The 60948-nt window shown below is 42.7% G+C and overlaps 3 protein-coding genes across 4 annotated transcripts; 2 read left to right on the forward strand and 1 right to left on the reverse strand.

The window, feature by feature from the left end:
* Positions 1-18018: 18018 nt before the first annotated feature.
* Positions 18019-26632, reverse strand: LOC129834365 (7-dehydrocholesterol reductase-like). Of its 2 annotated transcripts, XM_055899283.1 has the most exons (8): positions 26526-26632; positions 25053-25164; positions 21111-21333; positions 20911-21001; positions 20037-20250; positions 19739-19943; positions 19454-19585; positions 18019-19245 (listed from the first exon to the last, which is right to left on the reverse strand). In XM_055899283.1, exons 2-8 carry the CDS (start codon positions 25160-25162, stop codon positions 18781-18783), a joined length of 1440 nt encoding a protein of 479 aa, XP_055755258.1. In that variant the 5' UTR covers positions 25163-25164; positions 26526-26632; the 3' UTR covers positions 18019-18780. The 2 variants fall into 2 exon arrangements, with proteins under 2 accessions (XP_055755258.1, XP_055755257.1); XM_055899282.1 differs by lacking the exons at positions 25053-25164; positions 26526-26632 and having other exon boundaries at positions 21111-22896.
* A 1045-nt stretch (positions 26633-27677) lies between these two features.
* nadsyn1 (NAD synthetase 1) lies at positions 27678-46796 on the forward strand. The gene is made up of 21 exons (XM_055899285.1): positions 27678-27929; positions 28214-28274; positions 28512-28628; positions 28766-28819; positions 28920-29009; positions 29655-29706; positions 36352-36440; positions 36680-36797; positions 37342-37473; positions 37669-37740; positions 38034-38158; positions 38633-38681; positions 38837-38939; positions 39109-39277; positions 39422-39557; positions 39850-39956; positions 40120-40251; positions 40362-40431; positions 40898-41026; positions 41680-41856; positions 46365-46796. Exons 1-21 carry the CDS (start codon positions 27845-27847, stop codon positions 46401-46403), a joined length of 2106 nt encoding a protein of 701 aa, XP_055755260.1. The 5' UTR covers positions 27678-27844; the 3' UTR covers positions 46404-46796.
* A 174-nt stretch (positions 46797-46970) lies between these two features.
* Positions 46971-60724, forward strand: tpcn2 (two pore segment channel 2). Its single transcript, XM_055899284.1, has 24 exons — positions 46971-47512; positions 51839-51894; positions 52028-52104; positions 52421-52598; positions 52744-52860; positions 52991-53097; positions 53405-53477; positions 53748-53847; positions 53949-54014; positions 54119-54183; positions 54291-54400; positions 54487-54568; positions 54704-54790; positions 55983-56102; positions 56192-56380; positions 56788-56837; positions 57158-57257; positions 57524-57595; positions 57738-57811; positions 57961-58066; positions 58478-58560; positions 58811-58892; positions 58998-59089; positions 60093-60724. The coding sequence occupies exons 1-24, from the start codon at positions 47374-47376 to the stop codon at positions 60166-60168; spliced, it is 2301 nt and encodes a 766-aa protein (XP_055755259.1). The 5' UTR covers positions 46971-47373; the 3' UTR covers positions 60169-60724.
* The last annotated feature ends 224 nt before the right edge of the window (positions 60725-60948 follow it).

Genomic DNA, 60948 nt, shown 5'->3' on the forward strand with positions numbered 1-60948 from the left:
GGTCATGGGTGCACCTCAGCCACGTTCAAGGTCATAAACGATATCTTAACCGCCATCGATAGGAAACAATACTGTGCAGCCGTATTCATTGACCTGGCCAAGGCTTTTGACTCTGTCAATCACCACATCCTCATCGGCAGACTAGACAGCCTTGGTTTCTCTAATGATTGCCTCGCCTGGTTCACCAACTACTTCTCTGATCGAGTTCAGTGTGTCAAATCGGAGGGCCTGTTGTCTGGGCCTCTGGCAGTCTCTATGGGGGTGCCACAGGGTTCAATTATTGGACCGACTCTCTTCTCTGTATACATCAATGATGTCGCTCTTGCTGCTGGTGAGTCTCTGATCCACCTCTACGCAGACGACACTATTCTGTATACTTCTGGCCCTTCTTTTGACACTGTGTTAACAACCCTCCAGGCGAGCTTCAATGCCATACAACTCTCCTTCCGTGGCCTCCAATTGCTCTTAAATACAAGTAAAACTAAATGCATGCTCTTCAACCGATCGCTGCCTGCACCTGCCCGCCTGTCCAACATCACTACTCTAGACGGCTTTGACTTAGAATATGTGGACAACTACAAATACCTAGGTGTCTGGTTAGACTGTAAACTCTCCTTCCAGACTCACATCAAACATCTCCAATCCAAAGTTAAATCTAGAATTGGCTTCCTATTCCGCAACAAAGCATCCTTCACTCATGCTGCCAAACATACCCTTGTAAAACTGACCATCCTTCCAATCCTCGACTTCGGTGATGTCATTTACAAAATAGCCTCCAATACCCTACTCAATAAATTGGATGCAGTCTATCACAGTGCCATCCGTTTTGTCACCAAAGCCCCTTACACTACCCACCACTGCGACCTGTACACTCTCGTTGGCTGGCCCTCGCTTCATACTCGTCGCCAAACCCACTGGCTCCAGGTCATCTACAAGACCCTGCTAGGTAAAGTCCCCCCTTATCTCAGCTCGCTGGTCACCATAGCAGCACCTACCTGTAGCACGAGCTCCAGCAGGTATATCTCTCTGGTCACCCCCAAAACCAATTCTTCCTTTGGCCGCCTCTCCTTCCAGTTCTCTGCTGCCAATGACTGGAACAAACTACAAAAATCTCTGAAACTGGAAACACTTATCTCCCTCACTAGCTTTAAGCACCAGCTGTCAGAGCAGCTCATAGATTACTGCACCTGTACATAGCCCATCTATAATTTAGCCCAAACAACTACCTCTTTACCTACTGTATTCATTTATTTATTTTTGCTCCTTTGCACCCCATTATTTCTATCTCTACTTTGCACTTTCTTCCACTGCAAACCAACCATTCCAGTGTTTGTTTGTTTTTATTTTTTATTTTTTTTACTTGCTATATTGTATTTACTTCGCCACCATGGCCTTTTTATATTTTTATTTATTTTTATATATATTTTGTTTGCCTTCACCTCCCTTATCTCACCTCACTTGCTCACATTGTATATAGACTTATTTTTCACTGTATTATTGACTGTATGTTTGTTCTACTCCATGTGTAACTATGTGTTGTTGTATGTATCGAACTGCTTTGCTTTATCTTGGCCAGGTCGCAATTGTAAATGAGAACGTGTTCTCAATTTGCCTACCTGGTTAAATAAAGGTGAAATAAATAAATAAATAAATAAAAAACACACTGAAGCCTCAGGACCAGAACATCCAATCAATCAGGATAAACCAAATAACAACACAGTCAAAACAAAACTATATTGCTTATTGGAAAACACAAGCACAAACACAAAGCAAAATGCAGTGCTATCTGGCCCTAAATCGACAGTACACCGTGGCTAAATATTTGACCATGGTTACTGATGAAAACCTTAGAAAAACCTTGACAAAGTACAGGCTCAGTGAGCACAGCCTTGCCATTGAGAAGGGTAGACACAGGAAAACCTGGCTCCCTGTAGAGCACATATGTCAGAGTCAAGGCCCGCGGGCCACATCCGGCCCGCGAGAAGGTTTTTTACGGCCCCTGGGATGATCTTGATTTATTATTAGAACCGGCCCGCAGACCGCAGCAAGCCGGCAGCCCGCAGATCTTTTACACGCACCAATACTACATTTCCCACAATGCAACGGTGACGCACCGAGCAGTAGGCTGCTTCATTTCAATATTTATTGGCACAGCAGTCGTCAGCATCACAGTAAAATTAACTTTCAGATACCCATCAAAAATGGCAAAACGGAAGGTGGACACTGAGAACCGGGGGTTTCAAACAAGGTGGGAGTCGGAGTATATGTTCACGGAGGTAGCTGGAAAACCTGTGTGTCTTCTGTGTGGAGAAAGTGTGGCGCTACTGAAAGAGTATAATCTGAGACGACATTATGAAACGAAACACGCGGACAAAAACAAGAATATGGACATGGAACAAAGGCTACAAAAGGCAGAGGAATTAAAACGAGGCCTCAAATCTCGACAGGCTCTGTTCAAAAAAGCCAAATCACAAGGCCAGGCTGCTGTCAAGGCCAGTTTTATTTTGGCAGAAGAGATCGCTAAATCAGCCCGGCCATTTACGGAGGGGGATTTCATCAAAAACTGCATGATTAAAGTTTGTGACGAAGTTTGCCCAGAAAAAAGGCAACTCTTTTTAAATGTGAGTCTGAGCAGAAACACCATTGCCGAGAGAGTAGACCAGTTGTCCATCAATCTAAAAGAGCAGCTTGTGAAAAAGGGAAAAGATTTCATTGCATATTCCTTGGCTGTGGATGAGAGCACCGACATTTCTGACATTGCCCAGTTGTCAATTTTCATCCGCGGAGTGGACTCCAGCCTAAGCGTGACAGAGGAGTTTTTGGCTTTACGTCCTATGCATGGCACAACTACGGGGCATGATTTGTATGAAGAGGTGTCAAGATGTGTAAATGAGATGGAGCTGCCTTGGGAAAAACTCGTGGGTTTGACAACCGACGGAGCACCTGCGATGTGTGGACACAGGAGCGGACTGGTGGCGAAGATACGGGAAAAGATGCAAGAGGAAAACGCGACAGGTGAGCTGACAGCTTATCATTGTATCATACACCAGGAAGCGTTGTGCGGTAAAGCCTTGAAAATGGAGCATGTAATGAGCATCATCACGCGCACAGTTAACTTTATCAGAGCCAAAGGTTTGAATCACCGCCAGTTCAAGGCATTTCTGACGGAGTTAGAAACGGAGCATGGTGATTTGCCTTATCACACAGAGGTGCGATGGCTAAGCCAGGGAAAGGTGCTTCAAAGATGTTTCGAGCTTCGTGAGGAGATTTGTCTGTTCTTGGACAGCAAAGGGAAAGACACAACACAACTCCGAGACGAAATGTTTCTGTGTGAAATGGCTTTTCTGTGTGACATTACGAGTCATCTGAATGCAATGAACTTGCAGCTGCAGGGTCGGGATCATGTCATCTCTGATATGTACAGTACAGTGAAGGCATTTAAAACCAAACTGACTCTGTGGGAGACGCAGATGCGGAAAGAAAATTTGAGCCACTTTCCCAGCTGCCAGACCATGAAAGAGAAGCTCTCTACCAGTGCGTTCCCGAGCGCACAGTTGGCTGATAAAATAGGTATGCTTGCCGCTGACTTTCGACGCCGATTTGCTGACTTTGAAGCACAAAAAAGCAGGTTGGAACTGCTCGGTAACCCATTTGCTGTTGACGTGGAAAGCTCACCACCAAACCTCCAAATGGAGTTGATTGACCTCCAATGCAATGATGCACTGAGGGCAAAATATGCGGCAGTGGGTGCTGCGGAGTTCGCCCGTTTCCTCCCCGACACAATGCCCCAGCTGCGCATCCAGGCTGCTCAAACGTTGTCTATGTTTGGCAGCACATACCTGTGTGAACAACTGTTTTCTTTGATGAACCTGAACAAAACATCACACAGAAGTCGACTTACTGCTGAACACCTCCACTCAATTCTGAGGATTTCCTCAGCTCAGAGCCTTACCCCGAACATTGATGAACTTGTGGAAAAGATGGGACACCACCAAGTATCACCCTCAACCTCAAACAAGTGAACATTACTGTGCAATCACATATTTAGAGTTTTTACTCAGTTCAAGTTTAAAAGTTAAAGTTTAATATTTGTTTTCACTGCATGTTACTTCTCCTTAAACAAAGTGTTGTTTTTGATTAATAGATTTTTGCACTTTATTTTATTGTATTTCAATCCAATTATATTTTAAAAATATTTCAGTTGAGTGGATGATAGAAAATTGCTATTATTGTTTTTTTCTTTGAAGTAAATTTAGCCCACTTTTGCTAAAATAGAAAATATAGGCTACTGATGGTGCCTTGAATACCGGTTTCTTTCATTTAATGTTCATGTTATGGGGATTTTTATATAAAGGAAATTTGTCTTTTGTGTCTGTTGAAAATTAAAGATTACTGACAGAGCCATAAGAAAATATTGCTTTATTTATCTGATCATATTGGAATATATTTGTTAGGTTTTCAGTAGGTTCAATTAGGTTCACTAGACTATATGCGTCATTTAAATTTTTTTCAATGAACATTCGAACAGTCCGGCCCTCGGCTTGTAGCTAAATTTTTTATTTGGCCCTCCGTCCATTTGACTTTGACACCCCTGCTGTAGAGGAAAGGCTGTGCAACCACTGCACAATAGCAGAACCTGAGACGGAGCTGCATTTCCTGACAAAATGTCAAAAATATAAAACAATTAGAGAGTGTCATTTCCCCAAATTTGAAACTCTTATTCAAGGGAGAGAGAGAGAGAGAGAGCCTGGGACTGAGTGAGCATCCAGAGAGAGAGACAGAGAGAGAGAGAGAGAGAGACAGAGAGACAGAGAGAGAGAGAGAGAGAGAGAGAGAGAGAGAGAGAGAGAGAGAGAGAGAGAGAGAGAGAGAGAGAGAGAGAGAGAGAGAGAGAGAGAGAGAGAGAGAGAGAGAGACTGGGACTGAGTGAGCATCCAGAGAGAGAGAGAGAGAGAGAGAGACGAGAGAGAGAGAGAGAGAGAGACTGGGACTGAGTGAGCATCCAGAGAGAGAGAGAGAGAGAGAGAGAGAGAGAGAGAGAGAGAGAGAGAGAGAGAGAGAGAGAGAGAGAGAGAGAGAGAGAGACTGGGACTGAGTGTGCATCCAGAGAGAGAGAGAGCGAGAGAGAGAGAGAGAGAGAGAGAGAGAGAGAGAGAGAGAGAGAGAGAGAGAGAGAGAGCCTGGGACTGAGTGAGCATCCAGAGAGATAGAGCGAGAGAGAGAGCCTGGGACTGAGTGAGCATCCAGAGAGAGAGAGAGAGAGAGCCCTACAGGCTAATTTAATAAAAAACCCATCAGCCTAATGGAACCTGGGCCTGTAGGACTCACCCACCCTCCTTCCTCCTCCCACTCTCCTCCACTCCACTCCACTTCCGCGGTGTGGGAACCCATTGGCATTCGTCAAGATGCGCTCAGATGTCCAACACGTGCCAGATGAGAGACAGAGAGAGGGAGGAGGAGAAATATGGGGAATGTGGACGACAGGGACATTGGGGCGATGAAAGACAGAGGAGGAGAGGGGCACAGAAGCCTGGTCTAGTAATAAAGGATAATAGGATTTAGAGGACAATAGGCTATCATACAGAAAGGGTTGGGGGACTCAAGGGGACTCAACAATGCAGCACCGTGCCTTTCATGAAAGTCAGAACTTCTACAAAGGATGATCCTCTCATGGCCAGGTCCCCATTTCAGCAGGTCCACAGTCTTTGCATTAATAGAAGTGCCTTCCAAGAAAAGTGAGAGGGGAACTTTCTACCCAGTAAGGTTTGTGTATTTTAGTGTCTCCTTTGTTATCTGTGCTTTATTTCCACTTGCTTAACCAAGTGAGGAAATTTGGACCGGAGTCAAGAAGTCAGAAGAGGACGTGTCCCTGAGCAGTTAAACCTTTCCTCTTCTCTCTCTATCCAAACTTCCTCCAATCTCGCTCACACTGTGAGAATGGCTGTCCTCTATGTATTCCTCCTTCCCAAAATGCACTTTTATCTTGTCATTTATTTCCTTCCCGCCTGCCTTGCTTGCTATCTATCGCTATCTTTGCCCCTGGGGGGTTTACAGAGATCACAGTTTATGGACGGTGTTATGAATGTGATAATTACATGTTCATGGGCTCGCTGAAAACTGCAATGATACAGAACATTACACTTTGATTTACAGGTGGGCTCAATGTTTAGAGTGGTCTGTGTTACATGACGGACACAGGATGAGATGAGTGATGGAATTGATTGGTCAGAGGGTTGTTGCATCATTGTGAACAGGAAGTAGGTGCGAGGCGCTCCATTAATGCTCTGCTCTATTCTGGACGTGTGCGTCTGCATGCCTGGCCCGGGGCGGAGGGGCCACTCGCTTTCCTACGGGACCGGGAAAGCAGGAAGAGGTTAATCTCTTTACTTTTGCATGGGATTTCTTTCCCCTTCATGCTTTTCTTGGCTTGGAGCTGTAAAGGCATGGCTGGTCCAGAGTCTACAGAAGAAGAGGCAGGGGACTGTCATTAACAACAAGGATAGAGCAGCAGTAAGGGATTTTCTAAAAAGTTGAGTTAGAAAAGTTTAGGCCATCCAATGTTTTCCCCCAGAGAAGACAGAGTAAGAGAGAAATGGCTAAAAAGAGCTATATAAAAGCAGGACATTGAATTAAGCACATCATAAAACGCAATGATGAGGGATCATGGGTAAAGCTAATGGTTTGGCTTCGCTGAGTGGAGAGACTGAGAGAGTGACGGCAGTGGAGATTCCCTCCAGCCACACACCCACAGCCACACCCTGCTGCTGTGTTCCATGACCCTCACAGGGACCCACACTACAATACACTGCCGACGAGTCCAGTCCAAACAGCAGGAGACAGAGGTCTGGGGTGGGACACATCACTATGGTAATCCCAGCCTCTGAGGCGTAACACCCCATAATGCTAAGCTAGGCAGTGTGTGATGTCTTTCCATGGCTGTCCCCATCATCGCAGCTCTGAGATGGGCCCATGCAGAGCTAATTATGGCACAGTCTTGTTTGTTAGGCAGAGGGTGGCCCTGGTAACAAACCATACTGTAGCTCTCTCCATGTATCAGGAATTCCACCGCGCTAGCAGCCAAGTTATATAAAAAGGGATTCAGAAACACAGCAGGCAAACACTCATGTACTTATAGATGTTATTGGGGGATAATGTTGCTCAGCCAAGCACCTGCATATAGTAACAAACACATATGTCAATGCCACACTAGCATCTAGTTTCACTGCTTTGAAATGATTATCTCTTTAATACTATACAAAGATAGACAACATATCTCTCACAGACCAGTAATGCTGCCTGTCAAATGAAGAGATAGAAAGAGAGAGAGGTTCGGGGAGAGAGAGAGAGAGAGAGAGAGAGAGAGAGAGAGAGAGAGAGAGAGAGAGAGAGAGAGAGAGAGGGAGAGAGAGAGAGAGAGAGAGGGTGTTTAACTCTTGGAGAAAGCAAGTGTATAACAAGAAAATACCCTCACATCAGTTCACTGTGCTTTGAGGCAGAGGTTCCCACAATGTTTAGAGCTCCTGCAGCTCATAGAGTCAGTCAGTTAATCTAATACCCAGTGAGGACTCTGCCTAGTCTGGCTGTGAGCCGCAGCCAGCAGCATCTCTGGCTTGTGATTGGATAAGAAGAGGTTCTGGACTCAGTCAGGCCGCCAGGCACTCCTTCTATTTTACTGTCAGCAGTTCACTTTTCCTATACAGTGCATTCGGAAAGAATTCAGACCCATTCACTTTTTCCAAATGTTGTTACGTTACAGCATTGTTCGAAAATTTATTAAATAAAGCATGTTCCTCATCAATCTGCACACAATACTCCATAATGACAAAGCAAAAACACGTTTTTGGGAATTTTAGCAAATTTATTCAAAATAAAAAACAGAAATACCTTATTTACATAAGTATTCAGACCCTTTGCTATGAGACTCGAAATTAAGCTTAGGTGCATCCTGTTTCCATTGATCATCCTTGAGATGTTTCTACAACTTGATTGGAATCCAGCTGTGATAAATTCAATTAATTGGACAAGGTCCCACAGTTGACAGTGCATGTCGGAGCAAAAACCAAGCGATGAGGTCGAAGGAATTGTCCATAGAGCTCCGAGACAGGATTGTGTCGAGGCACAGATCTGGAGAAGGGTACCAAAAATGAATGTGGCATTGAAGGTCCCCAGGAACACAGTGGCCTCCATCATTCTTAAATGGAAGAAGTTTGGAACCACCAAGACTCTTCCTAGAGCTGCCTGCCCAGCCAAACTGAGCAATCACAGAGGTGACCAAAAACCCAATGGTCACTTTGGCAGAGCTCCAGAGTTCCTTTGTGTAGCTGTGAGCACCTTCCAGAAGGACAACCATCTCTGCAGCACTCCACCAATCAGGCTTTTATGGTAGAGTGGCCAGATGGAAGCCACTCCTCAGTAAAAGGCTCATGACAGCCCGCTTGGAGTTTGCCAAAAGGCAACTAAAGTACTCTCAGACCATGAGAAACAAGATTCTCTGGTCTGATGAAACCAAGACTGAACTATTTGGCCTGAAAGCCAAGCGTCAAGTCTGGAGGAAACCAGGCACTGCTCATCACCTGGCCAATACCATCCCTACGGTGAAGCATGGTGGTGGCTGTATCATGCTGTGGGGATGTTTTTCTGCGGCATGGACTGGGAGACTAGTCAGGCCCTGAAAATATCTGTGCAGCGACGCTCCCCATCCAACCTGACAGAGCTTGAGAGGATCTGAAGAGAAGAATGGGCTAAACTACCCAAATACAGGTGTGCCAAGCTTGTAGTGTCATACCCAAGAAGACTCAAGGCTGTAATCGCAACCAAAGTTGCTTCAACAAAGTACCTGGTAAAGGGTCTGAATACTTAGGTAAATGTGATATTAAACATTTTAAAATTTGCTAAAATGTCTAAAAATCTGTTTTTGCTTCATCATTATGGGGTATTGTGATGTCATTATGGGGTATTGTGTGTAGATTTATGAGGGGGAAAAAACAATTTAATTAATTTTAGAATAAGGCTGTAACGTAACAAAATGTGGAAAAAGTCAAGTGGTCTGAATACTTTCTGAATGTACTGTACACACACACTTTCACACACACTTATCCACACACATGGTCCGTGCAGTGTGTACAGTATGCAGCCTCACAGCAGGGCACCAGGAGAAGCTTGGATGGAGAATGTGTGGTCATGAAATTACCCAGAATACTGTCAGCCATCCGTTAAAAGAGAGGCCCAGAGAGCAACAGAAAAACACACATAAACCCACACATCCATGCACGTTCCACCAATTAGGTGCCTTTTGAGTAGTGTAACTTGGTGATTTAAATACTTGGTGATATTAAATGTATTTCACCTAGTTTTAACATTCTGTCATAAAGAGCACATGTTCAACTTAATAAAAAACATGTTTTCCCATCTCAAGAGGTACAAAAACAAAATACTATAGTAAATGCCTATGAAGTGCAAAATAAGGTAACAGGGTTGACCGTAACAGGGTTGACCGTAACAAGGTTGACCATAACAGGGTTGACGACTTCATCTCAAATCATCCATAATTCCCCTTGTGACAGGGGGAATGGAAGCTGGTGTGGGCAAAAGGGAAGGGCAATTGAATGCAAGCTTCACAAAGCGTTAAAATTGTTAAAACATTTCTAGCCTATCTTCTATGGGTAACAGGGTTGATGTGATGTGCCTGACCCATTCGGTTTCCCATCACAAAACACCAGAAAATGTCCAGAAAGAGAAGGATTTGACTATTAGACTTCAATGTTTCTTTTGAAAAAGAAATGGGGGAAAAATGAATAGTTTCACCATGTTAAAATGAGAGTTCAGTTCACGTAACAGGGTTTTCCTTAAAATAAGGGCCATTTTTATCTTAAAATGAATCACTAATCACAAAAAATAAATAATAATCTTCAAAAAATACTTTGTCAAGCAACTAAATGACAAGGGTGATGAAAACGAAGATAAATGTTGGGGTTACGTGGGTTAAAATGTTCCTTGAAGTCAAACAGGATGCATAGAGGGACAGACTTTTGTCCCTTTAGCAAGTCTTTATTGATATTAAAAATCTGCTTTTATGAATGTTCAATGTGGTCTATATTAAAGGGCACTTCATTTAATATACAGTAACACACTTTTAAAATTCTATATTTGTGCAAAATGTCTAGTTAAAATATAAAAGGCACTTATTTTGTGGAATGACCCACGCACACACACACTCACACACACACACACACACACACACATCCCACTCTTAATGCTGGTCTCATTAGGGATAGCTTTGCTTGGGTTTTCTCTCTGATCGACCTCAGACCCATCAATTATCCTTATTGGATTTGCCTCATCACAGAACTGATATCCTTATCTGAAGAACAATAAGCCTTTATTATCATTGTCAGAGCGTTGTTTCACCCCCGTTTGGTCAACATCCACTCTCTGATCTACAATTCATGGCTAAATCAGAAACATAATTTGTTAGAAATCCGCCAAATTCAATTTTACACACTAAGCAGGAAAGCTGAAGGCAGATGTTCCACCCTGTTACTGAGGCTTAATAATATTTGTACAAACCTGAGGATATATTGCGGATCTACACAGCACCACATGCATGCAAAGCCAAAGCACACAACTAAACATAGGACTGTTACAAAATGCTGTCGTTAAAAAGTCTGGATGCAGTTTAGTCCATGAGTCAGATGTACCATGCAGAGGATAGGATGGCATAGCACTGTAGAACAATAGAGTAGAGTGGCCCACAGAGAGGGAGAGATGGGGGAAAAAATGGGTTTATGTACGTTTAGGGACCTTTCACAGGAAAGCCTGGGCTCTAGCCCTGTCTGTTTCTCTGTCTGGGAGACGAGAAAGCAGCCGGGCACAGGCCTCGGAGTGGGACCTCTGGCACGGCGCCAAGGTGGAGGAAACGGGGGGAGGGGTCTTTCCAGGCACATACAGTTGAAGTCGGAAGTTTACATACACTTAGGTTGGAGTCATTAAAACTCGTTTTTCAACCACTCCACAAATGTCTTGTTAAGAAACTATAGTTTTGGCAAGTTGGTTAGGACATCTACTTTGTGCATGACACAAGTACATTTTCCAACAATTGTTTACAGACAGATTATTTCACTTATAATTCACTGTATCACAATTCCAGTGGGTCAGACGTTTACATACACTAAGTTGACTGTGCCTCTAAACAGCTTGGAAAATTCCATAAAATTATGTCATGGCTTTAGAAGCTTCTGATAGGCTAAATGACATCATTTGAGTCAATTGGAGGTGTACCTGTGGATGTATTTCAAGGCCTACCTTCAAACTCAGTGCCTCATTGCTTGACATTATGGGAACATCAAAAGAAATCAGCCAAGACCGCAGAAAAAAAATTGTAGACCTCCTCAAGTCTGGTTCATCCTTGGGAGCAATTTCCAAACGCCTGAAGGTACCACATTCATCTGTACAAACAATAGTACGCTATTATAAACACCATGGGACCACACAGCCGTTATACTGATCAGGAAGGAGACGTGTTCTGTCTCCTAGAGATGAACGTACTTTAGTGCGAAAAGTGCAAATCAATCCCAGAACAACAGCAAAGGACCTTGTGAAGAGGAAACAGGAAACAGGTACAAAAGTATCTATATCCACAGTAAAACAAGTCCTATATCGACATAACCTGAAATGCCGCTCAGCAAGGAAGAAGCCACTGCTCCAAAACCGCCATAAAAAAAAGCCAGACTACGGTTTGAACTGCACATGGGAACAAAGATCATACCTTTTAGAGAAATGTCCTCTGGTCTGATGAAACCATATTGACCATCATTATGTTTGGAGGAAAAAGGGGGAGGCTTGCAAGCCGAAGAACACCATCCCAACGGTGAAGCACGGGGGTGGCAGCATCATGTTGTGGGGTGCTTTGCTGCAGGAGGGACTGGTGCACTTCACAAAATAGGTGGCATCATGAGGATGGAAAATTATGTGGATATATTGAGGCAACATCTCAAGACATCAGTCAGGAAGTTAAAGCTTGGTCGCAAATGGGTCTTCCAAATGGACAATGACCCCAAGCATACTTCCAAAGTTGTGGCTAAATGCTTAAGGACATCAAAGTCAAGGTATTGGAGTGGCCATCACAAAGCCCTGACTTCAATCCCATAGAAAATATGTGGGCAGAACTGAAAAAGCGTTTGCGAGCAAGGAGGCCTACAAACCTGACTCAGTTACAACAGCTCTGTCAGGAGGAATGGGCCAAAATTCACCCAACTTATTGTGAGAAGCTTGTGGAAGGCTACCCAAAAAGTTTGACCCAAGTTAAACAATTTAAAGGCAATGCACCAAATACTAATTGAGTGTATGTAAACTTCTGACTCACTGGGAATGTGATGAAATAAATAAAAGCTGAAATAAATCAATCTCTCTACTATTATTCTGACATTTCACATTCTTAAAATAAAGTGGTGATCCTAACTGACCTAAGACAGGGAATTTTTACTCAGATTAAATGTCAGGAATTGGGAAAAACTGAGTTTAAATGTATTTGGCTAAGGTGTATGTGAACTACGGACTTCAACTGTATCATGACCACTAAGAGTCTGCTACTGGGGTGGGTGACTTGGATGTTGTGTGTTCAGTATTTGAGTGTTTTGTGTTTGTGTGTGTGATTGTACATTGTCTGAATGTACATTTTCACCCTGTATGTGTCTGCTTAAAGAGGTAAGTAGGGGGCTTTTGACTATAGTGTATTCAAAGCTCCAGTTGCTTTGGTATCAGTCACAAACCCAATGACATTCAGTACGGCTAAAAACAGCACCCGTATAAAGTGAATATATCACATGTCACATTGACTGATGATATTTAAGAATGGGCTTTGCTCTGCCCAGAATGCCAACCGCCTTGCCTACCGGGGCTAAATTACACGTACAGATTTTGTCCCTGATAGATTGATGGGCTGTCGTGGCATCACTAGCCAGAAGGAAGTCTTTTTTAAGTCTGACAATTAGTAAATCTTTGATTGAGTCCCTGTTGTATGTGTCCTTCAAAGTATCCTCTAACATGTCTGGTAGGGTGAGTAATCAGAAAACCAATATATATTTTAGTGCACATAAAGCAGGACACTCCTTCTCTACTCCCTCAATCTTTTCCCTCGTCCTTCTGCCTTGTTGTTTTCTTCCTCAAAAATTGTATCAATCCGTTTTAGATAGTTGACTCTTTTTTCATTCAGCACATTTTTCTTCATTTTTACTCTGTCAACCACAAGCGTAAAAGCAGCTTCCCCGTTCGACCTGGAAAACATTCACATCACAGCTTAGTCAGAAGTGGGTCACATCAGTCCTGAGAAGGGGAACAAAGGTAAACAATCAATTTTACTTTTTCCTGGAGATCACAAATACACCAAAAACTCTGCATGTCATTGAAAGCTTACAAAGCAGCACTGCTACGGCCGATGCCCAAAGGAAGCAGGAACTGCTGCTGATGACAATAGTAATAGCATTGTGTGTGCGTGTTTGTTTTAGGTGTGTGTGTTTGTGGGAGGGGGTTGGCATCAGGGTTAGCTGCGGTATGCCCTAGTAATGGGCTTTTAGCATGTGAGCTGTAATGGTTTGGATAAAACAACTGGGACGTAGCAGCGGGGGGACGAGCGTGACGGAGCGAGCAACGACGAACATCATGTCAACATAAGTCAATAAATGCTGATGAGGCAGAATCTCTCACATCCGGCTCAGGCTCCACCACATCTCATAATAAATAGATGGAGAAGAAGAGAACATGTAGGGGACTGACAGAGAAGGGAAAATAATGAGGTTTAGAGTAAGAGAAAGAGTGGGAGACAAACAGAAGGTAAAAGGCTGAAGAAAGAGAGGGGTAGAAATAGATGGATGATAGAGTATAAAAGAGTGAGCGACCGGCTAGGTTGGTGGAGAGGTTGGGAGGTTACATGGTTATGGAGTCTCTGTGGACCAGTTTTAGACTCTTTAAGTAGATATATCCACTCTAAATTCACATATGTTTGCTCTTTATTTCCAGCACTGATTCTGGCATGAGTTATCTGGCTCTACATCAAGCCTGAAACGGTCACACAAAGGTCACTATCGATAATATGGCAAGTCAAGAGGTTTTCTAAACCTAAGCCGTCATAATCTGTGTATAGTGTGTAGTATAATCGTCTGTATTCATTTCATGCGTGACTGAGTCTAATGGAAGAATGATCACCCCCAATGATTTATTAAAGACAGGCCATTAAAGTTGTGCGCTCTGAGAAGCACTTTACTCTGTGGCTTGTTCGATAATGAGATCCGGTACAGACCAGACCATTTAACCACTGGAATGGGCTGAGCACTGCATGTGGTTCACTGGCCAGGTCTCTCTGCCCTGGGTATGGCTCAGTCCTGTCTGCCAGGGAGAACTGGATGACGGGGTGACCTTGCTGCCTGGTCTCTGCCAAGTTTGGCGATGGGTCCGTGGGCTGTATTACCACCCAGCCCCCCTGGACAGCTGGCCACTGCCTCCACACCCGCCCCACCCTTACACACCCATTCCAGGCCAAACGTCTGCTAGACTCCTAGATAACCAAACATGTCGACCTCCTCCCACAGGAAACTCCCCCACCTGTTCCCTGCTGGGTGGAGAGTTATTAGTTACGGGGTTAATGCTGCTGGACCAAGGGAGAGAATGGAGAAAAAACATCTGAGATAAAATGAAGTATAGTAGCATTGCATGTGAATGCAACACATGCTGACCACAAGAATGCCAAGTAAGCCTCCCATGGAAGAAGCCCATCCCTTGCACCCTCCATCAGAATTTAATGGACTATTTCAGACTGCAGGCCTCCCCAGAGAGGGATTTGGGTAAGGTCAGGGTCAGGGTGTGTGCGTGCATACGTACATGAATATGCTTGTGTATAATGGTGTCTGCATACTGTCAGGAAGGGCATGTCCAGTGAGAAATACATTTAAAATCAAATCAAACTTTATTTGTCACATGCGCCGAATACAACAAGTGTAGACTTTACCATAAAATGCTTACTTACAAGCCCTTAACCAACAGTGCAGTTCAAGAAGCGTTTGCCACTCCTGTTGGATTTCTTCATAATAGTAGAGATTCAGGAAAACTGTCCGGCTGATGATATTTTTCCACAGTAATGTCCTGCCTATAACTCCCAGACCACATGGGAAAGTTCTAATTGCAGTACAGCATGTATAGTTCTACAGCACTGTCATATCCTGTCAGTATCAAATACTTCTCAACTACACTGAGCACCTTATCACAATGAGTTCATCTCCACACCTCCATCTTCCTGGCTCACCCAGCAGACTTCTCCTGGGATTATTAACAATATCAGCGGTTAAGGGGATACAGCTGGTTCTATGGTTAGGGTCAGAGAGTCAGGTGTTGAACATGGGGTTGGAGATACAGTTGGTGCTAGGGTTAGACATGGGATAGGAGTTGGAGACAAGGCTGGGCCTGGGGTGTGTGTGTGTGTGTGTGGTTCTGTTGAACGGAAAGAGACTGAGGTCAGTGTCACTCTAAGGCTAGGTGTGTTTAGTCTGGTTTTTCTCTGGTCATCTCATCACTCCTCATGCTGGCAGGGAAGGGCAGGAGAGGGCAGGGCAGGGGTCAGAAGGGTAGAAGAGTCCTCAGTTCTTGTCTGTGACAAAGAGATGATCACAGGCTGAGGGGGGCGGGGGGCGGGGGGGTGAGAGAGGAGAATCTCAATTGCATACTCCTCGTGTCCTCTCTTTTCGCCTCCTTCTCAAAACCCATTGGAGGAAAAAGTCAGAAGGGAGAGACCTCTGGCTTTCTCATCCAATGTGTTTCGAGGAGACGAGGAGAGAGGACGCGAGACGTATGCATTTGAGATTCTCCCACACACTGTGAGACATAGAGAAAGTACATTAGCACTAAATACACCATAGTTCCTTCTCAAGAGAAATATAGAAGCACACTACCGTACTCAACATGTCTGTTCCATTAGCTCCTTCCACCAGATCAGTCAGTCAACCAACCCCAATGACCACAATCTGACATCCTCTGTTCAGATCACTGCTTTTCTCTGCTGACACATACATCAAGCCCACATCCACTCTCTGCCTCCAAACTCCACTATAAAAACGAATTTGGCCTCTTGGGAAATCATCCAGATTGTATTCACAGTTGGCACTCAGTCCAAATATTTCATTGTACTTTTTGTATATCTTATTTAGTTCCACTCGCTCTCTCTCACTCTCTCGCTCTTTTTCTGTCTAGCTGATCCTCAGTGCTTTGCAGATAAAACCATATTGTCTTTAAAGTCAGAATGAAAAACAGATAAAGAGGAAGTCAAAAGAAGTCAAAATGTTCAGGCTGCTTGACAGTATGGTCATTTGGAAGTCATGTGTGGGGTGATATTTGGTCTAATTCTCACAAAATTATCGCTCATAGTTTTTTCTACTCCGTTTTGTAATGAGAATCAATAATGTATACTAGGACATTAGTAATAATGTCATATTCAATCTGCTGTCGTGGCTTTGTCTCTTCTTCTTCAGTTCAGTCATCCTCTAAGTGGCATTCGTTTAAAAAAAGAAAAGCGATTTTATTCTATGTATGGTAATGTAATGAATTTGCTGTACATTGCGTTAACTCTGAATAAAGACAGGGGAAATCGATGCATATTCCATTACCTTAACTGACCATTATTGTCATTGTAAAGCATCTTATCAGTGGTGTGGTGCAGTCTCTGGGCAAGTGCTTACATTGTGTAATGGACCGTTTATTTGAATGAGAAATACCCCCTTCTCCCCCTTGGTTATCACCATTGGTCATTGGTGTGTGAGTCTATGTATGTTGTGTAGTTTGAGGATTGGGAGTAGTCGTGTAGTGTTTCTGTGGATAGGACATTAGGGTCCAGTGTTTGTTGATTTGTGTCGGTGTGAAAAGCGATGGTAGAGCTGATTGAGTATGTGTGTATGTGTGTATGTGAACGACTGAAGAGGGAGTAGAAGAGGGCTCTATGTTTATTTGTCAAAGTCTGTGTGAATAATGAGTAAAGATGTGTGTCTTGATGAATCATTTGGATATTTTGTGTTGTCTTTGAAGTTCATGTTGAGGAGATATTCATCGTTAGGTGTGCTTGCTGAAGGCAAAGCACAACTCTTGATTTCTTACATACTCCTATTATTATAATTTGATTACTTTAGCCCGTTCTAAAGCTTAAGCGGTTTTCTCTATGGACACGAAACCAACTTCCAAAACGTACAGACGGCCCCAACTTAGATTGTTTGAGAAAACATTTTTGATAGCATTTCTACTTTTGAAAATGAGCTCCCAATACATTTCAATGGGGGGGAAAAGGGCCATAGACTTCAATGGTAAAAATAAATAAATAAATAATTCTCTATGTTCAGGCTATTCTAACATCAAATTCTTTAAGATCTTTATCAATATATAAAATATATAAAAATGTACTTAAAATGGCTCTTGGATTGTTTTATATCCCCTAGAACCTGTGTTCTACTGCCCCCTGCTGCTGAATGTCAGATATGAGGTGACTTTAAATTAAAGGAAGAGAGAGGGATAGAAATATGAGGATTAGGGAGACATAAGAACAAAGAGGAAGAAAATAGTAAATGGAAGTGAAGAGTGCACTCTTGACGTTAGTACAACCAACACCACTACCAGTGAGTGATCCCTGTCATACCCACTCCAGGGGTCTTTCCACCGGCCACCCCTTCCACATCCTCCCCCTCCCTCCTCTTGTCTGTCAGAGCCTAACATTAGCCTCACATCCAGTTCCAACCGTCTGTGTTTGTTTAACTCTTTTCCTGGCAGCTGTGGCGATCTGAAGGGGTTAGGGGTCAGGCAGGCCAGCGTGAGGGACAGGAGGCCTGATCAACCTCTTCAGTCACAGCAGGAGGAAGTGTTGACCTCTCTAAGGCCATGTCAGCACCCTTCAAATCACAGGAACAACTCTGTGATGATGCAATGACACCTCCGTCATTGTCATTTCCTCCACTCACAAAATACATATGAATTGATGGAATCAAAGTAAAGAAATCAGAATGTTAGGTATATTTACTTTTCTAAGTTATCACTTATCACAGGGCAGGTAAAACAGGAAAACACCTCAAATCAAATGGCAAAAAAAACTTTTGGATAAAGTAAAAGCACTATTAGCACAAACTTTAAAATAACAAATGAATTTTAGCAGGAACCATCACTGTATAGTTGTAACTGCTTCTTGAACATAATATACTAGTCTGTTGCTAGCATCATGTAATGCTGTGCTGATCCCTAAGTAGAAGACACATTTGTCAGACAGTGCATTGTCAAAAAAATAAATACATCTAGATTATTGCTCACTTGTAGCTGTAGTTACTTTACCCATGGCAACTAACTGCTACGGTATGGTTATGTGGTGTTCACACTTCAATACAGATTTGAATTAGAAATCAATTATTGAGTTTCTCATAGTGTCTATGTACCATAGTACCAACATTTATGGAGAAATGCTCCTAGGCAGCAATGAGAGCAGTTCTGAGAGTACCTGAGGGTTGCTTCTTAGAGCACAAAGCTGGCAGTCTGACTACAAGTGAAGATCTCACTCTGAGTACTACATATTTTCATACAGAGAAACATGGAAACACACATACACATCCAAAGACACCACGGCACACACAGACACACACACACACATTTTTGCTCAAAATGTCATCAACATCTTTCCCATGGAATGTGAACAGTCCATTTAACACACGTCTCCTTCTTCTGTTAAACTACTTTCAGGATGCAGGGGTTCCTTCAACCTCTGTCTCGACTCTAGAAGATCCCAGGCAGCAGGCGGTAGGGAACTGCATCCGTGTAGCGCTTCCAGTCTTTGCCGTACTTGCTGCTGCAGCGATGCTCGTCTCTCACACAGCGGTGCACCAGCAGGACGGTCATGTAGACGATGTAGAAGTAGGGATGAATGTGGCCGAAGCCGCAAGCTGCACAGTAGGCCAGCGAGCCCATCAGGTCGCCCGTGTAGTTGAGGTGGCGTGCCACGCCCCAGAAGCCAGAGGTCATGAGCTTGCTGTGGTGCAGGCCGCCGTCACCCGAGCGGTAGGCACACTCAATGAAGGTGGGCTTCTTGCCCCAGACGGAGCACTTCCCATCGGTACGGCGGAACAGGTCCTTCTGGTGGTTGGTGGAGCGGAAGACGTAATAACCCACCAGACCCAAGAGGAGGACAGCAGCAGCATGGGCTGTGGAGAGCTGGACTGGGTTATACACCAGGTACAGGCCCTGTAGAAAGAGACATGATGCCAACATACAGTATGATGTCATGTCCGTTGAATGGAAAACAAGAAAGACTCCATAACAGCTACATTTAACTCAGCCAGTATAATAGAAGCGCATCAACTCAACTACAATTTCCATTACTTGTTCATATTTTTGCAGTGGCTTCTGTGTTGGGTTTCTGGCTCGTTTTTGTTATGATGATGTGACTTACCTGCAGCGTGTAGAGGAAGGGCAGCCACACACAGTCTCCCCAGCCCAGGTACCAGCCAAAGTGGTCATGGCAGATGTCAATCGTCTTCAGGTACCATGCCTCATTCCAGAAGAAGTCGAGAACATAGATTGCCTGGAGAAGTAGTTATTACATTAGTAGCCATTCACTGGAGGTAAAGCTTGCCTAAACTGGTTCCGTCAAAGCTACCACTCTAAGGTCTAGTTTAGCTAGCTCACTCGCTAACATACCCTGCTATCTAGTGGTAAAGGGAGAGAAGTGTCTCACCTGCAGCACGTTAACCAGGATCATAGAGTTGGTCACATAGCCATAGAGCTCCTGCTGTTTGGCTGCATAGGAGAGGTTGATTAGAGTCCAGGCAACAATACCAGGTCTCCCGTTGAAGAAGAGCTTGAAGTCGAACCATTTCCCGATGCGGGGATTGAACTCAATGCCCATCATGTAGTTATAGAAGACGTTGCCTGTGAATTTGCTGGAAAATGATAAAGGCAATTCAGATTAAATAGGCCCAAAGTGACGAGTTTGAATGAAATATAACATATTATTGGACGCATCTAGTCCTCACCAGTCCTCGGGATTGGTGGGGAAGAGGTAGGCCTTGACAAAGGCAAAGGTGGACACAGCATAGCCCAGTATGTTGGTGCACCACAGCAGTGGGATCCAGTTGTCGAAGATTATGGTTGGGGAAAACCAGTGGAAGTATTGAGCGTTGGCATACCATAGGGCATGGGTGATTAGCCACGACTGTAACCCGTTGATCTCATACTTGTTTATGAGGCCTAGGAGAGAACAAACAATGTGGGGTGAAACCAATGACTGCATATATGAATGGACAAAGCCGTCGATCACGTGACACCATTCATTCCTATATGAAGACTCAATAGCGCATTGAAGCCAAATGAAGTTGCTTCAGATGGCGTCTCATGGAGACAACGTGCGCAGTTTGAGCTACTCCAGGAAGTGGCGTTGCAGGCTAGCTAGGTGCTGCCCCCTCTCATTGAGTAAATCAGGTTGAAGGTCGATCGGGATACTGTAGGCTACCATTAGCAACTAAATTATCCTTATAACTTTGTCTGTGTGTGATTTAAAAAATTATCTGTTCAAGGACATACATCTTGTGTATTAGAAGCAATTATTGGTACCATAACGGTCTTAGATTTTTGGGGGGGATTTACACTAAGATTGCCCTTTTTTCATTCACTATAATGGGGGATCATGTTTTCTGAAAACAATGCCTGCAGTACCGTGGTCAGGCTTGAACTTCCGTGGCTTCAATGAGAGAGGGCAGTAGTTCTCCTGGGTAGAACAGAACCAAGTATTTGCAGACGACTACACTCAACACTATTGTGCACATAAAATATCTGTAAATATTAATAGAAACCAATCCTTCATGCAATAAATCTCCAAAAACGACAATTTTCTCTTCTCAGGTGCCTTACCCGCTGGGGTGCGAGCTCCATCCTGAACCCCACCAGCATAGCCAGGCAGGAACTTATGAGTGATATCAGGAACACACATGTAGAGCACCACCTGATGGAGAAACAGTGTCATTCCACAGAACTCCCATCATTGAAATATTCTGATGCAATAAACCATAATAAAATGTCATTTACACACACGGCCCTACCTATGGCCTTACCTGGAAGGAGACCCAGACGATGTAGATCTGAGCAGCGGTCCAGGTGAAGGAGGGGGCCTTATCCCAGATGGAGTGCAGGGTGGCCTCTCCACTGTACAGCTCTACCAGGGGCTGGCTGACCGAGCACTGGTACTGGTCACACACCATGACGAAGAAGAACACCAGGAAGGGGGCTGTGCACAGCAGCAGGATCACAGCGCTCAGAGAGAACCAGTCCACCTCCCTAACAGAGTGGTAGGTGTGGAGGAGACGGGGGAAACAACAGAGTGGTAGGTGTGGAGGAGCCGGGGGAAATAACAGAGTGGTAGGTGTGGAGGAGACGGGGGAAATAACAGAGTGGTAGGTGTGGAGGAGACGGGGGAAATAACAGAGTGGTAGGTGTGGAGGAGCCGGGGGAAATAACAGAGTGGTAGGTGTGGAGGAGCCGGGGGAAATAACAGAGTGGTAGGTGTGGAGGAGCCGGGGGAAATAACAGAGTGGTAGGTGTGGAGGAGCCGGGGGAAATAACAGAGTGGTAGGTGTGGAGGAGACGGGGGAAATAACAGAGTGGTAGGTGTGGAGGAGACGGGGGAAATAACAGAGTGGTAGGTGTGGAGGAGCCGGGGGAAATAACAGAGTGGTAGGTGTGGAGGAGCCGGGGGAAATAACAGAGTGGTAGGTGTGGAGGAGACGGGGGAAACAACAGAGTGGTAGGTGTGGAGGAGACGGGGGAAATAACAGAGTGGTAGGTGTGGAGGAGACGGGGGAAATAACAGAGTGGTAGGTGTGGAGGAGACGGGGGAAATAACAGAGTGGTAGGTGTGGAGGAGACGGGGGAAATAACAGAGTGGTAGGTGTGGAGGAGCCGGGGGAAATAACAGAGTGGTAGGTGTGGAGGAGCCGGGGGAAATAACAGAGTGGTAGGTGTGGAGGAGACGGGGGAAATAACAGAGTGGTAGGTGTGGAGGAGACGGGGGAAATAACAGAGTGGTAATGGTGAAAATGCATAATCATTGGAGCATTTATAATAATTCATAATTCCTGAAAATGTTTCCGTAAAAAAAAAAGATATATAATTTGATAGCCTACTCTAATTTATTTGAGAGTTGTTATTATTAGGCTGTAGATCTAATCTAACGTACATTCTATGTTGCGAGGACTTTGCCTTGTGGTGTACTGCCAACTTTGCTAGAGCTCACTCTAAAGATAAGCATGACCAGTTTATCTTACAGGCTAATTTGAAAAACACTGATTATATGACGAGAATGATATAGGCCAACATTTCAGTGACTCTCTGTCCATGTAGTGACTGTCCATCAGTGGAGGCTGCAGAGAGGAGGACGGCTCGTAATAATGGTTGGAACGGAGTGAATAGAATGGCATCAAACACGTTTGATACCATGCCACTTATTCTGCTCCAGCCATTACCACGAGCCCATCCTCCGCAATGAAGGTGCCACAAGCCAACTGTGCTGTCCATGTACAGCACAAATCAACATAAATCCTGAGAGCCTAGTTTTTCCTTTTTTAAATAATTCCGTAGTGAATCCATTCGCTAACATGAGCTTTGTATAAGGGCTACAATGGCAAAAACATGTACAGTGGCAAGAAAAAGTATGTGAACCGTTTGGAATGACCTGGACTTCTGCATAAATGGGTCATAAAATGTGACAACATGTCTCAACAATAGACAAACAAACAGTCTGCTTCAACTAATAACACAAACAATTATACGTTTGCATGTCTTTCTTGAACACACCGTGTAAACAGTCACAGTGCAGGGTAGAAAAAGTATGTGAACCCTTGGATTTACTAACTGGTTGAACTTTCTTTGGTAGGAATAACCTCAAACAAACGTCTTCTGTAGTTGCGGATCAGACCTGCACAACGGTCAGGAGGAATTTTGGACCATTCCTCTTTACAAAACTGTTCCAGTTCAGAAATATTCTTGGGATTTCTGGTGTGAGCTGCTCTCTTGGGGTCATGCCACAGCGTCTCAATCGGGTTGAGGTCAGGACTCTGACTGGGCCATTCCAGAAGGTGTATTTTCTTCTGTTGAAGCCATTCTGTTGTTGATTTACTTCTGTGTTTTGGGTCGTTGTCCTGTTGCATCACCCAACTTCTGTTGAGCTTCAATTGGCGGACAAATAGCCTTACATTCTCCTGCAAAATGTCTTAAAAACTTGGGAATTCATTTTCCCGTCGATGATAGCAAGCTGTCCAGGCCCTGAGGCAGCAAAGCATCTCCAAACCATGACGCCCCCTCCACCATACTTTACAGTTGGGATAAGGTTTTGATGTTGGTGTGCTGTGCTTTTTTTTCTCCACACATAGTGTTGTGTGTTCCTTCCAAAAAATTCAACTTTAGTTTCATCTGTCCACAGAATATTTTGCCAGTTGCGTTACGGAACATCCAGATGCTCTTTTGCGAACTTCAGACGTGCAGCAATGTTTTTTTGGGACAGCAGTGGCTTCTTCTGTGGTGTCCTCCCATGAACACCATTCTTGTTTAGTGTTTTACGTATCGAAGACTCGTCAGAGATGTTAGCATGTTCCAGAGATTTCTGTAAGTCTTTAGCTGACACTCTAGGATAGTTCTTAACCTCATTGAGCATTCTGCTCTGTGCTCTTGCAGTCATCTTTGCAGGACGGCCACTCCTAGGGAGAGTAGCAACAGTGCTGAACTTTCTCCATTTATAGACATTTTGTCAAACTGTGGACTGATGAACATCAAGGCTTTTAGAGATACTTTTGTATCCCTTTCCAGCTTCATGCAAGTCTACACTTCCTAATATTGCATCTTCTGAGATCTCTTTCGTTTGAGGCATGGTTCACACCAGGCAACACTTCTTGTGAATAGCAAACTCAAATTTTGTGAGTGTTTTTTATAGGGCAGGGCAGCTCTAACCAACATCTCCAATCTCGTCTCAATGATTGTACTCCAGGTTAGCTGACTCCTGACTCCAATTAGCTTTTGGAGAAGTCATTAGCCTAGGGGTTCACATACTTTTTCCAACCTACACTGTGAATGTTTAAATTATGTATTCAATAGAGACAAGAAAAATACAAGAATTTGTGTGTTATTAGTTTAAGCAGACTGTGTTAGTTGAAGATCAGATCAAATTTTATGACCAATTTATGCAGAAATCCAGATCATTCCAAAGCGTTCACATACTTTTTCTTGCCCCTGTGCGTCACTTTTGAACTTATTTTAGTGGCAGCGACCCATAACCCAATGACAACTGGAATAGACATATAATGGAAATATAATGTGTGGGCGATGGAAGCTTGTGAACTGATTCAAACTGGTTGTTTATTTTCCCCAGTCAAATACTCCACTTCCTTTTCATACTACCGTTGTCTACTGAAGATTAAGCAGGTCCCCACACCAATGCCCAATACTTTAAGCAGCTGCCCTTCCCAAAGAAATATAAGGTCCCACTGCTCAGCGAGAATAAGAGCAGGGCAAGTTTCATTCCGACAGCCATCAGGCTGCTGAACAGTGGGACATAGGACAGATGTAGGTCCAATGGTCAGACAGTAGGCCACAGGGACTGTGAATATGTGTGCATTAACTATGACATTTCCAGTGTTTTCCAGTGTATTTGTATGCTGATTTCACAAAATTAATTTCCATATAAATGGCGATTAAAGATGGAATCCGCAGTTGGGGAAACAGCGCCACTGTCTGCTCCACAGCCGTTTCTGTTTTTTTTACGAAGCAGAGGTGGGGAGTGTAAAAGAAATCACAGTACATATGCTGCTGCTCTTTGCAGTAACTAAATTGTTGTTGTAATATCGCAAACAGATGTGGCAGTTTCCCCATTAAGGATTGCAGCTTTAAGTATATCGTATCATAATCAGTCCTGAACCAACAGACAGTGAAGATTTTTACATGTGCACCCAGTTACCTGAGTAGAGCATTAATGACTATAGGCCTACAGTAGGTCAGCTTCCTCTTACCATGCTCTTCCCCACTGCCCTGCAGGTTCCTCTGTCGTCTCAGACGCCCCCCAGTTAGAGCTGAGCCTCTGGCGCCTCCGGGTGGCCTCCATGGCCACTGCAGAAGACATCTCTAGAGAAACAGAGAGAGTAGAGAGTCATGGTAGTGACCAAGACATAACAGACCGACTGTACCTTAAAGCCAATAAGGTAATGTGGGATATCAAAGGACATCTGGTGGCCTTTGAGGACCTGACCTAACACATTATGTGATGGTGGGTTTCATGTTTAAATAATGTTAGTAAACCTTAAGGATCAAAAGTCGATTACACAAGGTTGCATGGGGTGTGTGTCCAAGAGTGATAACGACAAGCCAGATGGCTACTATTTGATGCACACAGGATGTTGTATAATACAGATCAAAATGTCACAAATCCTTTGGTCCCAGTGTGGTAAGGCCTACAGTTTGTCTGTTTGACACATGCACAATTCTAAAGGTTTATGAACAGACTTGAGCATGCTAATGCTACAATGAGAGGTTTTAGCACAACACAGTTGTGTATGTTAGCAAATCTAATGCAAATGTTCAAACATATTAAACACATTGGAAAAAAGTGTACGTACACTTTAATAACACCATAACTGCATATGGTATGTGATTACTACATGGGCTCAAAGACACCATAGAACAGAACAAACTTTTCCACACCCATTATTAAACTACTTCTAATGTTGCTCATCCCCTCCATTAATATAAACATGTATGCATGCATTACTACGTCGCTTTGGTTAAAAGTGTCTGCTAAATGGCATATATTATATTATTTTACCATACAGCAGATGTAGGGCCTACATATGTACTGTAACAATCCACAGAAGGGGTAAAGCAGACCCACAGGGACAGTAATTGCAGGTCTCTGGCCATAGGTCATGTTATGTCAGCTGAAACGTTTTTGGACTAAATCCAACATACAGAACAAACGATAATGCTGAGGGGAACACCTTTTGTACGTAGTTGACAACGACACTTTCGGGGAGAGTGACGGCTGTCACACATTCACATAGACCACTCAAATAATTTTGTATAAAAATACTGATTGAAGTAAGTATGTGCAGAAGGTGGGTTTCATAAAAAGCATAGACTTCATTCGCCACCCTTTTAACGTTACTTAAAATTACTGATAGGCCTACAACAAGCGTCAGCTGCTTTTACACCCGATTATTGAATAAATACCCGCAAGTCCCTGAAATGTCTACGACATGTAGACAACGGATCGAATGAATAAATAAACGTTAGATATAGGCTCTCACAAAACAATTGATAACGAATTGCCTAAGGCTGCCATAAAGCACCTCCAGAAAAAGCCATAACACATATGGACAATAGATCATGCATAATGTCGAGGATCATAGACAGAAAAATAAAATAAGCATTATAAGTAGACATTGCATTTCAACAGGTCTGTCTAAAATATATTTTCGTAGGCTACTCACCAACTTCTAGGACATATGGGAAAACTCTTGGCCCAGATGTGTATAATATAACGAATAAAAGGTTCTATATTAACAACAACTCCGCCCAAATAATAAATGCGTGCGAACGTACAGCCAATAACGTCTCAGTGGGGAATGCGCCGCACTGCCATATCGACCTCTGATTGGATAACACTGACCTGAAGCCACTAGCGCCTGATGAGCTCATGAATAGTTGGGCCATTAAAAATAAGACATCCATAGTCAATAAACGGACAGATTACCTGGCAGTAAACCCAAATAAATCCTCAACATATTTTGAACCAATAAGTGGACAACATCACACAGTTTGGACTGTGAACCAATAAGTGGACAACATCACACAGCCACACTGTCTTCATGATGACAATATCTGCAAACAGTTGTCATATGATGACAGAATAATACAGGATGATGTAGCTAAAATAAATACAAATATTTATAGATTAAGTAGCAGGCTACTTTTATATTGTCTTTTTTTTCATGAAGTCGCAACTTTACACAACTTGTGAAGTACGAGATCTACTTTCACCTTGGTTTCCACAATATTTTTATTTATGGAAGCATCACAATTTTTAAGTCTAAAATATGGACAATTTTTAAAACACATGAAGACGAATGGTAGATCTACTCCATACAGGCATCATAATTTTGTACAGAAGAGGCGCAGCAGCTGGTTGTATAAATAAGCGTCCTGTCTCTTTAATAAGACATATGAGGAGGGGCAGTGTAGACAAAGATGTGTATACCTAAACCAAGATAAACCACAACCTGTCGTTTCAAATGGTTCATAGTGGGCAGAACAAGCAAGGAGGTGGGCAGGGCCAAGAACGAGTTAGTGAGATCCTATTGGCGCGTTCTAGCAATGTTTTGAAACTTTGTCAAAGGGTAAAGTCTACAAAACCTTATCCACTCTGTTCGTAAAAAATTATAGTTTGGGCAACATATTTTTTGGGGGGAACTGTATTGAGATAAAATTATGAGAAAATTAGCACAATGTCGGCCAAAATCCATAGCGTTCCATCTTCTGCCACTGCCGGCCACTCGGCTTCCGCTCACTATCATATTTGTTACATTATTTGAGCGAGTGGAAAATCCACTCGGATGCTTCACATTTATGCATCCGGTGAAATGTCTGTCTCGTTGTTCTATCTGTGGTAACAGTTCCCGGATCGAAGTGACACAACAATTGCAACTTAGATAGTTTTGAGTCGAGTGTTACAGTAAATAATTTGAGAATTTAGACTAAGGTTTCAACGTTTGAATATCAGCAAGGCTACTTTGTTGCACCATTATATGAAATGGGACGAAAGGTTATATTAGCGACGTGCTCCTTGAATCAATGGGCACTAGATTTTGACGGAAACTTAGAGAGAATACTGAGAAGTAAGTCCGAATAAAATAATTGAGTATCACACTCTGCAAGATTCCCCCGAAATAAAAATCGTCGAATTGAAGATGCATTGTCCATTTAACTTAAACTGTAGTGGGTTCATATACAGAGCTGTTTTAAAGGTAATATGGTGTTGTAATGATTTATAGAAATTCCACTTATAAGCCTGGAGTATACTATACTAGGCTACTTGTTCTGCGGGAATAGCATGCAAGTCTTGCAATCAGGACTCTGGACATGCCATTCAATTTAATAATGATATCTTTCTCATGACTAGGTATCGCGATAGCCAAGTCTCAGGGGGCTAAATACAGACTGGGACCAGAACTGGAAATATGGTATTTATAATTTACATCTCCTTCTTTAAAGTTCTGATTGTTGAGTACATTACTGTATACAGTACGTAGCATAGAGCAAACATTTAGCTTATTAGACAAATTTGTTTGTGGTCTTTTTATTTGACTTCTATAAAGCTCTGTGCATTTGCATATAATAAGCATCCTACATGGTTATGTCTGCTCTGAATTTCCATTAACTTTCCCTCAACCTCCTCTCTTTCTGTCCCTGGTCATCAGTGGGTATGGCTGTGCAGACCACTTCTACGAGTCAGACACCCTGCTGCACTGCTTCCAGGTACTTGGGAAGCTGCTGGAGTCACCTGTCACCCAGGACATCATCTGCGATGTTGGCATGTCAGTCACACTTCTCACAAGCACTTCAGCTCGGTTGTCCCTCTCTTTGCCTCCTGGACTATCATTCCCCACTAAACAGTGTATGTTGTAGTAAGATTTCCGTAACCTGTGGCTAATGTTCTCTATGTCCCCCTCAGGCCCATCATGCATCATAATGTTCGGTATAACTGCAGAGTAATTTTCCTCAATGGGTAAGTCTCGGAAAGAAGCAATTCTGAATTGATGTAGGTTATGTGCATCGTCAATAGCAAGTAGGTGTAATTGTTCACAATTCTTACCCTCTTTTTAAAGGAAAATCTTGTTGATCCGACCCAAGATGCTGCTGGCCAACTATGGAAACAACCGGGAGTTCCGCTGGTTTTCACCATGGAATAAACTCAGGTTAGTGATCAACATTGAATCTGCACAAGAAAGCCTTCCTTCTGAACATAATGATAATTCTTTGATAAACAGTGAAATTAGAGAGATTTTCCGGTACTTTTGTATACTTTTTAGCCAGTAGTTCAGAAAGTAAGGCTTACGAGCCAAAAGTAGTCTCAGAAAATTGCATACTATGTCACATATGTTCAGATATGTGCACCATGTCATTGCTCTCTCTCTCGCTCTGCTGTGTGGGCATCTTGCTAGCTGACACTCAAATGGCGAGGGGTTGAAGGGGGAAAATGTTGGGAAAATGGCGCAGCACAGCTTCCAGAAAACAGTTGCTTTCAAACTAGGGATTTCGTGGCTAATTGAAGTAAGACACTAATTCTGCTCATAGATTATGCACGTATGAACTACACATGGACACATCCAGCCCAAAGCGGGATGTTTAAAAAATACTTAGTAGTCGCAAAGGTTCCGGGACGTCTTTAAATGTTTAGGTCAAAGCAGATTTGGCACGTGGAAAAGGACACTAATCCATATTTTTCACATCACACATAACATATATGCATTTTGCTGCACCTGTCAAAACACCTGCAAATCTCTGTACGTGACCATTAAAATTTGATTTGAACATGGCATTATTGTGTTTGTCTGCCACAGACATGTGGAGGAGTACTTCCTGCCCAGGATGATCCAGGACATGACAGGACAGGTAGGATCCATCTCTCTTTAATGGAAGGGTGTTGGTATGCACTAGCAAGGATCAGTGATAAGAGTATTAGTATTATTTGCACATTTCTTCATTTAAAGAGAATCGGCACCATTAATATACAGTACCAGTCAAAAGTTGCACACACCTACTCATTCAAGGGTTTTTCTTAATTTTTACTAATTTCTACATTGTAGAATAATGGTGAAGACATCAAAACTATGAAATAACACATGGAATCATGTAGTAACCAAAAAAGTGTTAAACAAATCAAAATATTTCAGATTTTTGATTCTTAAAAGTAGGCATCTTTTGCCTTTGACAGCTTTGCCCACTCTTGGCATTCTCTCAACCAGCTTCACCTGGAATGCTTTTACAACAGTCTTGAAGGAGTTCCCACATATGCTTGGCATTTGTTGGCTGCTATTCCTTCACTCTGCGGTCCAACTCATCCCAAACCATCTCAATTAGGTTGATGTCAGGTGATTGTGGAGGCCAGGTCATCTGATGCAGCACTCCATCACTCTCCTTCTTGGTCAAATAGCCCTTACATAGCCTAGAGGTGTGTTTGGTCATTGTCCTGTTGAAAAACAAATGATAGGCCCACTAAGCGCAAACCAGATGGGATGGCGTATCGCTGCAGAATGCTGTTGTAGCCATGCTGGTTAAGTGTACCTTGGATTCTAAATAAATCTGACAGTGTCACCAGCAAAGCACCATCACACCTCCTCCATGCTTCACGGTGGGAACCACACATGCGGGGATCATCCGTTCACCTACTCTGCTTCTCACAAAGACACGGCAGTTGGAACTAAAAATCTCACATCCATCGGTCTAATGTCCATTGTCCGTGTTTCTTGGCCCAAGAAAGCCTCTTCTTCTTATTGGTGTCCTTTAGTAGTGGTGTCCTTTAGTAGTGGTTTCTTTGCAGTAATTCGACCATGAAGGCCTGATTCACATAGCCTCCTCTGGACAGTTGATGTTGAGATGTGTTAGTTACTTGAACTCTGTGAAGCATTTATTTGGGCTGCAATTTCTGAAGTGCAGTTAATTCTAAGTGAATGTTTCCTCTGCAGCAGAGATAACTCTGGGTTTTCCTTTCCTGTGGTTGTCCTCATGAGAGCTAGGTTCATCATAGCGCTTGATGTTTGTTGCAACTGCACATGGAAACTTTCAAAATTCATAAAAATGTCTGCATTGACTGACCTTCATGTCTTAAAGTAACGATGGACTGTCGTTTCTCTTTGCTTATTTGAGCTGTTCTTGCCATAATATACTTAGTTTTTTACCAAATAGGGCTATCTTCCGTATTTATTTATTTTTATTTAACTTTTATTTAACCAGGTAGGCAAGTTGAGAATAAGTTCTCATTTACAATTGCGACTTGGCCAAGATAAAGCAAAGCAGTTCGACACACACAACAACACAGAGTTACACATGGAGTAAACAAACATACAGTCAATAATGCAGTAGAAAAATAAGTCTATATACAATGTGAGCAAATGAGGTGAGATAAGGGAGGTAAAGGCAAAAAAGGCCATGGTGGTGAAGTAAATACAATATAGCAAGTAAAACACTGGAATGGTAGATTTGCAGTGGAAGAATGTGCAAAGTAGAAATAGAAATAATGGGGTGCAAAGGAGCAAAATAAATAAATAAATACAGTAGGGGAAGAGGTAGTTGTTTGGGGTAAATTATAGATTGGCTATGTACAGGTGCAGTAATCTGTGAGCTGCCCTGACAGCTGGTGCTTAGAGCTAGTGAGGGAGAAGTGTTTCCAGTTTCAGAGATTTTTGTAGTTCGTTCCAGTCATTGGCAGCAGAGAACTGGAAGGAGAGGCGGCCAAAGGAGGAATTGGTTTTGGGGGTGACCAGAGAGATATACCTGCTGGAGCGCGTGCTACAGGTGGGTGCTGCTATGGTGACCAGCGAGCTGAGATAAGGGGGGACTTTACCTAGCAGGGTCTTGTAGATGACCTGGAGCCAGTGGGTTTGGCGATGAGTATGAAGCGAGGGCCAGCCAACGAGAGCGTACAGGTCGCAGTGGTGGGTAGTATATGGGGCTTTGGTGACAAAACGGATGGCACTGTGATAGACTGCATCCAATTTATTGAGTAGGGTATTGGAGGCTATTTTGTTAATGACATCGCCGAAGTCGAGGATTGGTAGGATGGTCAGTTTTACGAGGGTATGTTTGGCAGCATGAGTGAAGGATGCTTTGTTGCAAAATAGGAATCCAATTCTAGATTTAACTTTGGATTGGAGATGTTTGATGTGAGTCTGGAAGGATAGTTTACAGTCTAACTAGACACCTAGGTATTTGTAGTTGTCCACATATTCTAAGTCAGAACCGTCCAGAGTAGTGGTCGACCGATTAATCGGAATGGCCGATTAATTGGGGCCGATTTCAAGTTTTCATAACAATCAGAAATCTGAATTTTTGGGCGCCGATTTTGATGAATATATATATATATAATAATATATTTTAAAAATGTTATACCTTTATTTAACTAGGCAAGTCAGTTAAGAACACATTCTTATTTTCAATGACGGCCTAGGTACGGTGGGTTAACTGCCTTGTTCAGGGGCAGAACGGCTTTCACCTTGTCAGCTCGGGGGAACCAATCTTGCAACCTTACAGTTAACTAGTCCAATGCTCTAACCACCTGCCCCTCATTGCACTCCATGAGAAGCCTGCCTGTTACGCGAATGCAGTAAAAGCCAAGGTAAGTTGCTAGCTAGCATTAAACTTATCTTATAAAAAACAATCAATCAATCATAATCACTAGTTATAACTACACATGGTTGATGATATTACTAGCTTATCTAGCGTGTCCTGCGTTGCATATAATCGATGCAACGCTGGGGGATGATTTAACATAAGCGCATTTTGCGAAAAAAGCACAATCGTTGGACGACTGTACCTAACCATAAACACCAATGCCTTTCTTAAAATCAATACACAGAAGTATATATTTTTAAACCTGCATATTTAGCTAAAATAAATCCAGCTTAGCAGGCAATATTAACCAGGTGAAATTGTGTCATTTCTCTTGCGTTCATTGCACGCAGTCAGGGTATATGCAACAGTTTGGGCATCCTGGCTCATTGCGAACTAATTTGCCAGAATTTTACGTAATTATGATATAACATTGAAGGTTGTGCAATGTAACAAGAATATTTAGACTTAGGGATGCCACCCGTTAGATAAAATACGGAACGGTTCCGTATTTCACTGAAATAATAAATGTTTTGTTTTCAAAATGATAGTTTCCGGATTCGACTATATTAATGACCTAAGGCTCGTATTTCTGTGTTATTATGTTATAATTAAGTCTATGATTTGATAGAGCAGTCTGACTGAGCGATGGTAGGCAGCAGCAGGCTCGTAAGCATTCATTCAAACAGCACTTTCGTGCGTTTTGCCAGCAGCTCTTCGCAAGCACAGCACTGTTTATGACTTCAAGCCAATCAACCTAATGGCTGGTGTAACCGATGTGAAATGGCTAGCTAGTTAGCTGGGTGTGCGCTAATAGCATTTCAAACGTCACTCGCTCTGAGACTTGGAGTAGTTTTCCCCTTGCTCAGCAAGGGCCGCGGCTTTTGTGGAGCGATGGGTAACGCTGCTTCTGTTGTCGATGTTTTCCTGGTTCTCGCCCAGGTAGGGGCGAGGGGAGGGACGGAAGCTATACTGTTACACTGGCAATAGTATAGTGCCTATAAGAACATCCAATAGTCAAAGGTATATGAAATACAAATGGTATAGAGAGAAATAGTCCTATAAATACTATATTAACTACAACCTAAAACCTCTTACCTTGGAATATTGAAGTCTCATGTTAAAAGGAACCACCAACTTTCATATGTTCTCATGTTCTGAGCAAGGAACTTAAACGTTTGCTTTTTTACATGGCACATATTGCACTTTTACTTCTCCAACACTTTGTTTTTGCATTATTTAAACCAAATTGAACATGTTTCATTATTTATTTGAGGCTAAATGGATTTTTATTGATGTATTATATTAAGTTAAAATAATTGTTCATTCAGTATTGTTGTAATTGTCATTATTACAAATACATTTTAAAAAATCGACCGATTAATTGGTATCGGCTTTTTTGGTCCTCCAATAATCAGTATCGGTATCGGCGTTGAAAAATCATAATCGGTCGACCTCTAGTCCAGAGTAGTGATGCTGGACGGGCGGGCAGGTGCAGGCAGCGATCGGTTGAATAGCATGCATTTAGTTTTATTGTATTTAAGAGCAGTTGGAGGCCACGGAAGGAGAGTTGTATGGCATTGAAGCTCGTCTGGAGGGTTGTTAACACAGTGTCCAAAGAAGGGCCAGAAATATACAGAATGGTGTTGTCTGCGTAGAGGTGGATCAGATACTCACCAGCAGCAAGAGCGACATCATTGATGTATACAGAGAAGAGAGTCGGCCCAAGAATTGAACCCTGTGGCACCCCCATAGAGACTGCCAGAGGCCCGGACAACAGGCCCTCCGATTTGACACACTGAACTATATCAGAGTTCAATCATTTGAGAAACCAAGGCTATCGAGTCTGCCAATGAGGATGTGGTGATTGACAGAGTCGAAAGCCTTGGCCAGGTGAATGAATACGGCTGCACAGTATTGTTTCTTATCGATGGCGGTTAAGATATCGTTTAGGACCTTGAGCGTGGCTGAGGTGCACCCATGACCAGCTCTGAAACCAGATTGCATAGCGGAGGAGGTGCGGTGGGATTCGAAATGGTCGATAATCTGTTTGTTGACTTGGCTTTCGAAGACCTTAGAAAGGCAGGGTAGGATAGATATAGGTCTGTAGCAGTTTGGGTCAAGAGTGTCCCCCCCTTTGAAGAGGGGGATGACCGCAACTGCTTTCCAATCTTTGGGGATCTCAGACGACAAGAAAGAGAGGTTGAACAGGCTAGTAATAGGGGTTGCAACAATTTCGGCAGATAGTTTTAGAAAGAAAGGGTCCAGATTGTCTAGCCCGGCTGATTTGTAGGGGTCCAGATTTTGCAGCTCTTTCAGAACATAATCTGACTGGATTTGGGAGAAGAAGAAATGGGGAAGGCTTGGGCGAGTTGCTGTGGGGGGTGCAGTGCTGTTGACCGGGGTAGGGGTAGCCAGGTGGAAAGCATGGCCAGCCATAGAAAAATGCTTATTGAAATTCTCAATTATAGTGGATTTATCGGTGGTGACAGTTTCTTATCCTCAGTGCAGTGGGCAGCTGGGAGGAGGTGTTCTCCATGGACTTTACAGTGTCCCAGAACTTTTTTGAGTTTGTGTTGCAGGAAGCAAATTTCTGCTTGAAAAAGCTAGCCTTGGCTTTTCTAACTGCCTGTGTATATTGGTTTCTAACTTCCCTGAAAAGTTGCATATCACGGGGGCTGTTCGATGCTAATGCAGAATGCCATAGGATGTTTTTCTGTTGGTTAAGGGCAGTCAGGTCAGGAGAGAACCAAGGGCTATATCTGTTCCTGGTTCTAAATTTCTTGAATGGGGCATGCTTATTTAAGATGGTGAGGAAGGCATTTAAAAAAACAAAAACAGGCATCCTCTACTGATGGGATGAGGTCAATATCCTTCCAGGATACCCGGGCTAGGTCGATTAGAAAGGCCTGCTCGCTGAAGTGTTTCAGGGAGCGTTTGACAGTGATGAGTGGAGGTCGTTTGACCGCTGACCCATTACGGATGCAGGCAATGAGGCAGTGATCACTGAGATCTTGGTTGAAAACAGCAGAGGTGTATTTAAAGGGCAAGTTGGTTAGGATGATATCTATGAGGGTGCCCGTGTTTACGGCTTTGGGGTGGTACCTGGTAGGTTCATTGATAATTTGTGTCAGATTGAGGGCATCAAGCTTAGATTGTAGGATGGCTGGGGTGTTAAGCATGTCCCAGTTTAGGTCACCTAGCAGCACGAGCTCTGAAGATAGATGGGGGGCAATCAGTTCACATATGGTGTCCAGAGCACTGCTGGGGGCAGAGGGTGGTCTATAGCAGGCGGCAACGGTGAGAGACTTGTTTTTAGAGAGGTGGATTTTTAAAAGTAGAAGTTCAAATTGTTTGGGTACAGACCTGGATAGTAGGACAGAACTCTGCAGGCTATCTCTGCAGTAGATTGCAACACCGCCCCCTTTGGTCATTCTATCTTGTCTGAAAATGTTGTAGTTAGGGATGGAGATATATATTTATACTACCCCTACCTTGTCACAACACAACTGATTGGCTCAAACGCATTATGACGGGAAGAAATTCCACAAATGAACTTAACAAGGCACACCTGTTATTTGAAATGCATTCCAGGTGACTACCTCATGAAGCTGGTTGAGAGAATGCCAAGAGTGTGCAAAGCTGTCATCAAGGCAAAGGGGGGCTACTTTGAAGAATCTCAAATATAACATCTATTTTGATTTGTTTAACACTTTCTTTTAGTTACTACATGATTCCATATGTGTTATTTCATAGTTTTGATGTCTTCACTATTATCCTACAATGTAGAAAATAGTAAAAATAAAAACCCTGGGATGAGTAGGTGCGTCCAAACTTTTGAATGGTACTGTATATGTGCAGCAATCAATAGTATCATCCATTTAATGTTATTGTTCATGAAATTCCTTTCCATTGTTCTGTCTCCTAAAGGACACTGTCCCCTTTGGTGACTGCGTCCTCTCAACCAAAGACACCTGCATCGGGAGTGAGATCTGTGCAGAGCTGTGGAACCCTAGGAGGTACATTCAATGAAGACTCTCAAATGAAGGACTTTTCTTTTCAAACCTTTAATCAATTTCTGTAATGAGTTGTGTGTCCTTAGTTATTTGTGTAATGGATTGAAGGAGAGCTCAAATGTTTTTGAGAGATTAAGTGAGATTGCATATGTGAATAAATATATACAGTGTGTGTGTGTGTGTGTTTTTCTAGTAAGCTACGGTATGTAATGATGTATGTGGGAATGTCATGTGCTTGGCAGCCCCCATGTGGACATGGGTCTGGACGGTGTGGAGATCTTCACCAACTCCTCAGCCAGCTACCACGAGCTACGCAAGGCAGACCACAGAGTCAACCTGGTTAAGTCAGCCACCACGAAGGTGATCATACACACACGAACAGACGGACGGACACATGCATGAACACACGCACATGTTATACAGCCCTTCAAACTCAACTCTGGACCTGGAAGCCAGTTCCACTGCATTTTTTTATTGTTCCCCTCTAATCAGGGACTGATTTAGACCTGGAACACCAGGCGTGTGCAATTAATTATAAGGTAGAACAGAAAACCAGCAGGCTCCGGACCACGTAGGGTAAGAGTTGAGTACCCCTGTTATGCAGTATGTTTAGTGAGAATAGAGGTACTGCATGTTGCCTGCCCAGTAACCACTTGGAGGCACTGTTTTGTCATTATAATACTGCTCCAGTTCATAGTGTTTTGCCTACATGTATGTTTTGCTTAGTATGAGTTTGGGTAACACTTATCATCACATTGATCCTAGACGTGTGTAATAACACTAATTACTAGATAACAACATTGTTGTTACATGTTATTTTAGTAAATTGTTATCGCATAGTAATGATGTTGAGCGGTTTCTGATATTACAAGTGGACTAAGGACAATTGTGTTGTTTTGCACAGAGTGGGGGGATCTACATGTTTGCCAATCAGAAGGGTTGTGATGGAGACAGACTCTACTATGATGGTTGTGCCACGGTGGCCATCAACGGGGACATAGTGGCCCAGGGAAGACAGTTCTCTCTGGATGACGTGGTAAGGACAGGTTAAACATAACAGAATGTAAATGTGAGAATATCTTACAGCCTGTTATTTCACCCTCACTTCACACACCAGGGTGAGCTGTGTTTGATTATATGGTTGGCCAAGTCAGCATGTTGTATAATGTTATTGTTAATGCTAGCCATTCCCAAAGTGAACTCTTGGACTGTGCGTGTGTGTGTGTTGCAGGAGGTTGTGACTGCCATTCTGGATCTGGAGGATGTCCGCAGCTACAGAGGAGAGCATTGCCACCCACATGTGGTGAGCTGACATCTCTCTTCAAAACAGGGCACTTTTTACTTCTCAGAAATGGTAGGTGTGATTCAGAAACGCATTACTCCCCAAGTGAAACTAGCCACACAAGGGGAACCAGAGGTAATCCTATTCAACTCCTCAACCCAAGGCTCTGTCTCTGTCCGGTGTCGTCTTTCCTCCCTATACTGGGTACACAGAGAGAGTCCCTTCAGTTATTGACTCAGACTCAAAATAGCATGCCGGTTACATTTTAAATGTCACATGGTTTGCTGATATGTCCTCTGCTCCACTGTGTCCAGGAGTATGAGCACAAGCCGTGCCATCGAGTCAAAGTGGACTTCTCCCTGTCTGATTGTGAAGATGTCTACCTCCCCACTCACCAGCCCATTGAGTGGCAGTTCCACACCCCTGAGGAGGAGATTAGGTATGGTACCCTCTGACAAAGACTGTGATCACAAGAGTGTTGTGTGCTTAAATGCTTCCCATAGTAAATAGTAGCTATTTTTGACTGTGTCTCCCTGTATTTCGTTTTTTCACCATAAAATCATTGGAAACAGACAGCGATAGCAGCCTACTATATTGCCACAGATTGGATTCAGGAGCTTGGCGTGTGACATTAATTTACCCTGACTGCTCCCTTTGTGTCTGAAACTGAGCTGCCTGTCTTTGGTGGAGCCAATCCATGTCTGAGAGAAGTTAAAACTAGAGAAACATTTTTTTTTTAAAGCTACTTTCCAGATCATGTGACTGCCCACCTCTTTACAGTTTACAGTGTACACATATATACCCTTCCCTTCATGTGGCAAACAGCACAGGGCCTTCATTCTAACCTGCAATTTGACCCATGTCAAATACATGCACATGCGTGTCTCTGTGTTCTTGTCTTTGGTGTCTTCAGCCTGGGTCCAGCATGTTGGCTTTGGGACTACCTGAGGAGAAGTGGTCAGGTGAGTAGTGCTATATTTGGTTTAAATTATGTGTAAATGTGCTTATGCGTACCTGCTTATTACTGAATATTTGTACTAAATATACAAAATGTACTGAATATTTATATTGTCTGTCTATCTCTATCCATAAACACTCCTGTTATTCCCTGCTCCAGGCTGGTTTCCTCCTGCCTCTCAGTGGTGGTGTGGACAGTTCCTCTACAGCCTGCATTGTCTACTCCATGTGTGTGCTGGTCTGCCAGGCAGTCAGAGATGGCAGTGAGTACTGGACTGGATACTGTACAGGCCCATAGTGTTTTGTTGTGTCCCACAAGTGACACAAAAGCACATGGCTCCTATTTTAATGTTTGACATTACATTCAGAGTTTGTCACTACAGCTTCTGACAGCTACAGCTTCAGCCTCTTCCCTCCCTCTCCCTGTATCAGACGCCCAGGTGCTGGAGGATGTTCAACGGGTAGTGAATGATGTGTCCTACACCCCCCGGGACCCACGGGAGCTGTGCGGACGCATCTTTACCACCTGCTACATGGCCAGTGAGAACTCCTCAGAAGGAACCCGTAACAGGGCCAAAGAGCTGGCCTCTCAGGTTGGCAGGTGAGCGTCACTGGCCCCATCATAGTTGGGCAGGTTACAGAATAACAAATTAGAACACAATGAGACTCGCATCTGTTATAAATCTCACCTTATGCTTTTCTTCAAAAGTTATTTTTCTTCTTTGTATTTATCTTGTTTATTCAGCTCACACATGAACCTCAACATCGACATGGCAGTGAAAGGCATGCTGGGAATCTTCTCCATGGTTACGGGAAAGTGTCCCCAGTTCCGTGCTAACGGTGGAAGCACAAGAGAAAACCTTGCCCTACAGAATGTGCAGGTGGGTTGAGTGTCAAGGAGTACTCCAGTACATTGTTCAGGTGTTACCTGAAACACTTCAACAAAGCAGAAACCCGTTATTGCAAAATGAACCCAAAAAATGGTTTCTGAGATGAGCAGAGCTTTTCCCCTCGCTTGTATTTCTCTTTAATCGCACCATTTACTTGCATTTTCACACATGCTCACCACAATCCTCACACTATCATGTTCCAGTTAAACGGTCTGATCTGAGTAAGCAATTGTGTGGTGTGTGAATTGTATGAAACCCTTATCCACTATCCTGTCCCTTCCAGGCCCGAATCAGGATGATTCTGGCCTATCTCTTTGCTCAGCTCAGTCAGTGGGCAGAGGGGAAACCTGGTGGCCTCCTAGTCCTTGGCTCAGCCAATGTGGATGAGAGGTTAGTGAGTACTAGAGAATGTCAATGTTTCTTTATTAAATTGTTTTTTTACTATGTGCTGTCTGCTTCAGTCCAACAGAAAAGTACAAAAAGTGCATGATCCCTCTCTGTATAGACTCCTCTCTGTATTTGACCTTCACCTCAATACCCCTCTATTCTGCAGCCTCACTGGCTACTTCACTAAGTATGACTGCTCCAGTGCTGACATCAATCCCATTGGGGGCATCAGTAAGACAGACCTAAAAAGCTTCTTGCAGTACTGTGTCGAACAGTTCCAGCTCACCGCCCTCAAAAGGTGAAGCACGCTGCTCTGCAAACCCATCTTCTTCTCTGGGACAATACAAAACAGTCAGTATAATGTCAGGAGACTCACCATGTTGGCAACTGTCTTTATGTCCTCTGTAGTATCATGGCTGCACCTCCCACTGCAGAGCTGGAGCCCCTGATGGACGGCCAGGTGTCGCAGACTGATGAGGTAACGAGTCAGCATGTCACCTCAAGTAGAGCCAGATGTGGCCTTGGGCCCTCTGATTATGTTGATCGTTGTGGGTGTGGGCCAACCACATATGAAGTGACAACTTATTTTTCTATCTATTTATTTATTTTCCTCACATACTGTGCACACCCTGCTATGATTGACCGTTCTTTATACGTATTAAGAAAAGTTGACATTTCAGACTTACAGGTGAAAGTCATACCATAAACCCTCAGCTCTATTCAGCTTGACTACTGTTGTTATTGTCCCACCATGTTTTTCGTCTGTGACTGTGTGACTCAACTTCCCTTGTCTATATATACCACCTCACAAGCTTGGAAAATTAATGTCTCTTCGGGGATGTCATCTGCGCACATGGTTTGTTCAGTTATGGTGTAATCTGACCTCCTCCTTATCCCTTGCTGTCGTCCTCTCTCTTGCTCTCTCTGTGTACCCCTCTCATTAGTCTGATATGGGGATGACATACTCAGAGCTGTCTGTGATTGGCCGGCTCAGGAAGATCTCCAAGTGTGGCCCGTACAGCATGTTCTGCAAACTCATCCACACGTGGAGGGAGGCCCTCTCCCCTCTACAGGTCACTCTACACCCCTGTATCGCACACCTTTTACTATTTTCATACTATTAGATGTCTGCCATGTAAAATGAGGAATAATCTCAATGATAGTGTTCTGTTTCACACAAAGTCATGTTTACACTGAGTGGACAAAACATTAAGAACACCTTCCTAATTGAGTGTCGAAAGCACTCCACGGGGATGCTGGCCCATGTTGACTCCAATGCTTCCCACAGTAGTGTCAAGTTGGCTGGATGTCCTTTGGGTGGTGGACAATTCTTGATACACATGGGAAACTGTTGAGCATGAAAAACTCAGCAGCGTTACAGTTCTTGACACAAACCGGTGCGCCTGGCACCTAGTACCATACCCCGTTCAAAGGCACTGAAATATGTTCTCTTGCCAATTCACCCTCTGAATGGCACACATACACAATCCATGTCTCAATTGTCTTAAGGATTAAAGGTCCTTCTTTAATCTGTGTCTTACCCTACATCTACACTGATTGAAGTGGATTTAACAAGTGACATCAATAAGGGATCATAGCTTTCACTTGGATTCCCCTGGTTAGTCGGTCATGGAAAGAAGTGTTCATAATGTTTTGTACACTCAGTGTATGCTATCTAATTGTATGATTTGAGAATAACACTTCTTCTGACCATTTGACATTTCAGGTGGCGGTCAAAGTGAAACACTTTTTCCAGATGTATTCTATGAACAGACACAAAATGACAACTGTGACACCATCCTACCACGCTGAGAGCTATGGCTGCGATGACAACCGCTTTGACCTCAGGCCATTCCTCTACAACACTCGCTGGTCCTGGCAGTTCAGAGCCATTGATAATCAGGTGGGGATCTGACAGTCAACATGACATTTTGTTTTATTTGACCTTTATTTAACTGGGCAAGTCAGTTAAGAACAAATTCTTATTTACAATGACGGCCTACCCCCGGCCAAACCCTCCCCTAATCCGGACGACGCTGGGCCAATTGTGCTCAACCCTATGGGACTCCCAATCACGTCCGGTTGTGATACAGCCCGGGATAGAACCTAGGTCTGTAGTGACAACTCTAGCATTGCGATGCGGTGCCTTAGACCCCTGCGCCACTCAGGATTTTTTTTACTGTGGATCTCTCACATTTGCTTGTTCCCTCCTCAACGGCTTTTTCGGGTTTCATTTAATCTCACAAGAATTGTGAATGTCCACTGAACATGATAAGTTACGCTGCCTGTCACCAAGGGAGTACCCCAAGGCTCGATCCTTGGCCCCACGCTCTTCTTAATTTACATCAACAACATAGGTCAGGCAGTAGGAAGCTCTCTCGTCCATTTATATTCAGATGATACAGTCTTATACTCAGCTGGCCCCTCCCTGGATTTTGTGTTAAATGCTCTACAACAAAGCTTTCTTAGTGTCCAACAAACTTTCTCTACCCTTAACCTTGTTCTGAACAACTCCAAAACAAAGGTCATGTGGTTTGGTAAGAAGAATGCCCCTCCTTCCACAGGTGTTATTACTACCTCTGAGGGTTTAGAGCTTGAGGTAGTCACCTCATAAATATACTTGGGAGTATGGCTAGATGGTACACTGTCCTTCTCTCAGCATATATCAAAGCTGCAGGCTAAATTTAAATCTAGACTTGGTTTCCTCTATTGTAATCGCTCCTCTTTCACACCAACCAGCCAAACTAACCCTGATTCAGATGACCATCCTACCCATGCTAGTTTACGGAGACATCGTTTATAGATCGGCAGGTAAGGGGGCTCTCGAGCGGCTAGATGTTCTTTACCATTCGGCCATCAGATTTGCCACCAATGCTCCTTATAGGACACATCACTGCACTCTATACTCCTCTGTAAACTGGTCATCTCTGTATACCTGTTGCAAGACCCACTGGTTGATGCGTATTTATAAAACCCTCTTAGGCCTCACTCCCCCCTATCTGAGAAATATACTGCAGCCCTCATCCTCCACATACAACACCTGTTCTGCCAGTCACATTCTGTTAAAGGTCCCAAAAGCACACATCCCTGGGTCGCTTCTTTTTTCAGTTCACTGCAGCAAGCGACTGGAACGAGCTGCAACAAACACTCAAATTGGACAGCTTTATCTCAATCTCTTTATTCAAAGACTCAATCATGGACACTCTTACATACAGTTATGGCTGCTTTGCATGATGTTTTGTTGTCTCTACCTTCTTGCCCGTTGTGCTGTTGTCTGTGCCCAATAATGTTTGTACCATGTTTTGTGCTGCTACCATGTTGTGTTGTCATGTGTTGCTGCCTTGCTATGTTGTTGTCTTAGGTCTCTCTTTATGTAGTGTTGTCTTGTCGTGATGTGTGTTTTGTCCAAAATGTATATACAGTGGCAAGAAAAAGTATGTGAACCCTTTGGAATTACCTGGATTTCTGCAAAAATTGGTCATCAAATTTGATCTGATCTTCATCTAAGTCACAACAATAGACAAACATAGTGTGCTTAAACTAAACACAAAAAATATTGTATTTTTCTTGTCTATATTGAATACATAATTTAAACATTCACAGTGTAAGTTGTAAAAACATATGTGAACCCCTAGGCTAATGACTTCTCCAAAAGCTAATTGGAGTCTGGAGTCAGCTAACCTGGAGTCCAATCAATGAGATGAGATTGGAGATGTTGGTTAGAGCTGCCTTGCCCTCTAAAAAATACTCACAAAATGTGAGTTTGCTATTCACAAGAAGCATTGCCTGGTGTGAACTATGCCTCAAACAAAATATATCTCAGAAGACCTAAGATTAAGATATGTTGACTTGCATAAAGCTGGACAGGGTTACAAACGTATCTCTAAAAGCCTTGATGTTCATCAGTCCACGGTAAGACAAATTGTCTATAAATGGAGAAAGTTCAGCACTGTTGCTACTCTCCCAAGGAGTGGTCGTCCTGCAAATATGACTGCAAGAGCACAGCGCAGAATGCTCAATGAGGTTAAGAAGTATCCTAGTGTCAGCTAAAGACTTACAGAAATCTCTGGAACATGCTAACATCTCTGACGAGTCTACGATACGTAAAACACTAAACAAGAATGAAGTTCATAGAGGACACCACGGAAGAAGCCAAAAGTGCACCTGGATGTTTCCTAGTGCTACTGGCAAAATTTTCTGTGGACAAATGAAAATAAAGTTGAGTTGTTTGGAAGGAACACACAACACTATGTGTGGAGAAAAAAAGGCACAGCACACCAACATCAAAACCTCATCCCAACTGTAAAGTATGGTGGAGGGAGCATCATGGTTTGGGGCTGCCTCAGGGCCTGGACAGCTTGCTATCATCGATGGAAAGATGAATTCCTAAGTTTATCAAGACATTTTGCAGGAGAATGTTAGGCTATTTGTCTGCCAATTGAAGCGCAACAGAAGTTGGGTGATGCAGCAGGACAACGACCCAAAACACAGAAGTAAATCAACAGAATGGCTTCAACAGAAGAAAATACGTCTTCTGGAGTCCTGACCTCAACCCGATTTGAAATGCTATGGCATGACCTCAAGAGGGCAGTTCACACCAGACATCCCAAGAATATTGTTGAACTGAAACAGTTTTGTGAAGAAGAAATGGTCCAAAATTCCTCCTGACTGTTGTGCAGGTCTGATCTGCAACTTCAGAAAATGTTTGGTTGAGGGTATTGCTGCCAAAGGAGGGTCAACCAGTTATTAAATCCAAGGGTTCACATACTTTTTCTACCCTGCACTGTAAATATTTAGTGTTTTCAATAAAGACATGAAAACGTATACTTGTTTAACTAACTGAAGATCAGATCAAATTTTATGACTTATTTATGCAGAAATCCAGGTATTTCAAAAGGGTTCACATACTTTTTCTTCCCAATGTATATACACTGCTGTTCAAAAGTTTGGGGTCACTTAAAAATGTCCTTGTTTGTGAAAGAAAATAGGGGGGAAAATTGTCCATATAAAATAACATGAAATTGATCAGAAATACAGTGTACACGTTGTTAATGTTGTAAATGACTATTGTAGCTGGAAACTGCAGATTTTTAATGGAATACCTACATAGGCATACAGAGGCCCATTATTAGCAACCATCACGCCTGTGTTCCAATGGCATGTTGTGTTAGTGTAACGGACGTGAAATGGCTAGCTAGTTAGCGGGTACGCGCTAGTAGCATTTCAATCAGTTACGTCACTTGCTCTGAGACTTAAGTAGGCTTGCCCCTTGCTCTGCAAGAGCCGTGGCTTTTGTGGAGCGATGGGTAACGCTGCTTCGTGGGTGTCAGTTGTTGATGTGTGCAGAGGGTCCCTGGTTCGCGCCCGTGTCGGGGCGAGGGGACGGTTTAAAGTTATACTGTTACATTAGCTAATCCAAGTTTATCATTTTAAAAGGCCAATTGATCATTAGAAAACCATTTTGCAATTATGTTAGCACAGCTGAAAACTGTAGACTAGTTGAGTATCTGGAGCATCAGCATTTGTGGGTTCAATTACAGGCTCAAAATGACCAGAAACAAAGACCTTTCTTCTGAAACTCGTCAGTCTATTCTTGTTCTGAGAAATGAAGGCTATTCCACGTGAGAAATTGCCAAGAAACTGAAGATCTTGTATAACGATGTGTACTACTCCCTTCACAGAACAGCGCAAACTGTCTCTAACCAGAATAGAAAGAGGTGTGGGAAGCGCCGGTGCACAACTGAGCAAGAGGACAAGTGCATCAGAGTGTCTAGTTTGAGAAACAGACGCCTCACAAGTCCTAAACTGGCAGCTTCATTAAATAGTACCCGCAAAACACCAGTCTCAACATCAACAGTGAAGAGGCGACTGCGGGATGCTGGCCTCCTAAGGCAGAGTTCCTCTGTCCAGTGTCTGTGTTCTTTTGCCCATCTTAATCTTTTATTTTTATTGGCTAGTCTGATATATGACTTTTACTTTGCAACTCTGCCTAAAAGGCCAGCATCCCGGAGTCGCCTCTTCGCTGTTGACGTTGAGACTGGTGTTTTGCGGTAACAAACTGTGGTTGCTGATAATGGGCCTCTGTACGCCTATGTAGATATTCCATAAAAAATCTAATCTTTCCAGCTACAATAGTAATTTCCAACATTAACAATGTCAACACTGTATTTTTGATCAATTTTATGTTATTTTAATGGACAAAAATCTGTCTTTTGTTTCAAAACACCCAAACTTTTGAACGGTAGTGTGTATGTGTATAATATAAATATAATTTATTTGTATTTTTTTTTATCGTCCCCGCAGGAGGCCTTTTGGTAGGCCGTCATTGTAAATAAGAATTTGTTCTTAACTGACTTGTCTAATTAAATAAAGGTTCAATAAAATAAATAAATATTGTTATTTCATACACAGGTGTCCAAGATGGAGGTTGGGAATGACTACCACGACTAAGGCTCCTCCCAATGCCAGAGCAAAATCCCAAAGAACTCATCTGAACTGTGACAATAAACACTGTAGTGCAACTCCAAACACTCTTACTGTACACACAATGCCTTCTTACGGTACAGTATTCTAATTTCTGAAAATAGACCTAGGTTATTGATTGATATTATAGACTCTAACAAAGTATTCAAAATGAGTATTTTGTGTCAGTGGTTCAGCATGATGTGCATTAATTATGTTGTCGTTCTACATGCTCTAGGCCAGCTTAAACTGGAGGTCAAAAGGAGTAACAATGTCTTGTTAAAAATATTCACAACAGTCTATTCTCTCAGGTTCAAATACAATACACTTGTTTATTGAAATAGTGATGTACAGCTTTACTATTAAACACGTTTTATCTTGTTTTGTACTGTTATCAATGATGTGTATTTCATGAGTCTTAAGTGGTAACATTTACTACCAAGGAAGTGGCAAACCGAAAACGAGTAAGTGTGAAACGTCTTCTATGCACCCCTTTTATTGGCGCGTAGAAAGCTGCTGACTAACAAAATAGAGAGTAAACTACCACTAGACCTTAAGTAGACTACCATTGTTTTAAATTAAGAGCTACTTTGGGGACAGGCTACTCTTGAGTTACGCGCGATATAGCTCAGTGGCGCGGTGAGTCACCAGCTGGTGAAAAGTGATACTTGAGAACACAGGGAGGAGTAGGCTAGCTAGTTCGTTTGCTAAAAACAGATTTCCCGTACAGTCGTAAGTAAATGGAGAAACTGTCTGTAAATATAAAACTATGGATTTAACGAATTTACACGTTTTTGACAGCATAACATGTTTTCTGTCTCTGACAGTTCCAGTATAGTTCTCATTTTCTTCACTAAAACTGGCCATTTACACTTGGCGGAGGTTCCGTTTGTTTTATCTGAGTTACAGGCGCCGCATAAACAAGTTAACACTCGCTTAGTTTGGTCAAATATATTAGATGGAATCGGAACCACTGCTGACTGGAAGCATTAACTACGGCTCCCACCCTGACAACAATGATCACCTTGAAAAGGGATCCCCAAAGACAAGACGTCTGTCCTACTCGGTTGCTGCAGAGTATTGCTGTGTCGAAGGGGGTAAGCGTTTCAGTAGTTCACAATATTTGAAGCATAGCTTCCTAACATGTTATAACACGGTCATAACCATTTTGTCATAACTGACATAATCTGTCATAATATTTTCACAACGCTGTCATTACACATACTTAGACCTGTTGTGACATGTGACATATGATACGGTCATCTACCCTTTCGCCATGAAGCATAGCTTCCTAACATGTTATAACACGGTCATAACCATTTTATGTCATAACTGACATAATATTTTCGCAACGCTGTCATTACACATACTTAGACTTGTTGTGACATGTGACATATGATACGGTCCTCTACCCTTTCGCCGAAGTATACGATCAGGCCACTGATCACCCAGTCTCTTGTCTGGACGGTGTTACACTGACATGAGATGGAATTAAAATGGTTGTATACTACGGTCAACCAAATTGTCACCAAATGTAATTATTGACTGTAATGTGACTACCGTGAGCGCATACCCCGTAGCACTTCCAGGATGCTCTGTATCTCCTCGCATCTTGAACAAGGACAACAGTCTTGTAATGATCCAGCTTCTCCATGAAGGTGGACTGAAGCCGGGATGGTTGTAATCCTTCTGAATTCCTTCTCAATCTGTGAGAGAAAGAAACAGAGAGATTTGTGACTGATGCTGTGATGAGTATCTCAGGTCAAGACAAAGAATAATGATTAATCCTTACATTAATTATTGTCTATTGTCATTCAACTGTAATTTGACGCGAGTGTGCTGAAACAGGCCCGGACATTTGTCTTTGAGGTCACTCACAGGAAGTTAGACTCCCACGTTTTTTTATGGCAGCCTCCCTCCAAAGCCTTAACCTCCACAATGGATACAGATGCATGAGCTAGCTACTTTCTCTGAAAAATATAAGTAAAGAACAGAAATCAGAGTAGAGTATGCAACAATGGGGTAATACAGCTAAAGAAAGACACACTAAAATCTAAGGCTACATACCAATAGCTAACGAATTCACACATTGTCAAACACATTAGAATCTTATTTTCTCAATGTTTTCATAACATATAGCTTACGTTAGCTATCAACTATTCATGTAGCTAGCTAACTACAGTACCTAGCTAGCTAGTGTTTGTTAATCACTACATATGTTGGTGTGCACAACTACTAGGTAACTATCCACCCATGCATCGTAACGTTGTAGGCAACAATAGTACTACAGCTATTATCCCGCAAGGTGAGGTATTAAAAGGTATTGAAAACAGGGGTGTCAATCATTTTTACCCCTACCTTTTTGAGAAAAAAGGTATTACTTGTTAAACAAGATATTTTTCTGAGCCATTGTATTAGTATAAAATAATATAATTTCCCCATTTGTTGAGAATACAATGTAGCTCAGTATTTCAATTATTTATTTTATACAGTAATTTTTGCTCATTTTATCAAGGTTGTCAATAATTTCGGACACCACTGTATATATTTATATATATATATTATTATATATGGAATTTCATACTGTCTAGAGGCCTATCACATACATCACCATATATCAGTCATAAGTCACAAATGCTGTCCTGCTCTTGAAATCATGCAAGTCATCAGCAACAGAGCATTGGGGTAGGCACATGTTTGATATCAATGTATGTGCAATTGCCATGGTAATAAAATGGTCCATTTCAGGAAATGTTATAAAACATACTATTTACAAGTAGGCTATGCTTGAATGGAGTGGTTTGTCTTGTGTGGTAGGTTTCGTGGGTTTTAACACTCTTATGTAGGTGTCATAACCAGCCATAAAACATTGTAATATATGTCACAACACACATAACTATGTGTTATGACCGTGTTGTAAGGTGTTATGACGCTATGCTACAAGTAAAGTGTTACCAATTGTTTTTAATGTCTCAAAACTCTATTTGAGTGGTCCACAATGTGTTTATAAAAAAATCTTTAAGAATCTTGGTGACAGGAAGTGTTCTTTGGCAGCATATTGTGGACTGATTTTGAGAAAAGTTGCCCTTGTCAGAGACAGCCATGATGAGTGATGACGCATAATGTGGTTGTAGTCAGCAGTGGTAGTGTGGAGGGAAACAAAGTCTAATATGAGTCATCCAGTCTGGGTTAATAACAATTGCTCTATGGGCAGGACATGTTCTTTCAAAATATGGGAAGAAAATAATAGTCACCTGAAAAGGGAAACACTATCAAACATGCATGTGACCATGTATTATGACTGGAAAATGTACCTTTAAAAGTTAGACCAGTGGAGTGACATTGCAGAGGCAGTGGGATTCTGGGTAAACGGTTCAGCTGTATGTTGAGAATTTGAATGAAGCCTATCATTCTTGTCATACTAAATGGAGGGAAACAATAAACAGCCCAAATCCTATGAATTGCCCTGAAGCCAGGTTGAAATGCCAAGCTCCACATTGTGTTATATCCTTTTGAACAAGGATGGCCCTGCCCTAGATTACTCTGCCCTTTTCAAACGTCCCGTTTTACTGATGATGTGCAGCTCTACTTTACACCCCACACAAAGCTTTTGAAAGGCAGTCATGTAATGAAATAGACTACATTGCCAAAAGTATGTGGACACCTGCTTGTCAAACATCTCTTTCCAATATCATAGGCATTAATTTGGAGTTGGTCCCTCATTTGCTGCAATAACAGCCTCCACTCTTCTGGGAAGGCTTTCCACTAGATGTTGGAACATTGCTGCAGGGACTTGCTTTCATTCAGCTACAAGAGCATTAGTGAGGTCGGGCAAAGAGTAGGCTTGTCTCAGAGTCAGCGTTCCAATTAATCCCAAAAGTGTTCGATGGGGTTGAGGTCAGGGCTCTGCTGGCTAGTCAAGTTATTCCACACTGATCTCGACAAACCATTTCTGTATGGACCTCGCTTTGTGCACAGGGGCATTGTCATGCTGAAACAGGAAAGGGCCTTCCCCAAACTGTTTCTACAAAGTTGGAACCACAGAATTGTCTAGCATGTCATTTTATGCTATAGCGTTAAGATTTCCCTTCACTGGAACTAAGGGGCCTGGCCTGAACCAAGAAAAACAGTTCCAGACCATTCTTCCTCTTCCATCAAACCTTACAGTTGGCACTATGCATTTGGGTAGGTAGCGTTCTCCTGGCATCCGCCACACCCAGATTCATCCGTCGGACTGCCAGATGGTGAAGTGTGATTCATCACTCCAGAGAACACATTTCCACTGCTCCAGAGTCCAATGGCAGCAAGCTTTACACCACTCCAGCCAAAACTTGGCATTGTGCATGGTGAACTTAGGCTTGTGTGTGGCTGCTCAGCCATGGAAACCCATTTCATGAAACTCCCGACGAACAGTTCTTGTGCTGACGTGGCTTCCAGAGACAGTTTGGAACTCGGTAGTGAGTGTTGCAACTGAGGAAAGACCATTTTTATGCACTTCAGCACTTGCCAGTCGCGTTCTGTGAGCTTGTGTGGCCTACTACTTTGCGGCTGAGCCGTTGTTGCTCCTAGACGTTTCCACTTCATAATAACGCCATGTAGTTGACCGGGGAAGCTCTAGCAGGGCAGAAATTTGACAAACAAACTTGTTGGAAAGGTGGCATCCTATGATGGTGCCACATTGAAAGTCACTGAGCTCTTCAGTACGGGCCTTTCTACTACCAATGTTTGTCTATGGAGATCGCATGGCGGTGTGCTCGATTTTAAACACCCGTCAGCAACGGGTGTGGCTGAAATAGCCAAATTCACTAATTTGTAGGGGGACAAAGACAAATCCAGGAGATAATATGGCTTCTTGACACAGATCAGAATAGCTGTATGAATTTGATATATTATTGTAGACCCAAACTGTAAATAATAATTGAATTGAAGTGACAGTCCAGTAAGTGAAAGAGAGTTCAGTTGACATTTAGATGTGTGATCAGGTCTGTGGAAAAATGCCCGGAATCGGTAGCTAATTTAACCTGACTTGGCGAGGGATGTTAGAAGCACACTTCCATCCAGACTTGGTTAAAATTCAATTGGAATATTTGAAAGATTAAGATGAATTCAGACACGCTAGTATTGAACTTTATTGCAAACACATGCACACAGGCCTATCGTAGGATTAGGATATGTGCTCAGACTTTGACCTCTGTGGAACAGTCTGTTTTTGTTGTATAATCAGTGGCCACTGATAAAAGGTGAGCATGAGATGCAAGGTTTTGGTTGTGGTTTATTAATCAGCTTGAGAAAAACTACAGATAGGTCGATAGGTTTATTTTCAATGTTTTGTTTTCAATCAACACAAAGTATGACTTCATTTGCTTGAGAATAACTATTGTTTTACATCACTTGCTTTACCATTTCCCTCTCCTCTTACACAGCTGATGAGGATCTCTACCTCCAGCAAGCTGTTGTGTTTATTGAGGACGCCATACAGGTGAAACATACATATCCTTTGTATGAACTCTCGCTGTAACTGATTGAAATATATTATTTGTATGACTTGTGTTGATTATGAACTGTCCCTAAACTGCTGTTTAAAACAATGAAATGTGTTTCTCGTTCTACAGTACCGATCCATCAATCATAGAGTAGATGCAAACTCTTTACGTCTGTACAGGTGGTACTACTCCAGGTTATGGCAATGGTAAGCCGCTACTGTCGTGATGAGTCAAAGTATATTGTTCTGGATTGTTCTGCACGTTTCTATTCTTATATTTGTCCTATCCTCTGAAGTCAATCATTATATCCTTTCTGCACTGCATCTCACAGCAATGTGCAGTGTTCAGTATTGTCATCAGCATTGGTGACTTAACTCTGTCCTGTCTTAGCTTCCTCTGTGGTTAAGTCTAGTGAAAAGAGCACTTTATGACGGTGAAGCCAACCATCAGCCTTCCCGTTCTCAGTTTGAAACCCTCTCACAGGTTTTGTGTCATTGTTAAACGACTGTCTGTGTTGCTCAGGGGGCTGGGCCTGACTATTGCGGTCGTCTTGATGCTGGCTTTCATCGAGAGGCCCTCGTCCTTCTCCTACACATCAGACCCTCGCTTCAGACCTCCCCCCTGGGAGCCCCCCTGTGGCCTGACAGAGGGCATAGAGATTGTCTGCCTCATCATCTTTGCCATTGACCTCACTACCAAGGTAACCATCAGGCCATGTTTCTGACAATGTCAACGGGGAAGAGAGTAGATGGGCAACAAGAAATCTCAAAGTACATAAACATCCATTTTGTGTATTTATTTGCAATAAATATATATATGGCTCGAGCTTAATCTATTGTCCTTAGAGCTATTTGATTGGCTGGGACGAGTTTCGGAAATGCAAGTGGTTGATTGTCTACATCTTGGCCGTCTCAGCATCTGTAATTGATTGGACATTGACGTTGAGCATGTATTGTGATCAGGTGAGATCATATTCAAGATATTGGTTTATACATCCTCTGTAACATGTCTCTTGACAGTTGATAAAGGCATGGTTTACAATACAAAGACTCAAATGGAATATTGCTCTTTCCCTTTGTTGTTCGATGTCAGAACTTACGAGTTAGGAGACTCATTCGGCCCTTCTTCCTCCTTCAAAACTCCTCCCTGATGAAGAAAACATTAAAGTGCATCAAGAGGACTCTCCCAGAGATAGCCAGGTAATTGTGTTAAACACCAACACTTTGTTCAATCTCATATCTTCACTTCACAGCTTTACAATGATCATCAACCTCAAAATACTCTCACTTCTGTTATCACATACATAGTTCCCTAAAACTGCTATAACTCCTATATTTGGGGTTATATACTGATACATGATTCACTCTTGTTTCAGTACACGTGAGACCCGCAGAGGGCACCCTAATCTACTTCTCCTCCTTAGGATGGATGCCTGTATGTAGGCTTGACTGTCATTGCAGAGGTGTGTGTCTAATGCACCACTCCTCTCTCTCTCTTACCTCCCAGTGTTATCCTGCTCCTGGCCCTCCACCTCTGCCTCTTCACCATGATTGGCATGTTGCTCTTTGCGAAAGGAGAGGTGCGTTCTGTTACACCCTGCTGGCTGTACTGTTGACGCCCAGTTCTCAAGCCTGAACGTGCCTTTTTACCTTACCTCACTACTGTTTTATTCACTCGGTGGTACAGGCTTTAACAGAGCTTGTAGATGTGTAGTATTACACCAGTCTGAATAGAGACCTGTACAGAAACTCACCCCCAAATGACCAGGATGAAGCACAATAGATGTCCATTTAACATTGTTGTTATAAGGGAGTTAAGTATCCCCGTATTACCTCTGTTTTGTCCCTAGAACCCAAAGCGCAACGGGGAGTGGGAGACCTACTTCAGAGACTTGCCCACATCTCTCTCCTCTCTCTTGGTGCTCCTCACTACAGCCAATAACCCTGATGGTAAGTTCACTGTGTAGGTCATAGTGAATTAAACATATATTTTCTGCTGCACAATATACAGCTGTCTACTCCACCTAAAGCTGTCTTCGTGTTTTTAACAGTGATGATTCCGGCCTATTCCTTAAACCGAGGATACTCCATCTTCTTCATTCTCTTTAGTGGTTTTGGTAAGAGCTAGCCACCAAATGAGCTGTTCAGGGACAAGGAAAATATGAAACAGATTGAGTGGAAACACAGTCTGTTGTTAATTTGTCCTATTTACTGCTTCCAGGAACCTACTTCTTGATGAACTTACTAACTGCCATCATTTACAACCAGTTCAGGGGATACCTGCTGGTGAGTTTAAGACTGGCACTGGACTGATATGATTTAAATATCAGTGCATTTTAAGGTACAGTGTAAACCCCATAGAATATCATGATGAAACTGTTCTCTTGTGGCAGATGTCTGTCCAGGCATCCATCCTAAGGAGGAGACTTGGCATCAGAGCTGCCTTTGAGGTCATGTCCTGCCAGGGGCGGGGTCACGACGCTACACACTCAGAGGAGCATGTGTAAGACTGCCTATTCTCTTATCCTTAAGCCCTACTCACACAAAGACACACACACTCTGAATGGCCTTACATCTTGTCCCTCCCAGAGAGCGTGTGCGGGTGGATGCATCTTTGCAGGTCATGGCGAGGGTACAAATGAAGTCCTACTACAGACAAGCCATCATCAAGGTGAGAAAAGACTACAGTGCAAATCTTTAGAACATGTGGATAAACATTTGAATATAACTCCCTTTGAATGTGCCTGTTTCCCTGTCTTTCTCTCTCTCTCTCTCTCGCTCTCCCTCTCTATCTCTCTTCCTGTAGAGAGTGCAGCAGTTGTCAGATGGCTTCATCCAGTGGGAGGCCTTCCGGAGTCTTTTTGATGAGCTGGACAAGGACCGCATCAAAGAGGTGGAGCCACATCTCATTAACCTCTCTGGGATATGTGGGACGCTAGCGTCCCAACTGGCCAACATCCAGTGAAAATGCAGAGCGCCAAATTCAAATAAATTACTATAAAAATTTAACTTTCATGAAATCACACATGCAATACACCAAATTAAAGCTACACTTGTTGTGAATCCAGCCAACGTCTCAGATTTCAAAAAGGCTTTACGGCGAATGCAAACAATGCTATTATCTGAGGACAGCACCCCATCAAACAAACACAGACCATCATATTTCAACCCTCCAGGTGCGACACAAAACGCAGAAATAAAGATATAATTCATGCCTTACCTTTGACGAGCTTCTTCTGTTGGCACTCTAATATGTCCCATAAACATCACAAATGGTCCTCTTGTTCGATTAATTCCGGCAATATATATCCAAAATGTCCATTTATTTGGCGCATTTGATCCAGAAAAACACCGGTTCCAACTCGCGCAACATGACTACAAAAGTAGCTTTGTCCAAACATTTGAAACTACTTCCTAATACAACTTTAGGTCTTTTTCAACGTAACTAATCGCTAAAATTTAAGACGGGATATACTGTGTTCAATACCGGAGGAAAACAATGTTTAGCGAGCCTCTGTGTAACGTACCTCTAACAAAGATTACACTTCCCTCTAGCCTCGTTCTGAATACTGCTACTTCTTCATTTCTCAAAGGAAAAACCTCAACCAATTTCTAAAGACTGTTGACATCCAGTGGAAGTGATAGGAACTGCAAGAAAGTCGATTAGAAATCTGGATTCCCAATGAAAACCTATTGAAGAGAGAGTGACCTCAAAAAAAAAATCTGAATGGTTTGTCCTCGGGGTTTCGCCTGCCAAATAAGTTCTGTTATACTCACAGACATGATTCAAACCGTTTTAGAAACTTCAGAGTGTTTTCTATCCTAATCTAAACTAATAATATGCATATCTTAGCCTCTAGGCCTGAGTAGCAAGCAGTTTAATTTGGGCACGCTTTTCATCCAAAATTCCGAATGCTGCCCCCTATCCTAGAGAAGTTAACTACTCTGTGCTTCTTCACCGGATCAATGTTACTGTTTTGGATGAACTTCATTGTTGGTTCTAAACTGGCTTATTTTACTTGTCTAAATGATAGCTAGATTGCTCCTGTATGATTTGACGAGTCTTCATTGTCTTTCTCCTGCAGCACCCTCCAAAGCCAGAGTACAACTCTCCACTCCTCCAGAGGCTTCAGTTGGTTTTCAGCCACTACTATGTAATGATAGTGGGCAACGCCGTGGCCCTGGCCAATGTCATGTGCATCTGTGTAAGTCCAGGACCTGTTGTTTGTTTGTCCAGCATATTAGACCGAGGCTCAACTTGTTTGGTCTCTCTGTTTCTCTCTGTGTGTTGCAGACCATACTGGTGCTTGATTCCGAGAAGTCCATTGCAGAGCGGGATGACTACTACATGGAAGTTATTAACTGTTTCTTTATTCTATACTACCTGATGGAGATGAGTCTAAAGATATTAGCCTTTGGGTGGAAAGGCTACCTGTCATACAGAAACAACATATTTGATGGACTTCTCACAGTTTGCCTTCTGGTAAGATATTCTGTAAATGACAGGAAACATATTAAAGGTGCAATATGTAGAAATCACTCGACAGTTTCAATGCTTCTCCTAATTTCATTTTGACAATGTATAGTGTGTGTAGAGAATCATTGTACAATCTAAACTGCTCTGAAATATATTTTCAATAACCAAATATATTGTTTTTTTCAGCTGTTTGAAGCTGGTGTACAAAACCGAAAGAAAAAAGACGCTAAAACGTAACTTAACGGGGAGCATAGAAAAAGCGCACATAGAATGGGTCTACCGCTTCTCAAATCTATAACTCACATTTCTATGTGAATCTCTTCGGGTCGCCCCAAAAAGCTACATACTGCCCCTTTAAGCATATTTCTGTCTTGGTAATATAACTGAAAGTATTTTATTTTTATTTTTTACAGGTGCTTCAGATCACCATTTTTGCCACCTACAGGCTTCCATTTCCTAAATGGTTGGTGTCTTCACTTCGGTCATATTTCTCACTCAACAAATGCATTCTGTATAATGAAATTGTCTTGACGGATGGTGCTCATTTGTATATACAGTTACAATAGTGATGAAAGAGTAACTTTGTTTACACACACACTCACACACAGGTACATGGGGATGGTCTAAAACAGCAACAGAAACATGGACATGAAGATATGTTACATAGTGATAAACATAGCAGAGGAAGAGAGTTACTGAATAAAATGCTATGAATGATAATAGATAAGAAACTAAGTAACACTGTGAGATTGAATACACCTTTGTGTTGTGTGCTTGTCCCAGGAACCCAGCGTCGCGTGGTCTGATGTCTCTGTGGGAGATGGTGCGTCTGGTCAATATGCTCATCGTCGTCCGCTTCCTCCGAATCATCCCTGATATCAAGGTGAGGAAGTGGTGCCGCTGGGTAGTATTAGTGCCATCATTTTCAATATATGTGATAAGACCATTGTATATGTTGTATTTTGCTCCACCTAGTGGTGGAAATGGTTTATTGCTTGACTTTTGCTCTATTTTGGTGTACTCTATGTCAATAGAGTTGTATTTTTGTAAATTCATGCCGGTACAGCCAATGTCTTTATCATTTCTGGTTATGCATGTTGGTATTACAATATATAAATAGTCATCCTTGTGTTTTAATGCCTCTTTTAGCTGATGGCCCTTGTAGCGAGTACTTTGGTTGACCTGGTGAAAAACCTCCGAGCTTTTGCAGGAATACTAGTGGTGAGTGACACAATGACACTGTTTTTTTCTCTTTCGTTCGCTCATCCAGCTAGTCATTTTAAATGCATCTCCATACACTAGGCGTCTGTTTGCTGGACATCATGGATTCCCTATCACAGCTAACATCCTGTTTATTCTTTAGGTGGTGTTCTATGTGTTTGCTGTCCTTGGCATCTGGCTGTTCCAGGGAGCCATCACAGCTCCAGGGAAGATGAGGTACAGTTTGACAATTATGTATTTGAAAGCTTGTACACTATTCACAAACATCAAAAGTAGCAATGGCCTCATACAGTAGCTAATATGGCTGTTTTAATGTGTTTACTGTGTGAGGTAATTGGAAGTTATTTTGTACGTATTCATTACAGTGTGATGTCCAATTCCAGTATGGAGAACATCACCATTAACTTCACCATGGAGTGTGGTTCCTACGAGCAGCTGGGCTACTGGCCAAACAACTTTGACGACTTTGCTGTGGGTGCCCTTCTCTTGTCTCTCGCTCATCCAGCCCGTGAAGTAGAATCATAGGCAGAGAACACATGGGAGGTTTAGCTCAAGGCGAATATTCTGTCTACTGTTGTAAGAGAGCGGTTTAATGAGAATAGACTTTGGAGGGAATGAAACTGTAAAACACATGGTTGGCATTCTATCTGTGACTCATGTGTACTGGTTCTGACTGGGAAGGCTAGTGTTGTGGGGGTAACCTCTCAAGAGGATAATGCACTGAAGTAACTTTTAAAAGACACCCGTAAAATACCATGGTGGGTATGTTGACATTTCAGTCCTGATCAATCAAATGAATCTTTAAATTGTGTCTAAATGTTGAGAGAGAGAGAGTGGACACTAACCTGTGTTTTCTTTCTCCTCTCCCTCGGTTTTGCTCAGTCTTCCCTCGTCCTCCTTTACAACATCATGGTGGTGAATAACTGGCAGGTGTTTATGGATGCCTACACCAGATACACCACAGAGTAAGCCAACAATAATACAAATCCGTACATGAGTTTTATGATCCAACTGTCAGACGCTTCAATTCGTTTCCCTATCCACTAGAGGGCAGCAGTTGACGCTGAAGCACATCAGTCCTTTTCGTTATTTGCCCTGCTTAAAGAGGATGAAGACAAGTTAATTGTGCATGGGGCTCCGTTTGTAAAACAGTGATTATGGGTAATGGGGATGTGTCCATGTAAACAGTTGATCAGGTTTCTTCTCTCCTCCCAGGTGGTCCAAGGTCTATTTTGTCTCCTGGTGGCTTACCTCCTCTGTCATGTGGGTCAACTTGTTTGTGGCTCTCATTTTGGAGGTATGTATCATCTTATGCTGGCCTGATTTGTACTTACTGTAGTTTAAGTGCAAGATGTTTTCTGAAAAGATGTAAGCTCAATGAATCCTCCGTTTTATGTGAAAGAACTTCATCTATAAGTGGGACCGAAGTGTCACATGTTCAGTGGCGGACGTTGAGCGAACAGGCTATGAGACCACTGTCCAGCTCATGTTCAGGTAGGTTGCTTTTTTAACTCCGCTCTGGCTTTTTGCTTCTGTTTGTTGTCTGGGCGGTTGCATATTCCTACTATTTGGTGTTGGTTTTAAGCCTATCCCAGTCACAAACTGGGATGCCCTCACTGTCAGCGGTTCTGCCAGTTCTCTGTGAATGCACTCAAATGTTTTGGCTGTACGTCATTTAGCATCAAAAGGCACTGCCTAAAACCATGCTCTTTGGCTACTCACATTTCACTACTGTATCACTTTTCCCAAAAATCTTCGGAAATGCTTTTATCTGGGCAATTGTGTCTGGTGAGTTTTCTGATAGCAAACTCTTAAAGGGCAAGTATTTTTTCATGACCTAGCTTGCAGATAATTAATTATATCATTTAGGGCTGGGAATTACCAGGGACCTCACGATATGATATTATCACAATACTTAGATGCCGACATGTTATGTATTGCGATTCTCACGATTTTATTGCGATACTGCAATTTTGTTCGCGATTCGATATTCCAAACATATTGCTCACCATGTCTGCTGCAGAGTGACAAGAGAGAGCCTTGATCAGTCATGGAAATGAAAGCGTTGAAAACATGTTGGCTCACTATTTATAGGATAGGCGCAGGTACAGCTTAGGTGTTTAGGTGCAGGTACAGCCGACTAGCATTTTTTTTGTAAAAATCGTTACTAGTCAAAGTATCGATATAATATCGTCACAAATAATATTGCAATATGTAACTGTATCAATCTTTACCCCATCACTAATATAATTGGTAGCAAAAACATCCGCCTACCTCTTTAACGGCTTAACTAAACGCATGTCGCTAAAATATTTGCTGAAGGTGTGGTTGATATGTTTAGCAGGGACAAGTCAGAAGAGCAACCCTTAATGCCCGTCCCTAAATGCACGTTGTGGACTACAGCAGCCGCTTGCATGAGCGTGCTTTGCTTCAACTCGTTGTGTGTCTCTTGACACAGTTTCATGTCCTGTCTTTAAAACTACGCTGTACCTTCCAGAGAACAAATTCAGGAGCCTACAGAGGAGGAGCTGGTTACCCAACTCCACCAGCACCCTCACCTGCATCTCAGCTGATGACCCTTCACCCCTCACACACCATTGGACCCTGCGTCCGACCAGGCTTGTGCCAATCCAAAATAAACAGGGCCTTTACTGGCTATCACGTATTTCTGTGTGAATGGCAGGGACTCAAAAGGGACAATATTGTTAGTGCTCTATCAATTCTGATTAGTCCTATGTTGTCACATTTTGTATGTTTTTACACTCAAACCACTGAACAAATGCCTCTCTCCCTGCATCTGTTACTTTAAAAGTGAGTTTGAAAGATTACGTTGCTAAGCGGTTTGTTCATATTAAGTCTGTTATCACTTTTGTTTGATGGCAATCACTATATGCCATCAAACAAAACAAAATACACCTCTGTTCTTAATGAAATTATTTAATAGGGAGGTAAAAGGACTAGTTTTTATTCGTATATTTGTCATAAAGCTGTTTCTTTTGCTTACCTGCCTTGCAATGTAAATAGGATTTTAATGCAATTTATAAAAAGAAAGCTGTACAGGGGGGAAACATGGGATGCATTTTATATTTGTGCTTTTAGCTAAATAAAGAAATCTCAGTGAACTTTAAATTATGAAATATGTGTTTAGCATGGCTGGAAATTATTCTCTCAAATGTGTAAAACAAATTTTAGACAAGACCCGCCCTTGTTGTTTTTATGCATTAGGTAAAATATCTCTTGGATAGCTACAGCTACAATTTCATCTTTTATTTGTATTTTTTATTGAACCTTTATTTAACTATCTTGAAGTTATATAATTACCTGACTGTTGCAATCAGTTGGAAGGTGCCGGC

This window comes from Salvelinus fontinalis, chromosome 35 (genome assembly GCF_029448725.1).
Source record: "Salvelinus fontinalis isolate EN_2023a chromosome 35, ASM2944872v1, whole genome shotgun sequence".
NCBI classification, from domain to species: domain Eukaryota; kingdom Metazoa; phylum Chordata; class Actinopteri; order Salmoniformes; family Salmonidae; genus Salvelinus; species Salvelinus fontinalis.

Bases quoted from the DNA above. Each gene is read 5' to 3' on its own strand.
- LOC129834365 (XM_055899282.1), bottom strand. From the start codon at position 22,103: ATGATTATGCATTTTCACCATTACCACTCTGTTATTTCCCCCGTCTCC. The intron at 19,944-20,036 runs GTGAGGACTAGA...ATCATTTTCCAG, and splicing joins CCCACCAATCCCGAGGACTG to CAAATTCACAGGCAACGTCT. The intron at 19,586-19,738 runs GTGAGACACTTC...CTACTTCTCCAG, and splicing joins TCCTGGTTAACGTGCTGCAG to GCAATCTATGTTCTCGACTT.
- nadsyn1 (XM_055899285.1), top strand. From the start codon at position 27,845: ATGGGACGAAAGGTTATATTAGCGACGTGCTCCTTGAATCAATGGGCA. The intron at 36,441-36,679 runs GTACATTCAATG...TGTGCTTGGCAG, and splicing joins GAGCTGTGGAACCCTAGGAG to CCCCCATGTGGACATGGGTC. The intron at 38,682-38,836 runs GTGAGTAGTGCT...TCCCTGCTCCAG, and splicing joins ACCTGAGGAGAAGTGGTCAG to GCTGGTTTCCTCCTGCCTCT.
- tpcn2 (XM_055899284.1), top strand. From the start codon at position 47,374: ATGGAATCGGAACCACTGCTGACTGGAAGCATTAACTACGGCTCCCAC. The intron at 53,848-53,948 runs GTAAGTTCACTG...TGTTTTTAACAG, and splicing joins TACAGCCAATAACCCTGATG to TGATGATTCCGGCCTATTCC. The intron at 58,067-58,477 runs GTGGGTGCCCTT...GGTTTTGCTCAG, and splicing joins ACAACTTTGACGACTTTGCT to TCTTCCCTCGTCCTCCTTTA.